This window comes from Cetorhinus maximus, chromosome 5 (genome assembly GCF_964194155.1).
Source record: "Cetorhinus maximus chromosome 5, sCetMax3.hap1.1, whole genome shotgun sequence".
NCBI classification, from domain to species: domain Eukaryota; kingdom Metazoa; phylum Chordata; class Chondrichthyes; order Lamniformes; family Cetorhinidae; genus Cetorhinus; species Cetorhinus maximus.
The window spans coordinates 164822802-164894890 of NC_135883.1; the positions used below are offsets into that span (position 1 = coordinate 164822802).

The 72089-nt window shown below is 46.0% G+C and overlaps 1 protein-coding gene across 1 annotated transcript; it reads left to right on the forward strand.

The window, feature by feature from the left end:
- Nucleotides 1-4988: 4988 nt before the first annotated feature.
- On the forward strand, nucleotides 4989-55723 carry tlr5b (toll-like receptor 5b). The gene is made up of 2 exons (XM_078542755.1): nucleotides 4989-5174; nucleotides 52121-55723. The coding sequence occupies exons 1-2, from the start codon at nucleotides 5172-5174 to the stop codon at nucleotides 54773-54775; spliced, it is 2658 nt and encodes an 885-aa protein (XP_078398881.1). The 5' UTR covers nucleotides 4989-5171; the 3' UTR covers nucleotides 54776-55723.
- Nucleotides 55724-72089: the final 16366 nt, after the last annotated feature.

A 72089-nucleotide genomic window follows, 5' to 3' on the forward strand; every position in this document is an offset into this window, starting at 1 on the left:
GGGTTGAGAATCACCGAGAGCAAGCTGACAGTGACCGAGACTGCATTGAGAATGACCAACAGTGGGCTGACAGTGACCAAGAGCGGGCTGGGAATGACAGATTTTTTTTTATTCATTGGATGTTGCTGGCATTTATTGCCCAACACTAATTGCCCTTGTTCAGAGGGCATTTAAGTGTGGGTCTGGAGTCATATGTAGGCCAGACCAGGTAAGGGCAGATTTCCTTCCCTAAAGGACATTAGTGAACCAGATGGGTTTTTACGATTGACAATGGTTTCATGGTCATCATTAGACTTTTAATTCCAGATTTTTATTGAATTCAAACTGACCGAGACAGGGCTGAGATTGACTGAGACAGGGCTGAGAATGACTCAGACCGGGCTGACAGTGATCGAGAGTGGGCTGAGAATGACCAAGAGCAGGCTGAGAATGACTGACACCGGGCTGAGAATAACCGAGACTCAGCTGAAATTGACTGAGAGCAGGCTGAGGTTGACTGACAGCAGGCTGAGATTTACCCAGACAGGGCTGAGATTGACCAACACCAGGCTGATAGTGACCAAAAGTGGACTGAGAATGAACGAGAGCTGGCTGAGATTGACTGAGACTGGGCTGAGATTGACCAAGACCAGGCTGAGATTTACCGAGGCCAGGCTGAGTGACTGAGACTAGGCTGACAGTGACCAAGACAGGGCTGAGAATGACTGACACAGTGCTGAGATTGACCAAGACCAGGCTGAGATTGGCAGAAAGTGCGCTGAACATGATCAAGATTTGGCTGATAGCGACTGAGACTGGGCTGAGAATGACTTAGAGCGGGCTTACAGTGACCGAGCCTGGGCTAAGAATGACTGAGCGCAGGCTGAGATTGTCTGAGAGTGGGCTGAGATTGACTGAGACCAGGCTGAGATTGTCCGAGAGTGGGCTGAGATTGACTGAGACCAGGCTGAGATTGACCGGGACTGGGCTGAGATTGACTGAGACCAGGCTGAGATTGTCTGAGAGTGGGCTGAGATTGACTGAGACCAGGCTGAGATTGACCGGGACTGGGCTGAGATTGACTGAGACCAGGCTGAGGTTGGCCAAGATTGGGCCGAGAATGACCGACAGTGCTGAGATTAACCAAGACCGGGCTGAGATTGGCAGACAGTGGGCTGAAAGTGACCAAGACTTGGCTGATAGTGACCGAGAATGGGCAAAGAATGACTGAGAGCGGGCTGAGATTGACCAAGCCAGGCTGAGATTAACCTAGGCTGGGCTGAGATTGACCAACGGCAGGCTGAGGTTGACTGACAGTAGGCTGAGATTGACCGAGACAGGGCTAAGAATGACCAAGACCAGGCTGACAGTGATGGAGAGTGGGCTGAAAACAACCAAGAGCAGGCTCAGAATGACTGACAGCAGGCTGAGATTGATCGAGACCTGCCTGACATTGACTGAGAACAGGCTGAGAATGACTGACAGGGGGCTGAGAGTGACCGAGACTGGGCTGAGATCGAGAAAGATCAGGCTAAGAATGACCGAGTGCGGGCTGAGATTGTCAGAGAGTGTGCTGAGAATGAATGATGGAGACCGTGCTGAGAATGACTGAAAACGGGCTGAGATTGACGGAGCCGGGCTGAGATTAACCGTGACTGGGCTGAGATTGACCGAGAGCATGCTGAGATTTACTGTGAGCATGTTAAGATTGACTGACAGGAGGCTGAGGTTGACCAACAGTAGGCTGAGGTTGACCAAGACAGGCTAAGATTGACTAAGACAGAGCTGAGAATGACCAAGACCAGGCTGACAGTTGTCAAGAGTGGGTTGAGAATGACCGAGAGCAGGTTCAGAATGACCGAGAGCGGGCTGAGATTTACTGAGAGCGGGCTGAGATTTACTGAGAGCGGGCTGAGATTTACTGAGAGCGGGCTGAGATTTACTGAGAGTGGGCTGAGGTTGACTGAGGCTTGGCTGAGGTTGACTGAGGCTTGGCTGAGAATGAACAAGACCAGGCTGAGAATGACCAAAACTGGGCTGAGATTGGCAGGGAGTGGGCTGAGATTGACTTAGATTTGGCTGAGAGTGACTGAGACCAAGCTGAGAATGACCGAGACTATGCTGAGATTGGCAGAGAGTGGGCTGCGATTGACTGAGACTCTCAGCCAAGTCTTTAGTCATTCTCAGCCCAGTCTCGATCAATCTCAGCCCACTCTCAGTCATTCTCAGCCTGCTCTCAGTCATCCACAGCCTGCTTTCAGTCACTGTCAGCCCCGTCTTCGTCATTCTCAGCCCAATCTCAGTCACTCAGCCTGGTCTTGGTGAATCTCAGCCCAGTCTCAGTCATTCTCAGCATGGTCTCCGTCATTCTCAGCACGCTCTCGGGCAATCTCAGCTCGCTCTCGGGCAATCTCAGCACGCTCTCGGGCAATCTCAGCATGCTCTCGGGCAATCTCAGCACGCTCTCGGGCAATCTCAGCACGCTCTCGGGCAATCTCAGCCCACTCTCAGTCATTCTTTACCTGCTCTCAGTCATTCTTTGCCTGATCTTTCTCAATCTCAGCCCGGTCTCGGTCATTCTCAGCCCCCCGTCAGTCATTCTCAGCCTAATCTCAGTCACTGTCAGCCCAGTCTCGGTCATTCTTAGCCCAGTCTCGGTCATTCTCAGCCCGGTCTCGGTCACCCTCAGCCCCACGTCAGTCATTCTCAGCCTAATCTCGGTCATTGTCAGCCCGGTCTCGGTCATTCTCAGCCCGGTCTCGGTCATTCTCAGCCCGGTCTCGGTCATTCTCAGCCCAGTCTTGGTCAATCTAAGCCTGTTTTCAGTCAATGTCAGGCTGGTCTCAGTCAATCTCAGCCTGCTGTCATTCTGAGCCTGATCCTTGTCATTCTCAGCCCACTCTCAATCACTGTCAGCCCGGTCTCGTTCATTCTCAGCCCTGTCTCAGTCAATCTCAGCCCACTCAGTCAACCTCGGCCTGCTGTGAGTCAATCTCAACACACTCTCAGTAAATCTCAACACACTCTTGGTCAATCTCAGCCCCGTCTAGGTTAATCTCAGCCCGCTCTCAGGCATTCTCAGCACAGTCTCCGTCAATCTCAGTCCACTCTCGGTCATTCTTAGCCTGCTCTCGGTCATTCTTAGCCCAGTCTCAGTCACAATCAGCCCAAGTCTTGGTCACTTTCAGCCCACTGTCTGCTAATCTCAGTCTGGTCTCGGTCAATCTCAGCCCTGTCGGTCATTCTCAGACCGGTTTTGGTCATTCTCGGCCTAGTCTCAGTCAACCTCAGCCTGGCCTCAGTTAATCTCATCCCAGTCTTGGTCAACCTCAGCCCGGTCTCAGTCAATCTCAGCCCACTCTCGGACAATCTCAGCCTGGTCTCAGTCAATCTCAGCCCACTCTCGATCATTCTTAGCCCAGGCTCGGTCACCGTAAGCCCCCTCTAAGTCATTCTCAGCCCAGTCTCAGTCGCTATCAGCCAAGTCTTGGTCACTCTCAGCCCACTGTCTGCCAATTTTGGTCTTGGTCAATCTCAGCACTGTGTCGGTCACTGTCAGCCCTATCTCGGTCATTCTCAGCCCGGTCTTGGTTGCTCTCAGCCCAGTCTTGGTCAATCTCAGCCTGCTGTCATTCTCAGCCTGCACTTGGTCATTCACAGCCCACTCTCGGTCAATGTTAGCCCAGTTTTGGTTGTTCTCAGCCCAGTGTCGGTCAACCTGAGCCTGCTCTCAGTCAACGTCAGCCTGCTCTCGGTCAATCTCAGCCTATTCTCGGTCAACCTTATCCTAGCTTGGTCAACCTTAGCCCACTCTCAATCAATCTCAGTCCACCCTTGTTCATTCTCAGCCAGTCTCGGTCAATATCAGCCCGGTCTCCATCATCCTCAGCCCTGTCTTGGTCATTCTCAGCAAAGTCTCAGTCACTGTCAGCCCAATCTTGGTCAATCTCAGCATGGTTTCGGTCATTCTCAGCCCAGCTTCAGTCATTCTCAGCCAAGTAAAAGCCATTCTCAACTTGGTTCAATCAATCTCAGCCCAATCTTAGACACTGTCAGCTCTGTCTCAGTCACTGTCAGCCCGATTTCAATCCTTCTCAGCCTGGTCTCAGTCATTCTCAGCATGGTTTCAGTCATTCTCAGCCCTGTTTCAGTCATTCTCAGCCCAGTCTCAGTCACTGTCAGCCCAGTCTCAATCATTCTCAGTCCGGTCTCGGTCCTTCTCAGGCTCGTCTCAGTCATTCTCAACTGGGTCTAGGTCATTCTTAGCCCGTTCCCAGTCACTCCCACTCTAAATTCAGCCACTCACTCTCTCCTGCTTATACTGCGCTATGTCAACCTTAACTCTGCTGTTTACAATAGGAATTGCTAAGGTGCAGGTTCAGCAGAACGATACAAGGGATGGGAGCATATTGTTACGTGGGATTTAAACCTGCTTTCTGTAACTCCTTCCTTAAACGTCCCTGCCTTTTCACCACCTCCTGCACATTTACTGAGCTGTCACTAACCTCATTCATGACTGGGTTTCTGCTTCCTTTCCCTGATCTTTAGGGAACAAATGCTAAGGATTTGGAAGTCTAACTGGAGTGTTCGGAGTATCAACAGTATCTCAGATAAATCTCACATCTCAGATGCTTCATGGTTAGATAAATAAGGATTAGTATTGAAACATGCAGCAAGTGAATTGTTTGATGCACAGGATGATTAGAATAAGTAAATTACTTTCAGATCAATCTTCTGACTCTTCCAGTCAGCTCTGTATCCATTCCAGGTTTTCCTGTATACCTTATCGGCCAGTGTACTCAAGGTGTGGTTTAATGCAGAAAGGTACAGTTTCACCACAAACGTGCTCGACCCAAATGACAGCAATATAATGGATTAGTACAGAAAATTCAGATCTGCAGAGACAGAGAGGAGACTGGATTCAAAGCCAGCCTGTGAAGGTGGACTGACCCCACCACTCAGTGCCTCAGTTTAGTTACATCCCTCATTGTCTTTTTAATTTTAGTACACAATCTTCCTCCTGTGGAACTTACATTATTATGCTGCCGCTTGATCACCAACTCAACCTGTCAAGAATTTGCCATCACTAGGAATACAGCAGAGCTCTTGTAGCAGTTAGATTAATTATTCGGGTGTGGGCATCACCAGCAAGGCTATGGCAAGATCTTCCCACCTCTAATCTTGAGAAGCTGATGGTGAGCTATCTTGTTGCAGTCCATGTGGTATGTGTACACCCAGCCCTGTTAGGGAGGGAAATTCGAGGTTTTTGACCCAGCGATACTGGAAGAATGCTGATTATATTTCCAAATCAGGATAGTGTGTGATTCGGAGGAGGACTTGCAGGGGGTGCTGTTCCCATGACACTATTGTTCTTGTCCTTCTAGGTGTGGATGGTTGAGGGGGAGGGAGGGAGAGATGGAGCGACAGAGTTCCTAACAGCACTGTGGGTGTACCTGCACCACAGAGACTGCAGTGGTTCAAGAAGGTGACTCACCATCACCTCCTCAAGGGAAATAGGGATGGATAATAAAGGCTGACCATACCAGTGATGTCACATCCTTTGATTGGATTTTTAAAAAGCAGACAGTTGGCTGACTTGTGGAACGTGAATTCTGATTCTCACTCATGACTGTTGCGCAAACACTGTTGAAGGTGAACAATAGGAATCTGTTTCACCTTTCTCCAACTCCCACAGTGATGTGAATGTGATTCTTTCAGCATTCTGGCAAAGTGCTCCACACCTCGGGGTATGCAGTGTCAGCTGATGAGTGGGTGCGTCCCAAGTACAATAGGATCAATGCAAACTGGCAGAGACACTGTGAAAATCTCAAAATCTTAACTCCTGGAGAAAGAGGAGGACAGTGTAGGAGGATGTGTTGCACTGAAACCAAATACACTAGTTAATGATTAGCGAGACTTTGACAGCAATGAGTGAGTAAACATCAGTGGAAGTAATTCCAGGAAAGGGAATTATGTGATAAAAACAAAAAACTAAAAAACTACTGAGGATGCTGGAAATCCAAAACAAAAACAGAATGACCTGGAAAAACTCAGCAGGTCAAGAGAGTGAGACAAATAGCATTTCACTACCACAGTCTGAGTAAAGACCATAAATTCCCACCATGAAATTACATGGAATTAACAATATCCAAATATTTACAACCAACATCTCACTGACATCAAACTCTACCACACACTGAGGGTTCTCACTGATATCACAGTCTCACTTACACTGGGATTCACACTGATATCGCACTCTCCCTTCCACTGGAAATCTAACTGGTATCAAATTCTCCCTCACGCTACATTCTCACTGATGTCACACGCTCCCTTACGCTGAGATTGACACTCATGTCACACTCTACCTTCCACTGGGATTCTCGCTGATATCACACTCTACCTTCCATTGGGATTCTCGCTGATATATTCTCCCTTCCACTGGGAATCTAACTAATATCAAATTCTCCCTGAGGGTTCTCACTGATATCACAGTCTCACTTACACTGGGATTCACACTGATATCGCACTCTCCCTTCCACTGGAAATCTAACTGATATCAAATTCTCCCTTACACTGGATTCTCACTGATATCACACTCTACCTTCCACTGGAATTCACACTGATATCACACTCTCCTTTACACTGGGATTCTCGCTGATATCACACTCTACCTTCCATTGGGATTCTCGCTGATATCATACTCTCCCTTCCACTGGGAATCTAACTAATATCAAATTCTCCTTTACAGTGGCATTCTCAATAATATCACACTCTCCCTTACACTGGGATTCTCGCTGATATCACAATCTCCCTTACGCTGGGACTCTCACTGATATCACACTCTTCACTCCACTGGGATTGTCACTGATATCACACTCTCCCTTACACTGAGATTGACACTGATATCACACTCTCCTTTCCACTGGGATTCTCGCTGATATCCCACTCTCCCTTATACTGAGATTCTCACTGACATCACATGCTCCATCACACGAGGATTCTCACTGATAACACACTCTCCCATACACTGGGATTCTAACTGATATCACACTTTCCCTCACAGTGGGATTCCCATTGATATCACACTCGCCCTTCCACTGGGATTCACGCTGATAACACACTCATTCTTACACTGGGATTCTAACTGATATCACAATCTCTCTTACACTGGAATTCATGCTGATATCACATTCTTCCTTCCACTGAGATTCTCACTGATATCACACCCTCCCTCACACTGGGATTCTGACTGATAACATACTCTCCCTTACACGGGGATTCACATTAATATCACACTCTCCCTCACACTGAGATTCTCACTGAAATCACACTCTCCCTCACGCTGAGATTTTCACTGATGTCACACTCTCCCTCACACTGATTCTGACCGATAACACACTCTCCCTCACACTGAGTTTCTCACTGATATCACATGCTCTCTCACACTAGGATTCTCACTGATAACACACTCTCCCTTACACTGAAACTCTAACTGATATCATAATCTCTCTCACACTGAGGTTCTCACTGATATCACTTCTCCCTTCCACTGGGATTCTCGCTGATATCACACTCTTCCTTACACTGGAAATCACACTGATATCACGCTCCCCCTTACACTGGGACTCATACTGATATCACACCCTCCCTTACAACGGGATTCTCGTTGATATCACACATTCCCTTCCACTGGGATTCTCACTGATATCACACTCTCCCTTACACTGTGATTCTCACTGAAATCACAATCTCTCTTCCACTGGGATTTTTGCTGATATCATGCACTCCCCCACATTGGGATTATCACTGATATCACACGCTCCATCACAGTGGGTTTTCCACAGATATGACACCTTTCCTTCCACTGGACTCTAGCTGACATCACAGTGGGATTCTCATTCATATCACACTCTCCCTTCCACTGAGATGCTCACTGATATCACCTCTCAATTCCACTGGGATTCTCATTGATATCACATATTCCCTTCCACTGGGATTCTCACTAATATCACAGTCTCCCTCACAGTGGGATTCTCGATGATATCACATTCTCCATCAGGCTGCGATTATCACTGATATCACACATTCCATCACAGTGGGTTTTCCACAGATATTACACCCTTTCTTTCACTGCGATTCTAGCTGACATCACACTCTCCATCACAGTGGGATTACCATTGATATCACACTCTCCCTTGCACTGGGATTCTCGCTGATATCACACTCTCCCTTATACTGCGATTTACATTGATATCACACACTCCTTTACATTGTGATTCTCACTGACATCATACTCACCCTGACAGTGGGATTTTCACTGATATCACACTCTCCCTCACAGTGAAATCCCATTGATATCACACTCTCCCTTGCACTGGGATTCTCGCTGATATCACACTCTCCATCACACTGCGATTATCACTGATAACACACTTTCCATCACAGTGGGTTTTCCAATGATATGACACTCTTACCTCCACTGGGATCCTGGCTGACATCACACTCTCCATCACACTGGGATTCTGACTGATATCATAATCTCTCTCACACAGGGATTATCACTGATTTCACACTTTCCCTTCCACTGGGATTCACACTGATATCGCACTCTCCCTTCCACTGGGAATCTAACTGATATCAAATTCTCCCTTACACTGGCATTCTCACTGATATCACATTCTCCCTTACACTGGGATTACCATTGATATCACACAATCCCTTACATTGTGATTCTCACTGATATCACACTCTCCCTGACAGTAGGATTCTCACTGATATCACACTCTCCCTTACACTGGGATTCACGCTGATATCACGCTCTCCCTTCCACTGTGATTCTCACTGATATTACACGCTCCCTGACAGTGGGATTCCTATTGACATCACACTCATCCTTACACTGGGATTCTAACTGATATCACACTGTCTTTCACACTGGGATTCTCGCTGATATTGCACTCTTCCTTACACTGGGATTCTCACTGACATCACACTCTTCATTCCTATGTGAATCTAACTGATAACACACTCTCCCTCACATTAGGATTCTCACTGATATCACATGCTCCCTCACATTAGGATTCTCACTGATATCACACACTCCCTTACACTGGGATTCTCACTGATATCACACTCTTCCTTACACTGGGATTCACATTGACATCACTCTCTCCCTTCCAGTGGGAATCTAACTAATAACACACTCTCCCTTACACGGGGATTCACATTGATATCACACTCTCCCTCACACTGAGATTCTCACTGATATCACACTCTTCCTTACACTGGGATTCACACTGACATCGCTCTCTCCCTTCCAATGGGAATCTAACTAATAACACACTCTCCCTTACACGGGGATTCACATTGATATCACACTCTCCCTCACACTGAGATTCTCACTGATATCATATGCTCCCTCACATTAGGGTGCTCACTGATATCACACTCTCCCTTACACTGAGATTCTCACTGATATCATATGCTCCCTCACATTAGGATTCACATTGATATCACACTCTCCCTCACACTGAGATTCTCACTGATATCATATGCTCCCTCACATTAGGGTGCTCACTGATATCACACTCTCCCTTACACTGAGATTCTCACTGATATCATATGCTCCCTCACGTTAGGATTCTCACTGATATCACACACTCCCTTACACTGGGATTCTCACTGATATCACACTCTTCCTTACACTGGGATTCACACTGACACCGCTCTCTCCCTTCCAATGGGAATCTAGCTAATAACACACTCTCCCTTACACAGGGATTCACATTGATATCACACTCTCCCTCACACTGAGATTCTCACTGATATCACACTCTTCCTCACACTGGGATTCTCACTGATATCACACATTCCCTTCCACTGGGATTCTCACTGATATCACACTCTCCCTCACATGAGATTCTCACTGATATCACACATTCCCTTCCACTGGGATTCTCACTGATATCACACACTCCTTTACATTGTGATTCTCGCTGATAACATACTCTTCCTTCCACTGGGATTCTCACCGATATCACACTCTTCACTCCAATGGGATTCTCACTGATAACACCCTTTCACTTCCACAGGGATTCTCGCTGATATCACACATTCCCTTCCACTAGGATTCTCACTGATATCAGACACTCCTTACATTGTGATTCTCACTGATATCTCACTCTCTCTGACAGTGGGATTCTTACTGATATCACACTTTCCTTTACAGTGGCATCCCATCAATATCGCACTCTCCCTTCCACTGGGATTTTTGCTGATATCATGTACCCCCCACACTGGAATTATCACTGATATCACACTCTCCATCACAGTGGATTTTCTGCAGATATGACATCATTCCCTCCACTGGAATTCTAGCTGGTATCACACACTCCCTCACACTGGGATTCTCGCTGATATCACACTCTTCACTCCAATAGGATTCTCACTGATATCACACTCTCCCTCACACAGTGATTCTCACTGATATCACACTCTCCCTTACACTGGGATTCACACTGATATCACACACTTTCTTACATTATGCTTCGCACTGACATCACACTCTCCCTGACAGTGAGAATCTCACTAATATCACACTCTCTCTCACAGTGGCATCCCATTGATATCACACTCTCCCTTACACTGGGATTCTCACTGATATCACATGCTCCCTCACATTAGGATTCTCACTGATAACACACTCTCCATTACACTGGGATTCTCGCTGATATCACACTCTTCACTCCAATGGTATTCTCACTGATTACACACTCTCCCTCACACAGTGATTCTCACTGATATCACACTCTCCCTTACACTGGGATTCACACTGATATCACACACTTTCTTACATTAGGCTTCGCACTGACATCACACTCTCCCTGACAGTGAGAATCTCACTAATATCACACTCTCCCTCACAGTGACATCCCATTGATATCACACTCTCCCTTACACTGGGATTCTCACTGATATCACATGCTCCCTCACATTAGGATTCTCACTGATAACACACTCTCCATTACACTGGGATTCACACTGATATCACACACTTTCTTACATTAGGCTTCGCACTGACATCACACTCTCCCTGACAGTGAGAATCTCACTAATATCACACTCTCCCTCACAGTGGCATCCCATTGATATCACACTCTCCCTTACAGTGGGATTCTCGCTGATATCATGCTCTCCATCACACTGCGATTATCACTGATATCACACTTTCCATCACAGTGGGTTTTCCACAGATATGACACTCTTCCTTCCACTGGGATTCTGGCTGACATCATGCTCTCCGCAACAGTGGGAGTCCCATTGATATCACATTCTCCCTTCCATTGTGATTCTCACTGATATCACACTCTCCTTCACACTGGGATTCTCACTGATACCACACTCTCCTTCACACTGGGATTCTCACTGATATCACACTCTCCTTCAGACTGAGACTCTCACTGATATCACACTCTCCTTCAGACTGAGACTCTCACTGATATCACACTCTCCTTCACACTGGGATTCTCACTGATATCACACTCTCCTTCACACTGAGACTCTCACTGATATCACACTCTCCTTCACACTGAGACTCTCACTGATATTACACTCTCCCTCAGACTGAGACTCTCACTGATATCACACTCTCCCTCAGACTGAGACTGTCACTGATATCACACTCTCCTTCACACTGGGATTCTCACTGATACCACACTCTCCTTCACACTGGGATTCTCACTGATATCACACTCTCCCTCAGACTGAGACTCTCACCGATATCACACTCTCCTTCAGGCTGAGACTCTCACTGATATCACACTCTCCTTCACACTGAGACTCTCACTGATATCACACTCTCCCTCAGACTGAGACTCTCACTGATATCACACTCTCCTTCAGACTGAGACTCTCACTGATATCACACTCTCCCTCAGACTGAGACTCTCACTGATATCACACTCTCCTTCAGACTGAGACTCTCACTGATATCACACTCTCCCTCAGACTGAGATTCTCACTGATATCACACTCTCCCTCAGACTGAGACTCTCACTGATATCACACTGTCCTTCAGACTGAGATTCTCACTGATATCACACTGTCCTTCAGACTGAGACTCTCACTGATATCACACTGTCCTTCAGACTGAGACTCTCACTGATATCACACTCTCCTTCACACTGGGATTCTCACTGATATCACACTCTCCCTCAGACTGAGATTCTCACTGATACCACACTCTCTATCACAGTGGGTTTTCCATGGATATGACATTCATCCTTACACTCAGATTCTAGCTGATATCACAATCTCTCTTACACTGGGATTCTCGGTGATATCACACTCTCCCTCACAATGAGATTCCCATTGATCTCACACTCTCCCTTTCACTGGGATTCCCGCTGATATAATTCTCTAACTTATATTGAGATTCACACTCATGTCACTGGGATTCAACCTGATATCAGACTCTTCCTTGCACCATGATTCTCACTGATATCACACTCTCTTTTCCACTGAGACTCTTGCTAGTATCACTCTCTTCCTTACACTGGGATTCACACAAATATCACACTCTCCCTCACTCTGAGATTCTCACTGATTACCCACTCTCCCTCTTGGTGGGATTTTCATTGATAACACACTCTCCCTCAAAGTGGAATTCCCACTGATATCACATTCTCCCTCATACTTTGATTCTCACTGATATCACAGTCTCTGTTCCACTGGAATCCTCACTGGTATCACACTGTTGCTTAAAATGCAATTCTCACGGATATCACACTTTCCCTTCCACTGGAATTCTTGCTGATATCACACTCTCCATAACACTGCGTTTCACAGATATCACACTCGCCCTTACACTGTGATTTTCACTGATATCACAGTCTCCCTTCCAATGGGAATCTAACTGATTACACATTTTCCCTTACACGGGGGTTCACATTGATATCACACTCTCCCTCACACTGGGTTTCTCACTGATATCACACTCCTCCTCACAATGGCATTCCCATTGATATCACACTCTTCCTTACCCTGGGATTCTCACTGATACCACAATCTCCCTTACACTGGGATTCTTACTGATATCACACTCCTTACATAGAAACATACATAGAAAATAGGAGCAGGAGTAGGCCATTTGGCCCCTCGAACCTTCTCTCACGGCTGATCTTCAAACTCAATATCCTGCTCCCGCTTTCTCCCCATATCTTTTTGATCCCTTTTGCCCCAACAGCTATATCTAACTCCTTCAAAACATACAATGTTTTGGCCTCAACTACTTTCTGTGGTAATGAATTCCACAGGCTCACCACTCTCTGGGTGAAGAGATTTCTCCTCATCTCAGTCCTAAATGGTCTACCCCGTATCCTCAGACAGTGACCCCTGGTTCTGGACTCCCCCACCATCGGGAACATCCTTTCTGCATCTACCCTGTCTAGTCCTGTTAGAATTTTACAGGTTTCTATGAGATCCCCCTCATTCTTCGGAACTCCAGCGAATATAATGCTAATCGACTCAATCTCTCCTCATATGTCAGTCCCTCCATCCCAGGAATCAGTCTGGTAAACCTTCGCTGCACTCCCTCTATAGCAAGAACATCCTTCCTCAGATAAGGAGACCAAAACTGCAAACAATATTCCAGGTGTGGTCTCACCAAGGCCCTGTACAATTGCAGCAAGGCATCCCTGCTCCTGTACTCGAATCCTCTCGCTATGAAGGCCAACATACCATTTGCCTTCTTTACCACCTGCTGCACCTGCATGCTTACCTTCAGCGACTGGTGTACGAGGACACCCAGGTCTAGTTGCACATTCCCCTCTCTCAATTTATAGCCATTCAGATAATAATCTGCCTTCCTGTTTTTGCTACCAAAGTGGATAACCTCACATTTATCCACATTATACTGCATCTGCCATGCATTTGCCCACTCACTCAGCTTGTCCAAATCACACTGAAGCATCTCTGCATCCTCCTCACAGCTCACCCTCCCACCCAGCTTTGTGTCATCTGCAAATTTAGAGATATTACATTTAGTTCCCTCATCTAAATCATTAATATATATTGTGAATAGCTGGGATTACGCTGGGATTCTCACTGATATTACGCTGTCCCTGCCACTGGGATTCTCACTGATATCAAACTCGTCACAAAGCTATTAATGTATATAATATTATTGGAAATCTTTTAAAATAGAGGATATGTAATAGTTTTGAGATGTAAACAGAGAGGTAGAGTGCATTTGCATTTTTTGAATAAAGCATTCAAGAAGTGGGGTGAAAACTGATGCCTATCTAGCAGATACCAAGCAATACGTTTATGTTACTAATACAATTCATACTATGAAAGGGGTTTTATTGTTAGAGAGGTTTAGTTCAGAGGTTGGTGATGAAAATTAACAATCAATGGGGGGTGGTAGGTACAACTTCAGTAGTGTTGTGTATAAGGCAGAGGCAATGTAAGATCAAAAGGCAGCTGTAAGCCTCCAACTGACTCCATAGGAGCCAAAGTGAAAAGAACCTCATTTTGGAGTTGTAAGGTGAAAATGCTTTGCCTGGTGTTTTGTTAAGTCTATGGGTTGCTGTTGCCTTAATGGAGATTAGTTTGGGAATTTGTTAAAAGTCATGATAGTAGTAATTTGAAGCCATGTGCATATATAGTTTAACTTGTACAAATTAATAAAATGTTTCATTTAGTTTAATGTAAAGAACTGGTGGTCTGATTCCTGAATTTAGAGTCGCATTTCAAACATAATGCTTAAAATTATAGGTTATGACAATTGTTTAAAGTTTTAATAACTCTGCTTTACCTTCTGCATTGGTCGTAACACTCTTCCTTACCCTGGGATTCATACTGATATCACACTCACCCTTCCACTGGGATTCTCACTGATACCATAATCTCCCTTACACTGAGATTCATACTGATATCACACTTACCCTTCCACTGGGATTCATACTGATATCACACTCACCCTTCCACTGGGATTCTCACTGATACCATAATCTCCCTTACACTGAGATTCATACTGATATCACACTCACCCTTCCACTGGGATTCATACTGATATCACACTCACCCTTCCACTGGGATTCTCGTTGATATCACAGTCTTCCTTACACTGGGATTGTACAAATATCACACTCCCTTACACTGGGATTCTCACTGATATCATAAATCTCCCTCACTCTGAGATTCTCACGGATAACACACTCTCCCTCAAAGTGGGTTTCCCACTGATATCAGTCTCTGTTCCACTGGGATTCTCACTATTACACTGTTGCTTAAAATCTGATTCTCACTGAAATCACACTCTCCCTTCCACTGGGATTCTTGCTGATATCACATTTTCCCTCACAGTGGGATACCCATTGATTTCACACTCTCCCTTCCACTTGGAATCTCACTGATATCACACTCCCCCTCATGTTGTGATTCTCAGAGATATCACTTCTCTCATACACAGGGAATCTCACTGATATCACACTCTCCCTTATATTGAGATTCATACTGATATCACACTCTCCCTTCCACTGGGATTCTCACTGATACCACATTCTTCCTTACACTGGGACTTACATTGATATCACACATTCCCTTCCACTGGGATTCTCCCTCACAGTGGGATTCACACTGACATCGCAATGTTCCTTAAATTGCGATTCTCACTAATATCACACTTTCCCTTCCACTGGGATTCTCACTGATGTCACACTCTCCGTTCCACTGGGATTCTCACTGACATCGTATACTCACTCACTCTGAGATTCTCACTGATATCACACTCTCCCTCAGAGTGGGATTCCCATTGATCTCACATTCTCCCTTACACTGGGGTTCTCGCTGATATCACCCTCCCTCTCACATTGGGATGCTCAGTGATATCACACTCTCTCATCTACTGGGATTCTCATTGATAACACACTCTTCATCACAGTGGGATTTCCATTGATCTCACACTTCCCTTCCACTGGGATTCTCACTAATATCACAGTCTCCCTCACAGTGGGATTCTCACTAATATCACACTCTCTGTTCCACTGGGATTCTCACTAATATCACAGTCTCTGTTCCACTGGGATTCTCACTAATATCACACTCTCTGTTCCACTGGGATTCTCACTAATATCACAGTCTCCCTCACAGTGGGATTCTCACTAATATCACACTCTCTGTTCCACTGGGATTCTCACTAATATCACAGTCTCCCTCACAGTGGGATTCACACTAATATCACATTCTCTGTTCCACTGGGGTTCTCACTGATATCACACTGTTCCTTAAAATGCGATTCTCACTAATATCACATTCTCCCTCACACTGGGATTATCACTGATATCACACTCTCCATCACAGTGGGTTTTTCACAGGTATAACACCCTTCCTTCCACTGGGATTCTCGCTGATATCACACTCTCCCTCACAGTGGCATTCCCATTGATAACACACACACCCTTCCACTGGGAATCCCATTGATATCGCACTCTCCCTTACGTTGGGATTCACACTGATATCACACTATCCCTCACACTGAGATTCCCACTGAAACCACACTCTCCCTCACACTGAGATTCTCACTGAAACCACACTCTCCCTCACACTGAGATTCTCACTGAAACCACACTCTCCCTCACACTGAGATTCTCACTGAAATCACACTCTCCCTCACAGCGGGATTCTCACTGATATCACACTCTCCTTCACGGTGGAATTCCCATTGATATCACACTCTCCCTTCCACTGGAATTCTCACTGATATCACACTCTCCTTCACGGTGGAATTCCCATTGATATCACATTCTCCCTTCCACTGAGATTCTCGCTGATATCACACTCTCCCTTCCACTGGGATTCTTGCTGATATCACACTGTCCCTCAGTGTGATTCTCGCTTATCTCACACTCTCCCTTCCCCTGGAATACTCGCTGATATTACAATCTCCCTTCCACTAGGATTCTCGCTGATATCACACTCTCCCTCACACTGAGATCCTCACTGTCCTTCACTGATCTTCACTGTGATCACACTCTCCTTCAAGGTGGGATTCTCACTGATATCACACTCTCGCTCTACTGAGATTCTTGCTGATATCACACTCTCCCATACACTGGGACTCTCACTGATACCACACTCTCCCTCACACTGAGATCCTCACTGATATTATACTCCCCCTTACACAATGATTCTCACTGATATCACTCTCTCCTTCCACTGAGGTTCATGCTGATATCACACTCTCCCTTCCACTGTGATTCTTACTGATATCACGCTCTCCCTTCCACTGTGATTCTTACTGATATCACACTCTCCCTTCCAATGTGATTCTTACTGATATCACACTCTCCCTTCCACTGTGATTCTTACTGATATCACACTCTCCCTTCCACTGTGATTCTTACTGATATCACACTCTCCCTTCCAATGTGATTCTTACTGATATCACACTCTCCCTTCCACTGAGATTTTCACTGATATCACACTCTCCCTTCCAATGTGATTCTTACTGATATCAAACTCTCCCTCACACTGAGATTTTCATTGATATCACACTCTCCCTTCCACTGTGATTCTTACTGATATCACACTCTCCCTTACACAATGATTCTCACTGATATTACAATCTCCATTCCACTCGGATTCTTGCTTAAAACACACGCTCCCTCACAGTGGCATTCCCATTGATATCACACTGTCCCTCACACTGAGATTCCCATTGATATCACACTCTCCCTTCCACTGGGATTCTCACTGATATCACACTCTCCCTTTCACTGGAATTCTCGCTGATATCACACTCTCCCTTCCACTGGGATTCTTGCTGATATCACATTGTCCCTCACAGTGTGATTCTCGCTGATCTCACACTCTCTCTTCCACTGTCATTCTCGCTGATATTACAATCTCCCTTCCACTGGGATTCTCACTGATATCACACTCTCACTCTACTGAGATTCTTGCTGATATCACACTCTCCCATACACTGAGATCCTCACTGATATCACACTCTCCCTTACACAATGATTTTCACTGATATTACAATCTCCATTCCACTCGGATTCTTGCTTAAAACACACGCTCCCTCACAGTGGCATTCCCATTAATATCACACTGTCCCTCACACTGAGATTCCCATTGATATCACACTCTCCCTTCCACTGGGATTCTTACTGATATCACACTGTCCCTCACAGTGTATTTCCCACTGATATCAACCTCTCCCTTCCACTGATACTCTTTTGATATCACACTCCCTCTTACAATCAGATTCTCACTGATATCACACTCTTCCTTAGGCTGCAATTCTTACTGAGATCACGCTCTCCCTTCTACTGTGATTCTCACTGATATCACACTCTCACTTACGGGTTGTTACTGACTGATTCTGTATAGTTATTTTTAAGGAAGTCTTTTTAAAGTCTTTAGCTCAGACCCTGTGCTCCCTCTTGTGGTGAGAATCTAGGGGCTCTGGAGCACACATACCATACAGTTTGGAGGAAGTTGACATTTACTTGAATTCATCAGAGGGTCTCTGTCAGTTGTAGTTAATGTTGGATTTGTGTGATCATTCTGTCCTCTATTGTGGGTATTGATGGGATTCCTCTTTGTTTCATTTCTCTTTGTGCATTGAGAAATTATTATATCATTTGCAGATGATGTTCCAGTAACGGAAAGAAAGACAAAAATTTCATTAGTGCCTGTCACATCCACAGGACCTCCTAATCCACTTTACAGCCAATGAAGTACTACTGTAGCTCAGTTACTGTTGTAATGCGGTGAAATGAGGCAACTAAGTCATGCACAGCAAGATCCCACTGTGATAATGACCAGATAATCCCTTTTTTCAGTGATGTTGGTTGAAGGATAAATATTGGCCAGGGAGTACTCCCTTGCCCTTTTTAACAGTCGTGCCTTGGGATTCTTTGGTTCTACCTGAGAGGGCAGGTTACCAAGTTTAACATGTTGCCTGAAAGCTGGCACGACCTGCAATGCAGCACTCTCTCAATATTGCACTGGAGTGTCAGTCTGGATTATGTGCTCAAGTCTGTGGAGGAAAACGACTGGCACATTCCAAGCTCCAGGGCTACATGCTGAGGGACGCACTAAAGCTTGAGGCAGCTGCTGCAGAGACTCAATGGGGAAAGGTCAGTGCCTAAGGTGTTTCAGCCATAGTGCACTGAGGGGATAGAAACTGGTAGAGCCCCTCGGCTGTATGCCTGATATGGAAAGTATATTGTAAATATCAAAAGTATTACCATTGTCTTAAGGCACCTCAAGAGTGGAACATGATGTACGGAGATAAGTTGAATTCTATTGCATTTTCTGTAATTTTCAAGTCAAAATGTTTTGAAATGTACTTTTATCAATTTTATGAATAAAGTACATTTTGGAGGAAATAGTCTGGAGGGAAACTTGAACCACAGGTGAGTCAGTGGTGAAAGTGCTTGCCATTGAGTAGTGACCCTGTGAGATGGGAGTTTGCTCGATACTATAATGGTGTTTGAAGCATGTGTGGGTTGTGGTCTCTGCTGGTAGTTGCATAAAGTGCATGTGTCAGTATTTGACTCAGTGTACACTGTTAGACGATCTGAGCCGGAGTGGGTGTACAATTACGTGCATAGGAATTGTTACAGAAGAAAAGACCAAAGGACAAAGAATGATACCGCACAGGAGGAGGCCATTTGACCCATTGTGCTTGTGCTGACTGTTTAAATCAATTATCCAATTTGACCCACTCCCCCATTTTTCTCCTGTAGTCCTGTAAATTTCTCCCCTTCATGTATTTATTCAATTCCCTTTTGAAATGTATTATTTAATCTGCTTCCAGCACCCTTTCAGGCTGTTCATTCCACATCCACATTACCTGCTGTTAAAAACAATTTTCTTCATGTCACCTCTGATGTTTTTGTCAATCATCTTAACTCCCTTGATTGCAGACCCTTCTGCCACTGGAAACAGTTTCTCCTTATTTACTCTATCAAATCAATTCATGGTTTGGAACATGTCGACCCAAGCCCCATTTAACCTCTCTGCTCTAAGAACAACAACATTCTCCAGTCTCTCCAAGTAACTGAAGTCTGGCATCTTTAGTAAATGTTCTGCAGTCTCTCTAAAGCCTTCACAACCTTCCTAAAATGTGGTCAGAATTGAACACAATATGCAAGGAACAAAAACTTGGGGCCTAACCAGTGTTTTCTAAAATATTAAGCTTCACTTTGTTGCCTTTGTACCATGTGTCCCTATTGATAAAGCCAAATATTCCATATACTTTTCAACATTTTTAAAAACTTGTCCTGTCGCTTTCAAATATTTCTATATGTACACACTTTCTGTTCCTTTACCTCCTTTAGAATGCCACCATTTAGCTTGTGGTACCTTTCCTCATTCTTGTTCCAAAATAAATCACTTCACACTTGCTGTATTAAACTGTATCTGCCACCTGTCTGCCCACTTCATCACTGTTTCTATATCTGAAGTCTGTTACTATCTTCCTCATTGCCCTGTTTGAAATTATGTCCTGTTTGAACTTAAGAATATAAGAAATAGGAGCAGGAGTAAACCACATGACCCATTAAGCCTGCTCCCTCATTCAATATGATCACAGCTGATCTTAGGCTTCAGTTCCATTTCCTCGTCCATATCCCCTAATTCCCTGAGAGACCAAAAATCTATCTATCTCAGCCTTAAATGTATTCAATAATACAGCATCCACAACCCTCTGTGTTAGAGAGTTCCAAAGATACACAACCCTTTGAGTGAAGAAATTTCTCCTCATCTCAGTCCTATATGATTGGCCCCTTATCCTGAGACTGTGCCCCCGTGTTTTACATTCCCTGACTAATGGAAACAATCTCTCATCAGCCACTCTATTAAGCCCCTTCAGAATTTTATAGGTTTCAATGAGATCACCTCTCATTCATTTAAACTCCAGAGATTATAAGCCTAATTTACAAACATTCAAACATATGAATTAGGAGCAGGAGTAGGCCACTTGGCCCCTCAAGCCTGCTCCAACATTCAATAAGATCATGGCTGATCTGATTTTAACCTCCACTCCACATTCCAGCCTACCCCTGATAAGCTTTCATCCCCTTGCTTATCAAGAATCTATCCACCTCTGCCTTAAAGATATTCAAAGACTCTGCTTCCACTGCCTTTGAGGAAGAGAGTTCCAAAGACTCAACCCACAGAGAATTTTTTTTTACCTGATCTCTGTCTTAAATGAGTGATCCCTTATTTTTAAGTAGTGACCTTTAGTTCTCAATTCTCCCACGAGAGGAAACATCCTCTCTACATCCACCCTGTCAAGACCCCTCAGGATCATATATGTTTCAATAAAGTCGCCTCTTATTCTTTGAAACTCCAGAGGATACAAGCCTAGCCTGTCCAGCCTTTCCTTACAACCTTCCTATTCCAGTCTAGTAAACCCTCTGAACTGCTTCCAACACATTTATATTCTTCCTTAAATAAGGAGACCAATACTGTACACAGTACTCCATATGTGGTCTCGCCAGTGTCCTGTATAACTGAAGCATAACCTCCCTACTTCTGTAACCAATTCCCCTCACAATAAATGATAACATTCTATTAGCTTTGCTAATTACTTGCTGTACCTGCATACTAACCTTTTGTGATTCATGTATTAGGGCACCCAGATCCCTCTGCATCTCAGAGCTCTGCAATCTCTCACCATTTAGATAATATGCTTTTTTATTCTTCCTGGCAAAATGAACAATTCCACATTTTCCCACACTATACTCCATTTGCCAGATCTTTTCCTCCTCACTTAACCTATCTATATCTTTTATGTCCTCTGCACAACTTACTTTCCTGCCTATCTTTGTGTTATCAGTAAATTTAGCAACCATACCTTTGGTCCCTTCATCCAAGTCCTTTATATAAATTGTAAAATGTTGAGGCCCCAGCACTGATCCCTGCAGCACACCACTCGGTACATCTTGCCAAACAGAAAATGACCCATTCTGTTAAAAGCAAAAAACTGCAGATGCTGGAAATCCAAAACAAAAACAAAATTACCTGGAAAAACTCAGCAGGCCTGGCAGCATCTGCAGAGAGGAACACAGTTAACGTTTCGAGTCCGAATGACCCTTCAACAGAACCAGTTCTGGTGAAGAGTCATACGGACTCAAAACGTTAACTGCGCTCCTCTCCGCAGATGCTGCCTGACCTGCTGAGTTTTTCCAGGTAATTTTGCTTTTGTTTTGGATGACCCATTCTGTGTTTCCTGTTAGCTATCTAATCTTGCTTCCATGCCAATATGTTACCCCCCACACAATGAGCTTTTATTTTTTGCAATAACCATTGATGTGGCACCTTATCAAATGCCTTCTGGAAATCTAAGTACAGTACATCCACCAGCTCCCCTTTATCTACAGCACATGTGACTCTTTCAAAGAACCCCAATAAATTGGTTAAACATAATTGTCCTTTCACAAAACCCTGTTCACTCTGCCTGATTACCTTGAATTTATCTAAGTGCCCTGCTATAATGTCTTTAATAATTTTTTAATTCACTTATGGGATGCAGGCATTGCTGGCTGGGACAGCATTTATTGCCCATCCCTAATTGCCCTTGAGAAGGTGGTGGTGAGCTGCCTTCTTGAACAGCTGCAGTCATGTGGTGTAGGTACACCCACAGTGCTGTTAGGGAGGGAGTTCCAGGATTTTGACCCAATGACAGTGAAGGAATGGCAATATATTTCCAAGTCAGGATAGTGAGTGGCTTGGAGGGGAACTTCCAGGTGGTGGCGTTCCCAGGTGTCTGTTGCCCTTGTCCTCCTAGATGGTAGCGGTTGTGGGTTTGGGAGGTGCTGTCTAAGGAGCCTTGGTGAGTTTCTGCAGTGCATCTTGTAGATGGTACACACTGCTGCTACTGTGCATTGGAGGAGGAGGGAGTGGATGTTTGTGGATGGAGTGCCAATCATCAGTGAACATCCCCACTTCTGACATTTTATGGAAGGAAATTCATTAATGAAACAGCTGAAGATGGTTGGGCCTAGGACACTACCCTGAGGAACTCCAGTGATATCCTGGAACAGAGATGATTGGTCTCCAACAACAGCTTCTAACATTTTCCCTATGACAGATGTTAGGCTAACAGGCCTGTAGTTTCCTGCTTTCTGTCTCCCTCCCTTGTTGAATAAAGGAGTGACATGAGCTATCTTCCAATCTAATGAAACCTAGTGAATTTTGGAAAATTAAATCAATGCATCAACTATCTCACTACTAGGATGAAGCCTATCTGGACCTAGGGACTGTTAGCATTTGTACCCAGTTGTAATATTCGGACATGTTTATTACAATGAACAGTGCTTTATTGAATGTACACACAGAATACAGGCACGAGCAAGCATGGACTCCTGTAGTGAAGGATATGTCTCACACAATAGGGCTAGAAATAAGTCACCCTGGCGCAGAAACTTCTTATCAGTCTGCACAGCTCATTCCACTTCCCCATTAGCCTGTGAATAATACAGGCTGGTCATTAAATGTTGAAAGTCCTCAACTCTGGCAAAATCAGTAAACCCCTTGCCTGTGAACTGGGGCCCATTGTCAGTGACAAGTTTGTTTGGGCACCCCCAGTGAACAAAGATATTCTTCAGTCTGGATATCACAGTGTCACTGGCCATGTTCAGCAAGTAAGCGATTTCCAGGTATCTGGAGAAGTAGTTGATGGCAATTAGATAGTATCACTTCTGGAGTTCGCAAAAATCAGCTCCCACTCTTTTCCAAGGTCTTTCTGGCAGTGGTGTGCTCATCAGTGACTCCCTCTGTTGGGTGAGCTTGGCTATTTGACAAACTGTACATGTTTCCACCCTAGTTTCCGTGTCTTTCCTGATACTTGGCCACCACACAGTCAGTTTGGCTCTTTTGTGACATTTGGTGATGTCTTGTGACCTTCGTGTAACCATTCCAAGATCTCGTTATGCAAGCTCCTTGGTTATTCAGTTGCCATGCAGCAGAAATCCTCTTGACTCTGAGAACCAGTCTTTCTGGGTAAAGTAAACCTTCACATTCTCTTGCACTTTAGCTGCATATCTTGGCCATCCAGACCTGACATAGCAGATCACAGTCTGCAGGTCAGAGTCCATACTTGTCAGTGCTTCACTAATTGATTGTGCAGAATGTGCTGCATCTTCCACGCATGTCAATCTCCTCTTTCAAGTCAGCCACATCAAGTCGAACAGCAGGTTGAGGATGTCTAGACAGCGTGTTTGCCATAGCAAGTGCCTTCCCCAGCATGTACTCTGCTTGTGGGTTGTATCTCATCAACTGCATTAGAAGTCATTGGCAGCACAATGGTACACATTCTAAGTCTCTGCTATTAATCAAAGGGATGAGAGGCTTATGATCTGTGTGGAGTATCTAGGCCATACAGATACTTAGAAAATTTCTGACAAGCCCAAACAGCTGTTAAATACTCCTTAATTTGTGCATACCACATTCTGCGTCTGTCAGGGTTCTGGAGCAATAAGTGACAGGTTTCAACTCTCCATCATGGCTCTGCAGTAGGACTCCACTGAGACTGTAGCTGCTTGCTTCAGCGCTGACAACAGTAGGCTTTGTACTGTCATAGAAGGCTAATGGAGGAGCCTCTGAAATCAGGTCTTTTACCTTCCCAAAGGCTTGCTCTTGTGTTGGCATCCAGTTCCAGCATGCATTACTCTTCAACAGTGCAGCCAAGGGTCTTGTGACATCAAAATGGTTGGGTAGAAACATGCCAAGGTAATGTATCATGCCTGGCATCCTGCGCAATCCTGAGACATTCTCTGGAGGCTTCATCGCCACAATGGCTGGACCTTCTGAGGGTCTTGGGGTATACCATGCTTGTCAATGCAGTGTCCAAGGAAATGCAATTGTGTTTGTCGAATCAAGCATTTCTACTTGTTGAGTTTCAGGCCAGCGGCATCAAGGGACTGCTTGAGGCAGTCGTCTGTCATGTTCCTCTTCAGTCGTGCCATAGATCAGGATGTCATCCATGTACACGGCAATGCCCTCTTGATGTTGAAACAGGTCTGACATCTCTGTTTGAAAGATTTCTGGTGCACTGGAAATACCAAAAGGCAATCTGTGGAAGAAATACCTGCCCAATGGAGTTATAAATGTGGCCAGTTTAGCAAATCTTCATGTAGTGGAATCTGCCAGAGTCTATCTGCAGCATCCAGCAATGAAAACATTTGGGTATTGGCTAGCTTTGGGCAGATGTCATCAAGCGTTGGAAAGATGTATTTTTCTCCCAGTACTGCCATGTTAAGTCTTTTGAGATCAACGCAGATCCTAATTGATCCATCTTTCTTTGGCACAGGTACCATCATGGGGCACACCATTCAGTTGGCTCTTTGATCTCTTCAGTGACACCACAGTTGACCATACGTTCCAATTCTTTTCTGATTTTGGGGAGCATTGACAGTGAAATTCTCTTTGCACTTGGAATACTGTCAGGGACTGCACCTTCTTTAAGGCTGATCTTAACAGGTGTGATCTTAAGCAGGCCAATTTCTCCAAAGATATCACAGTGGACTTTGTCAACTTGCTGAACTAAGCCCATTTTGCAGCCACAGCACATCCCAGAAAATTATTCACTCTCGCCCCCATTAATCACATACACAGTAAACTGGTAATGTCTTGCTTTGTGCTGTGTTTTTGTAAAGAATTTTTCCCGGGATTGCAGTTTTCTTCCTAGACTGTCAGGAGTGAATTTAGTGCCATTGATTTGTGGAGGAGCCTTCAAGGCAAAGTATGTTTTTGTCGGAACTTATACTATAGTCTGCTCCAGAATCTATTTTGAAACTCAGAACCGTTCCTTTAATTAGAAGGTCTACCCTCCAAGGCTTGCTATCGTCATTTACATATGTGACAGAGCCAAAGAAAAGACATTCATCTTCTTTATTTCTCATGGCGCCTACAGTTATTTCGTTGACCACACGAGTGCAACAAACCACAGCAAAAATGGCCTACTTTCTTATATTTATAGCACTCAGCATACCCTGCAATGCAATGATCTCGCTGAGCATGTGCTCTGCTATAATGCGTACATTTCAAGTTTTTCGCAGCTGTGAATGTGGGGCCTTGCTGTGGCTTTGACATCATCACCCTGTTTCAAACAAGTGTTTTTTCTTAGCATCCTCTTTTCTCTGCTCCTTTTTCATCCACTCGTTTATTAACTTTCCGAAACTCTTCACATAATGCAATGTAATTTGTCCTTGCATCTCCAATGTTATCTTTTCTGACTGAGGTGCCAGCTGTATAGCTTTCTCCTGTGTCACTCGGGGCTGTAACTGTAGTTTCTGAGACATTTTTGTATCAGTCGTGCTGATCACGAGTCTGTCCTGGATATTTTCCTTTTTCTTTTCCCCAAACCTGCACATTTCTGCTAGTTCATTCAAGCTCCTGCTCTACTCTTCGACTGATTTGCCCTCTTTTTGCACTCTTTGGTGACATTTAGTTCTTTCCTGAATGACGTTATGTCTGGGCGCAAACTATGATGTTAGTTTCCCGAGCACTTTGTCAAAATCATTTTCCTCATCTGCCTCAAACGAGAACATTTTAATGACTTCTTCTGCCTCCTTTTGCATAAATTGATGTGCGTACCTGGATTTGACCAGGCTCCCTGTTCAGCTTCATGGCGATCCTGTATCGGTGAAAGTGCCGCTTCCATTCAGGCCACTGCTCCGGCCGGCTGAATCTGAAGTGGTCTGGCAGGCTGAATTCCGCCATGCTGCTGTGTCCCTTTCTTTTTAGCTTTGGTATTCGTGTGTTGTTTGTCCTCCGTAAGTATTTACAGTTAGCTAGCGTTTACTTCTGACACCATATTAGGATTTGCACCTAGCCGTATTATTTGGAGGCACTTATTACAATGAACAGTGCTTTATTGAATGTATACACAGAATACAGGCACGAGCAAGCATGGACTCCTGCAGTGAAGGTTGTGTCTCACACAATATAGCCCCCGCAACCTCGCCCCCGCAACCTCACCCCCGCCCCCACCCCCCACACACACATCCCCCACCCCACCACCCACCACTCCCAGAGTACAAAAGTTCCTACGACTAAAGGTCTTACCTAGACATATCATTACTGGGACTTGTCAGCCCGCAGCTCCAACCATTTCCTCAGTACCACTTCCCTGGTGATCGTAATTTTATTGCCTTCCCCGTCTCTTCCAATACCAGATTTACAGCTATATTTGGGGTGTTACTTGTATCCTTTATAGTGAAGACTGATGCAAAATACCTGTTCAATTCATCTCAATTTACTCTTTCAATTTACTCAGCCTCTCATCATAGGATAACCCCCTCATCCCAGGTACCAATTTAGCGACCCTTCACTGTACCGCCTCCAATATGAGTGTATCCTTTCTTAAATATGGAGGCCAAAACTGCACACAGTATTCCAAATGTGGTTTCACCAAAACCCTGTACAACTGTAGCAAGACTTAGAACCATAGAAGAACCATAGAACACTACAGCACAGAAAACAGGCCATTCGGCCCTTCTAGTCTGAGCCGAAATATTATTCTCATTAGTCCCATTGACCTGCACCTAGTCCATAACCCTCCAGATCTCTCCCATCCATGCATCTATCTAATTTATTCTTAAAACTTAAGAGTGAGCCCGCATTTATCACGTCAGATGGTAGCTTGTTCCACACTCTCACCACTCTCTGAGTGAAGAAGTTCCCCCTAATGTTCCCCCTAAACTTTTCCCCTTTCACCCTAAAGCCATGTCCTCTCGTGTTTATTTCTCCTAATCTAAGTGGAAAGAGCCTACTCGCATTTACTCTGTCTATACCCCTCACAATTTTGTAAACTTCTATCAAATCTCCCCTCATTCTTCTACGCTCCAAGGAATAAAGTCCTAACCTGTTTAATCTTTCCCTGTAACTCAACTCCTTAAGACCCGGCAACATCCTAGTAAATCTTCTCTGCACTCTCTCAATCTTACTGATATCCTTCCTGTAGTTAGGCGACCAGAAGTGCACACAATATTCCAAAGTTGGCCTCACCAATGTCTTATACAACCTCACCATAACATCCCAACTCCTATACTCAATACTTTGATTTATGAAGGCCAGTATGCCAAAAGCTTTCTTTACAACCTTGTCTACCAGTGACGCCACTTTCAGGGAATTATGTATCTGAACTCCCAGATCCCTTTGTTCCTCCGCACTCCTCAGTGCCCTACCATTTATTGTGTATGTCCTACCTTGGTTTGACCTTCCAAAATGTAACACCTCACACTTTTCCGCATTAAATTCCATCTGCCATTTTCTGGCCCATTTTTCCAGTTGGTCCAGATCTCTCTGCAAGCTTTGAAAGCCTTCCTCGCTGTCCACAACGCCTCCAATCTTAGTGTCATCAACAAACTTGCTGATCCAATTCACCACATTATCATCCAAATCATTGATATAGACAACAAACAACAATGGTCCCAGTACAGATCCCTGAGGCACACCACTAGTCACAGACCTCCAGTCTGAGAAGCAATCATCCACTACCACTTTCTGTCTTCTCCCACACAGCCAATTTCGAATCCAGTTTACAACCTCTCCATGGATACCAAGTGTCTGAACCTTCTGAACTAACCTCCCATGTGGGACCTTGTCAAAGGCCTTACTAAAGTCCACGTAGACAACATCCACAGCCTGTCCTTCATCTACTTTCTTGGTAACCTCCTCGAAAAACTCTACAAGGTTCGTTAAACACGACCTACCACGCACAAAGCCATGCTGACTATCCTTAATCAGCCCTTGGCTGTCCAAATAATTATTTATCCGATCTCTCAGAACCTTCCAATAATTTACCTACTACTGACGTCAGGCTCACTGGCCTGTAATTACCTGGTTTACTTTTGGAGCCTTTTTTAAACAACGGAACAACATGAGCTACCCTCCAATCCTCCGGCACCTCACCCGTGGCTAAGGACATTTTAAATATTTCTGCCAGGGCCTCTGCAATTTCTACACTAGTCTCCCTCAAGGTCCGAGGGAATATCATGTCAGGCCCGGGGGACTTATCTACCTTTATTCGCTGTAAGGCAGCAAGCACCTCCTCCTCTTTAATCTCTATATGTTCCATGAAACTACTGTTTGTTTACCTTCCTTCCTTATACACTATGCCAGTTTCCTGAGTAAATACTGATGCAAAAAAACTGTTTAAGATCTCCCCCATCTCGTGAGGCTCCACACATCGACGACCACTCTGATCTTCAAGGGGACCAATTATGTCCCTTACTATCCTTTTACTCTTAATATACTTGTAGAAACCCTTCGGGTTTACCTTCACATTATCTGCCAAAGCAACCTCATGTCTTCTTTTTGCCTTCCTGATTTCCTTTTTTAGTATTTTCTTACATTTTCTATACTCTACAAGTACCTCATTTGCTTCTTGTTGCCTATACCTGCTATACACCTCTCTCTTCTTCTTAACCAGATCACCAATATCCCTTGAAAACCAAGGTTCCCTATGCCTGTTAACTTTGCCTTTAATCCTGACAGGAACATGCAAACTCTGCACTCTCAAAATTTCGCCTTTGAATGCCTTCCACTTACTGAACACATCCAGAAAACAACTTATGGCAATCCACTCTCCCTAGATCCTTTCTCATTACCTCAAAATTGGCCTTTCTCCAATTTAGAATCTCAACTCGAGGACCAGACCTATCCTTATCCATAATTAGCTTAAAACTAATGACATTGTGGTTACTGGACCCAAAATGTTCGCCTATACATACTTCTGTCACCTGACCTATTTGGTTCCCTAATAGGAGATCAAGTATTGCATCCTCTCTCGTTGGTACCTCTATATATTGATTTATCCTTATACTCCAATCCCCTTGGAATAAAGGCCAACATGCCATTTGCTTTCCTAATTGCTTGCTGCTCCTGCATGCTGACTGTGTTCCTAGTACAAGCACACCCAAGTCTCTTTGAATTTACAAGTTTCACACCTTATAAAAAATATTCTGCACTTATTTTCTTATGGCCAAAGTGAATAACTTCACATTTCCCTACATTATATCCATCTGCCTTCTTGTTGCCCACTCACTTAACCTGTATATATTTCTTTGCAGCCTATCTGAGCCCTCCCTGCAGCTTATCTTTCCACCTAGCTTGGTATCATCAGCAAACCCAGGTACATTACTCTGTCTCTTCATCGAATTCATGTAAATAGTTGAGGCCCTAGCACTGATCCTTGCGCTACTCCGCTACTCATTGTCTGCCAACTTGAAAAAGCCCTGTTTATGCCCGCTCTCTGTTTTCTATCCATTAACATAGAAACATAGAAACTAGGAGCAGGAGTAGGCCATTCGGCCCTTCGAGCCTGCTCCAGCATTCATTATGATCATGGCTGATCATCCAACTCAATAGTCTGCTCCTGCTTTCTCCCCATATCCTTTGATCTCTTTCGCCCCAAGAGCTATATCTAACTCCTTCTTCAACATACAATGTTTTGGCCTCAACTACTTTCTGTGGTAGTGAATTCCACAGGCTCACCACTCTCTGGGTGAAGAAATTTCTCCTCATCTCAGTCCTAAATGGTCTACCCCGTATCCTCAGACTGTGACCCCTGGTTCTGGACTCCCCCACCATCGGGAACATCCTTCCTGCATCTACCCTGTTTAGTCCTGTTAGAATTTTATAGGTTTCTATGCGATCCCCCCTCATTCTTCTGAACTCCAGCGAATATAATCCTATCCGACTCAATCTCTGCTCATATGTCAGTCCCGCCATCCAAGGAATCAGTCTGGTAAACCTTCACTGCTCTCACTCTATAGCAAGAACATCCTTCCTCAGATAAGGAGACCAAAACTGCATACAATATTCCAGGTGTGGTCTCACCAAGGCCCTGTACAATTGCAGCAAGACATCCCTGCTCCTATACTCGAATCCTCTCACCATGAAGGCCAACATACCATTTGCCTTCTTTACCGCCTGCTGCACCTGCATGCTTACCTTCAGCAACTGGTATACGAGGACACCCAGGTCTCATTGTACATTCCCCTCTCTCAATTTATAGCCATTCAGATAATAATCTGCCTTCCTGTTTTTGCTACCAAAGTGGATAAACTAACATTTATCCACATTATACTGCATCTGCCATGCATTTGCCCACTCACTCAGCTTGTCCAAATCACACTGAAGAATCTCTGCATCCTCCTCACAGCTCACCCTCCCACCCAGCTTTGTGTCATCTCATCATTAACCAATCCTTTATCCATACTACGCCCAATTCCATGAGCCCTCCCTTATCTTATCCATTAACCATTTGTGCGGCATCTTATCGAATGCCTTTTGGAAGTAAACTACATCTACTCTATTAGTTACATCCTCAAAAAACTCTATTAACTTAATCAAACATAATTTCCCTTTAGTAAAACCATGGTGACTAGTTCTAATCATACTATGTTTTTCTAAGTGCATTGTTAAGACTTCCTTAATAATAGATTCCAGAAATTTCCTAACAACTGATGTTAGGTTAACTGGCCTGTAGTTCACTGTTTTCCCTCTCCCTCCTTTCTTGAAAAGCACAGTAACATTTGTCACCGTCTGTACACCCAAGTATTAGTATATATCAAAAAGCACAATGCTCCTTATCCTGGCAGTTGGGAAACATCATTGGATAATTCACTCCAATCTGAAAAACAACATTCACCACTACTATCTGTTTTCTATCTCCTAGCCAGTTTTGTAATGGAGTTGTTGGCAAAGCAATCAATCTCTATGAATCAAAGTAAGATGGTTGTGGTTGTTGGAGGTCAATGAGCCCAGCTCCAGTACATCGCTGCAGGAGTTCCTCAGGGTAGTGTCCTAGCACCATCTATCTTCAGCTGCTTCATCAATGTCCTTCCTTCTATCCAAAATCAGAAATTGGGATGTTTACTGATGATTGCACGGTGTTCAGTGTCACCTGCGACTCCTCAGATACTGAAGCAGTCAGTGCCTGCATACAGGAAGACCTGGACAACATTCAGATTTGGCCTGATAAATGGTAAGAAAGATTCTTTCCATACAAGTTCCAGGCAATGAACATCTCCCTTTATGGAGAATCTAATCATCTCCCCTTGACATTTACTGGCATTACTATCACTGAATCCCCTACTATCAACATCCTGGGAATTACCATTGACCAGAAACTGAATTGGACTCGCCATATAAATACTATGGCTACAAGAGCAGGTCAGAGGCTAGGAAACCTGCAGAGAGTAACTCACCTTCTGACTCCCCAAAGCCTGTCCACCATCTACAAGGCATAAGTCAGGAGTGTGATGGAATATTCTCCACTTGCATGGACGAGTGCAACTTCAACAACACTCAAGAAGCTCAACACCATCGAGGACAATTAAGCAACCTGCTTGACTGGCACCCCATCCACTAACTGAAACATTCACTCGCTTGACCACGAGTGCACAGTTGCAGCAGTGTGTACCATCTACAAGATGCACCGTAGCAACTCACCAAGCCTTCCTCAACAGCACCTTCCAAATCTGCAACCTCGACCACCTAGGAAAAGGGCAACATATGCATGGGAGCACCATCACCTGCAAGTTAACCTCCAAGACCAGAAAACATAGGAACAGGAGTAGGCCATTCAGCCCATCACGCTTGCTCCGCCATTCAATATGATCATGGCTGATCATTCACTTCAATGCCTTTTTCCCACATTGTCCCCATATCCCTTTATGTCATTGGTATTTAGAAATCTGTCAATCTCTGCTTTAAACATGCTCAGTGACTGAGCTTCCACAGTCCTCTGGGGTAGAGAATTCCAAAGATTCACAACCCTCTGAGTAAAGAACTTTCTCCTCATCTCAGTCCTACGTGGCTTCCCTTTTATTTTGAAATTGTGTCTCCTAGTTCTAGTCTCCCCAATCAGGGGAAACATCTTACCTGAATCTACCCTGTCTATTCCTTTAAGTATTTTGTAAGTTTCAATGAGATCACCTCTCATTCTTCGAAACTCTAGAGCATAAAGGTCCAGTTTCCTGAATGTCTCTTCATAAGACAGTTTGCCATCCCCGGAACAAGTCTGGTGAACCTTTGTTGCACTCCCTCTATGGCAATAATATCCTTTCTGAGGTAAGGGGACAACACTGCACGCAGTACTCCAGGTGCGGTCTAACCAAGCTTCTATACAATTGAAGCAAGACTTCACTACTCCTGTACTCAAATCCTCTTGTGATAAAGGCTAACATTCCATTAGCCTCCTAATTGCCTGCTGCACCTGCCTGTTAGCTTTCAGTGACTTATGGACCAGGACACCCAGGTCCCTTTGTACATCTACACTTTCTAATCTCTTACCATTTAGGAAATACTCTGCACATCTGTTCCTTCTACCAAAGTGGATAATCTCACATTTTTCCACATTATATTCCATCTGCCATGTTCTTGCCCACTCACTAAGTCTGTCCGAATCCTCTTGAACCTTTGCATCTTCCTCACAACGCACATTCCCACCCAGCTTTGTGTCATCCACGAATTTTGAAATATTACATTTGGTCCACACACCCAAATCATTGATATATATTGTGAGCAGCTGGGGCCCAAGTACTGATCCTTGCAGTACCTCACTAGTCACAGCCTGCTAATGCGAGAATGACTCATTTATTCTTACTGTCTGTTTTCTGCCTGTTAGCCAATTCTTAATTCATGCCAGTATATTATTTCCTATCCCATGTGCTTTAATTTTGCAAAGCAGCTTCCTTTATCAAAAGCTTTCTGAAAATCCAAGTATACTATGTCCATAGACTCCCCTTTATCAATTCTATTAGTAACCTCCTCAAAAAACTCCAACAGATTTGTCAAACATAATTTTTGATTCATAAATCCATGTTAACTATGCCCAGTCAGATCATTGTTATCCAAGTGTCCATTTATCACATCCTTTATAACAGATCCTTAACATTTTCCCTACTACTGATGTAAGGCTTCCCTCTCCCTCCCTTCTTAAATAGTGGGGTGACATTTGCTACCTTCCAATCTGCAGGAACCTTTCCAGAATCTATTGAATTTTGGAAGATGATCAGCAATGCATCCACTATCTCCATTGCTACCTCTTTCAAACTTCTGGGATGTAGAATATCGTGTCCCGGGGATTTATCAATCTCAGTCCCATTAATTTCTCCAATACAACCTCCTTACTACTAATCCTCATTTCCTTCAATTCCTCATTCTCCCTAGTCCCTTGGATCTCTAATTCTGGGAGATTTCCTTATCTTCCTCAGTGAAGACGGACACACAGCAATCATTTAGCTTCCCTGCCATTCTCTATTCCGCATTATGAATTCTCCCGACTCTGCCTGTGATGGACCCACATTTGTCTTAACCAAACACTTCCTTTCTACACACCTATAGAAGCTTTTACATTCCATTTTTGTTTTTTGCTAGTTTACACTCATACACTCAGTTTCTTGGTCCTTCTTTGCTGCATTCTAAAATGCTCCCAAGGTTTACTACTATTTCTGGCATCCTTAATGGCCTTTTATAATCTTATACAATCCTTAACTTCCTTTTTTAGCTACGGTTGACTGACTTTTTTTGGGAGCTTTTTGTGCATGAAGTTGCTGTCAATGATGTGCTGTCCATTGCCTGTGTACAGTCATACCTTTTAATGTATTTTCCCAATCCACCTCAGCCAATTTGTCCCTCAAACCTTCATAGTTTCCTTTGTTCAAATTTAACACCCTGGCTTCAGAGTGAACTACCTCACTTTCAAACATAATTTGAAATTATAATATATGGGAAATCCAAACAGTCACCACTCTGTACGCAGTAGTTCTATCTGACCTGTACAATCACCACTCTTGTCAGTGTACATGTGAGAGCTAATACTGTGCTTTTGGATGATGTCACTGAGGGGCAACATGTATTTGACAAACAGGAGGGGGCCAAGGATAGATCCTTAGGAAACACCAGAGGCGATGGTGTGCGAGTTAATTGACAGGAAGCAGAGAGTGGGCATAAACAAGGCGTTTTCAGGTTGGCAGGCAGTGAATAGTAGAGTGCTACAAGGATCAGTGCTGGGGCCTCAGCTGTTATTTAGATGGGAAGGTAAGCTGTGGGGAGGACACAGAGAGACTGCAAAGAGATGTAGGGTGGAATTTTCCCAGAATTGCACTAAGTGCGGTACCGGGCAGGTAAAATGGAGCCCTACCCGCCGACGAAAATGGCAGGTTTTCATCCCGTATCGTCCTGAACCCACTTCATTATTTATTCACTCCCTCGAAACATGCTGTTTCCAAGGCGAGTCGGCTCTCATTCACCCGTCTGCCATCACCCCCGCTGTTGCATCACCCCAGCTGCCATCTTTAAAAGTCAGCCACTAGCAAAGCGCTCATCGCCACCAACTCACCACTGCTGCCCGGGAGACATGGCCAGCAAACGAAAAAAGACCGCAGCCTCCCGCTTCAACGACGGGTCCCTCGAACGTCTGCTGCACGCGTGGAGGCCCACCAGGATGTGCTCTGGCCACAGGGTGGGCAGCAAAGCCACCAACCTGACTTGGGAGGTGGTAGCAGTGGTGGTCAGTGTGAACGTCCTGCAGAGGAGGACAGCCACCCAGTGCCGCATAAGGATGAATGATCTCCTTCCTTCCTCCAGGGTAAGTCACTCTTCTCACCACTCCCAACTCTCTCTCACTCACAAACCCATCACACACCCACAGGGCCCTCACTCACTGCCAGTGCAAGGGACATCAAAATTCACTCTTCCACACACAACGTCATTGTCCTCATCCAGTCCATGGGCCACTCACCACCCACACAGGCCAGGCATACTTATCATCTGGCCCAACGGGCATCCTGATACGCTCTCCCGATCTCTATCCATGCAGGACAAACTGGCTCACAACAGGAAGGAAAGGTCACAGACAGGTGGAGGGATGACGGAGATCAGAGTTCTGACAGAATTCAAAAACAAAGCCATCCAGCTGGCCGGCAATGACCAGGACCATTCCTGTGCTGACAGTGAGGTCGGCGCTGCTCTACCACATGACAATCCAGCAGTGCAACATCCATCAGACAACCACGCTGTGAGTGATGTGTCCTCTTTCACAGGCCACTGCCATGCATAAATTATCTCCCCTTGCTTTCACAGGCACATCTGGGAAACAGCTGATGGAGTCCAGGACCCAGGGCCTCCAATCAAGCCCCGAAGAAACCTCTGAAGAGAAATCTGGAGGCACCCTCCCTGAAGCCCCATCACAGTGCTCACCCACACCCTCCACCAGCACAGAGACACACACCTCGGTGGGACCTAGATTTAGAGTAGCCTCGGGATCACAATCTGGTGAGCACATCGCACTTTCTGATCCACAGCAGGCAGCAGCAGAGACTTCCCAGGTCCCCGGCACTCGGAGAACTGCTGGAGGTCAGAACGTTGCTGAGTCCGAGTCAGATGACAAGCCTGTGGAGTCAGTCGTGTCACAGTTGCTGGAGCTGCAAAGGCAAGCTCGGGAACATCAGGAAGGGATGTCCGCTGCACTCCTCAGGGTGCGAGGCACGATGGAGGAATCTGTCCATCTTCAGGCTGAGATGATGGCGTTGGCATTGCAACGCACCATGGTCAACACTGGCAGGATGGCAGCCTCCATGGAGACCCTGGTCCAGGATGTCACTCCTGCACGGCTGCGCAGGGTTAACTCCATCACTAATGCCATAGTTGGCCTCCAACAATGTGTATGTGAGAGGGGTTTTGGGCAGCTCGATCTCACTCCAGCTACACCTTCCGCTTACAGAGTCAGCCAGGGGCCCTCGGGCATCCATAGGGAGGAGGATCAGCAGGTGCACATTCCGGGGCCATCCATCCAGGTGACTCTGGGAGTGACAGGCCCCTCTTCCTGTGACCTCCGCAGCTCCAGCTCCACAGGCCGAGGAGGGTGCCACTGCCACACAGCAGGGCCCTGAAAGCAGGCCCGGGCCCACCAAGTCTCAGCCCTCCAGATGATGCCTGCCAAAGTCGTCACAGATAGGGCATCACAGTCAGCAGGCTGCCTCCACCTCTGTTACGGATGTCTGGGGAGCACCAAGATATAGCGGAAGGGTTAGGAAAGTTAGGTAAAAGTAATTGCACAGCCTGGCCATGGGTGTTGATCACTTGTACATACAGTTCACTATTGTCAATAAACTCCTAAGAAAGTCTCCCTGCCTGTGGCTCCTTGTTAGACCATAAGACCATAAGACATAGGAGCAGAAATTAGGCCATTCGGCCTATCGAGTCTGTTCCGCCATTCAATCATGGCTGATAAGTTTCTCAACCCCATTCTCCCGCCTTCTCCCCGTAACCTTTGATCCCCTTACCAATCAAGAACCTATCTATCTCGGTCTTAAATACACTCAATGACCTGGCCTCCACAGCCTTCTGTGGCAATGAATTCCATAGATTCACCACTCTCTGGCTAAAGAAGTTTCTCCTCATCTCTGTTCTAAAAGGTCTTCCCTTTACTCTGAGGCTGTGCCCTCGGGTCCTAGTCTCTCCTACTAATGGAAACATCTTCCCCACCTCCACTCTATCCAGGCCTTTCAGTATTCTGTAAGTTTCAATCAGATCCCCCCTCATCCTTCTAAACTCCATCGAGTATAGACCCAGAGTCCTCAAACGTTCCTCATATGTTAAGCCTTTCATTCCTGGGATCGTTCTCGTGAACCTCCTCTGGACCCTCTCCAGGGCCAGCACATCCTTCCTGAGATACGGTGCCCAAAATTGCTCACAATATTCTAAATGTGGTCTGACCAGAGCCTTATAAAGCCTCAGCAGCACATCCCTACTTTTATATTCTAGTCCTCTCGAAATAAATGGCAACATTGCATTTGCCTTCCTAACTACCGACTCAACCTGCAAGTTAACCTTAAGACAATCCTGGACTAGGACTCCCAAGTCCCTTTGCACTCCAGATTTCTGAATTCTCTCCCCATTTAGAAAATAGTCTATGCCTCTATTCTTCCTATCAAAGTGCATGACCTCACACTTCCCCACGTTGTATTCCATCTGCCATTTCTTTGCCCATTCTCCTAACCTGTCCGAATCCTTCTGCAGCCTCCCCACCTCCTCAATACTACCTGTCCCTCCACCTATCTTTGTATCATCTGCAAACTTAGCCAGGATGCCCTCAGTTCCTTCATCTAGATCATTTATGTATAAAGTGAAAAGTTGTGGTCCCAAACTGACCCCTGCGGAACTCCACTAGTCACCGGCCACCATCCTGAGAAGGACCCCCTTATCCCCACTCTCTGCCTCCTGCCAGACAGCCAATCTTCTATTCATGCTAGTACCTTGCCTCTAACACCATGGCCTCTTATCTTACTGAGCAGCCTCCTGTGCGGCACCTTGTCAAAGGCCTTCTGGAAGTCCAAGTAGATAACATCCATTGGCTCTCCTTTGTCTAATCTACTCGTTACCTCCTCAAAGAATTCTAACAGATTTGTCAGGCATGACCTCCCCTTGATGAAACCATGCTGACTTTGCCCGATTTTACCATGCACTTCCAAGTATTCTGAAATCTCATCCTTAATAACGGACTCTAAAATCTTACCAATGACCGAGGTCAGGGTAATAAGCCTGTAATTTCCCGTCTTTTGTCTCACTCCCTTCTTAAACAGGGGGGTTACATTAGCAATTTTCCAGTCCTCTGGGACCCTCCCTGACTCCAGTGATTCCTGAAAGATCACTACTAACGCCTCCATTATCTCTTCAGCTATCTCCTTCAGAACTCTGGGGTGTAATCCATCTGGCCCAGGTGATTTATCCACCTTCAGACCTTTCAGTTTTCCTAGCACCTTCTCCTTGGTAATGGCCACCATACTCACCTCTGCCCCACGACTCTCTTGAACTTTGGGGATGTTACTCGTGTCTTCCACCGTGAAGACTGACGCAAAGTACCTATTCAGTTCCTCCGCCATTTCTTTGTTCCCCACTACTACTTCTCCAGCGTCATTTACCAGTGGCCCAATGTCTACTTTTGCCTCTCTCTTACCCTTTATATATCTAAAAACTCTTGCAATCTTCTTTTATGTTACTGGCTAGTTTACCCTCATATTTAATCTTCTCCCTCCTTATTTCTTTTTTAGTTGTCCTCTGTTGGTCTTTGTAGGCTTCCCAATCCCCTGGTTTCCCACTGCTCTTCGCCGCATTGTATGCTTTCTCTTTAGCTTTTATGCTGTCCCTGACTTCCCTTGTCAGCCATGGTTGCCTCGTCCTCCCTTTAGTATGCTTCTTCTTTCTAGGGATGAATTTTTGCTGTGTCTCCCAAATTACTCCCAGAAACTCCTGCCATTGCTGTTCCACTGTCTTTCCTGCTAGGCTCATCTCCCAGTCAATTCTGGCCAGCTCCTCCCTCATGCCTCTGTAGTTGCCTTTATTCAACTGTAATACTGTTACATCTGATTCCAGCTTTTTCCTCTCAAATTGCAGGGTAAATTCTATCATATTATGGTCACTTCCTCCTAAGGGTTCCTTCACCTTAAGCTCCCTTGTCAAATCTGCCTCATTACACATCACTAAATCTAGAATTGCCTGTTCCCTAGTGGGCTCCACCACAAGCTGCTCTAAAAAGCCATCTCGTAGACATTCCACAAATTCCTTTTCTTGGGATCCACTACCAACCTGATTTTCCCAGTCTACCTGCATATTGAAATCCCCCATGATCACTGTAACCTTGTCTTTCTTACATGCCTTTTCTATCTCTTGGTGTATCTTGTGCCCCACATCCTGACTACTGTTCGGAGGCCTGTACATAACTCCCATTATGGTTTTTTTACCTTTGCGGTTCCTCAACTCTACCCACACAGATTCTACATCATCTGACCCTACGTCGTTTCTTGCTATCGATTTAATTTCATTTCTTACTAACAAAGCAACCCCACCCCCTCTGCCAACCTGCCTATCTTTTCGATAGGATGTATATCGTTGGATATTTAGCTCCCAGTCCTGATCCCCTTGCAGCCATGTCTCCGTGATGCCCATCACATCATACCTGTCAATTTCAATCTGCGCCACAAGCTCAATTACCTTATTTCGTATATTGCGTGCATTCAGATACAACACCTTCAGTCCTGTATTTCCTGTCCCCTTTCTCATTGTCGTCCCTTTATCTGATGTGCTTGAAGTTAGATTCCTAGCCCTTTCCAAACACTCTGTCCTATTTTGTGTTCTGAAGACTTTAATAGCCTCTCCTGGGCTCTCCTTTCTTTTCAGCTTTTTCATAATTTTCCATGAAGTTGAATCCACCCCCCACACGCTAACCTGCTGCTTTGTTCTGATGAGCAGTGTTCTTGTCACTCAGATGTGAAACCTTTCTGCAGAAGATGCAGGTGTCTCAGTCCAGGGCCTCTTCCCTGTGCTCTGTACAGCCACAGAGTTCTCTCATTCTCTGTGTGCTCTCAGCACCTTTAAGGTGGGGCTGGCCCCCATGACACCAGCATCTGTGACCAGTGATGCTTTGCACCAGCTCCAGAAGGGCTGAGGTGCTGAAGGCGGACACAGCATCAGATGCGTCTAAAGTTTCATGGCTGCATCTCTGAAATGGCCCTGCTCATGGAGTTAAAGCGAGCTGCCCTCGGCCAAACAGGAGTCAGACATTCTCCGAGGCTATGCGGAGTGTCCTTACTGCATGTTGTCATCATCCTCCTGCAATCAAGCGACTATTAGGGCCTCCATTGCATCTCCATGACAGGAGCATTCTCACAGAGGGTATTGGCGCTGCCTTAAGCCAGACTGGAGTCAAACGTTCACAACTGCGATGTGAGGATCTATGGGGACACCTCATTGCATGTTGTCATCATCCTCCACAAATCTGGCAGCTATGAGGGCCTCCCAAGCGTGCCTTACTTCGTCTAGCCAGGTGCACACCACGGGGCCATCCACCGAGGTGGCTCTGGGGGTGACCGGCCCATCCGAATCCCCTTTTCCTGTGACCCCAGCAGCTCCAGCTCCACAGACTGAGGAGGGTCCCACTGCCGCGTACTGAGATTAACACTGGTAGGAGACCGTGGTCCAGGACTGCTCCTTCACTTGCTCCTGCACTGCTGCATGGGCTCAACTGCATCGCTGATGCCATAGTTGGCCTACAACAGTTGGTACGCGAGAGGGGTGCGGGGCATCTTACTCCAGCTTCCCCTTTCCCTCAAGGAGTCAGCCTGGGGCCCTCGGGCACCCATAGGGAGGAGGGTCAGCAGGTGCACACTCCGGGGCCATCCACCCAGGTGATTCCGTGAGTGACCAGCTCATCCGAATCCCCTCTTCCTGTGACCTCAGCAGCTCCAGCTCCACAGGCCGAGAAGGGTGCCACTGCCACACAGCAGGACCCTGAAAGCAGGCCGGGGCCCTCCAGAGGACACCCGCCAAGGTCATCACAGACAGGGCATCACAGTCAGCAGGCTGCCTCCACCTCCGCTGTGGATCTTGGGGGAGCACCAAGGCATAGCGGCAGGGTTAGGAAGGTTAGGGAGATGTAGTTGCAAAGCCTGGACACTGGTGTTAATCACTCGTACATAATGTTCATTATTGTAAATCAACTCCCAAGAATGTCTCCTTGCCTATGGCTCCTTGTTCTGATGAGCAGTGTTCGTGTCACTCAGATGTGAAACCAAGATAAAGGCAGGTGTCTCAGTCCAGGGCCTCTTCCCTGTGCAGTGTGTAACCTTCACAGCAAAGTGATGGTCCAACCTCACACTCACTGGACACATTACTGATGCCTGTACCTCAATGGTGCTTGTTATTGCTGCCAGAATGTCGTGGGCAGGTGCCATTTTCTCTGTGAGCTCTCAGCACCTTTAAGGTGGGTCTGGTCCCCATCTCTTCAGCATCTGTGACCAGTGATGCTGTGCTCCTGAAGGAGTCAGGTGCTGAAGGCGGACAAAGGATCAGATGCTTCTAAAGTTTCATGGCTGTATCTCCATGATATGACCCTGATCACAGGGCGCAAGTGAGCTGCCCTCAGCCAGACAGGAGTCAGACATTCACAGAGGCTGTGTGAAGATCTATGAAGTGTCCTCAATGCATATCGTCATCATCCTCCTGGAATCTAGTGACTATTAGGGCCACTGCTGCATCTCCATGACAGGAGCATTCTCACAGAGGGTATTCAGGCTGCCATCAGCCAGACTGGAATCAAACATTCACAGATGTAATGTGAGGATCTATGGTGTCTCCTCACTGCACATCGTCATCATCCTCCACAAATATAGCAGCTATGAGGGCCTCCTGAACACGCCTACCTCATCTGGCCAGTGTGATGACCTCATCGCTGTCATCCTCGTCCTCAAGGACCTCCTCAACCTCATCTCCATCAGCATTTTCCTCACCGGAGAAGAAATCCATCTCCTCCATCTCCTCCTCAGTCAGCTCCTCTCCCCATTACAACCTGGCATTGCAAAGGACGCAGCCCGACGACGATGTGTGACACCCTCTGGGGACTGTATTGCAGGGCTCCACCAGACCGGTCCAGGCACTGGAACCTCATTTTCAGCGTCCTGATGGCCTGCTCCACCAAGGTGTGAGTTGCAGCATGAGCCTCATACCTTCTGTCTGCTGCAGTCTGAGGCTGTTGCACGGGTGCCATGTCTTCTGTGGGTAGCCCTTGACCCCGAGGAACCAACACTGCAGCCTCTGTGGACCCTAGAAGACATCAAGGATCTGAGACCTGCTAAGGATGTATGAGTCGTGGACATTCCCTGGGAACTGTGCGCAGACCTGCAGGATGTGTTTGTGGTGATCGCACACCAGCTGAACATTCAGCGAATGGAAGCCCTTGCGGCTGACATAGTTAACCGCATGTTGCCTCGGAGATCTGAGTGCCACATGAGTGCAGTCAGTGGTACCCTGCACCTGTAGGAAACCTGAGATCTGGGCAAATCCCAGCGCTCTTGTATCCTGGCTTTCCCAGGCGAAATGCACGAAGTTGTGTGCCTTCGTGAAGATGGCGCCCATGACCTCACGGATGCATTTGTGGGTGGAGGCTTGTGATATCCCACAGAGGTCACCTGTGGAGCCCTGAAAGGAGCTATTGGTGTACAAATTGAGCACCGCGGTCACTTTCATGGCCACAGGCAGTGGATGCCCTCCAGGTCCCCATGCCAAATCCTGCAGCAGCTGGCAGATGTGACCGACCAGTTCCCTGGATATGCGCAGTCTTCGGCGATACTGGTTCTCAGTCATCTACAGGAATGAAAGGCAGAGTCTATAGACCCTGAGTCTAGCTATGTGCTAACCAGCGATGGCTCGCTGTGGCTCTTCAGCGGCGTGAGTGGGAGGCCCAGCTGCCTCTTCTTCCTGAGAGTGCTGCTCCTCCCTCTGCCCGGCCAGGTGCCTCCGTCGCTCTCTTCCCCTTCGTCTCCGCTCTCTGTACGCCATGAGGCATACAGCGAGGTCACCAGGATCCGTGCTCCTGATGTACTCCTCATGCAGGATGAAAGAGAGACATGTGGGTTAGCTTGGAACCTCTCTTGGTTAAGTCTGAAGGCCCCTTATGCATCCTGGAGTTCTTTTTTATTCATTCATGGGATGTGGCCATTACTGTCTAGGCCAGCATTTATTGCCCATCCCTAGTTGCCCTTGTTCAGGGGGAATTTTAAGAGTTAGGCTAGGTAAGGGCGGCAGATTTCCTTCGGCATAGTGAACCAGATGGGTTTTTAACGACAAGGATTTCATGGCCATCATCAGACATTTAGTTCAAATTTCACCATCGGCTGTGGTGGGATTCAAACCCCGGTCCCCAGAACATTACCCTGGGTCTCTAGAATACTAGTCCAGTGACAATACCACTATGCAACCACTGGATGGCCAGAGATTAGTGCGCTGCATGGCTGCCTGAAACCCAACTCCGCTCCACTCCACCTGACCAATTAGCAGCAGCTTCACCCACTGGACTGCATGCTGTGCTCTCAGCTCAGGCACAGGTATTCTCCTAACCCGCGCTGCAAGACTGCACTGTTAGCTTGAACCATGGGGGAGACTGGTCTAAGCCTGAATGATGACATTGCAAGGGGCTTTGTGCGCCTCCACCAGTGACTGCTCCATGACCAGCTTTCACAAGGAGATTGTCCAACTGTTCTGCAGTCCACTAAAATGCTCATTAGTTTGCAGTCTGTGTCTGAGGGGTGAAAGGCTCTGGAGCATTTGGTGGCAATTTCAGGCCTCTGCATTGCTTGAGTGGACAGATAAGCTATAGTCCAAACTCCAAGCATGTCGCTGTGGCTGTGTCTGAATTGTCTCAACTGCGGAGGAATTGTCACTTTATACAAGGTTTCCCTAATGCATGGCTGCTTCCCTCTCTCCCACACCCCTCCCGCATGTGCTTGTGCACTACCATCAACTGGAGTGCAGCCCTTACCACCCCCACCCTCCTTAACTCGCCTCAACTGGAGTGAAGCCCTTGCCCCCCACCACCACCTCTCCTCAACCACAGGGCAGCCCAGCACCACACTGTCAGCCAGCCAGGAAAAAGTGACTTGCCTGTGCCCTCGCCTGACCTCAACCTTCCAGTCCAATAGGCAACCCTCATAAATGCTGCACAATGTTACTATGCCTCAAAGTGCAGCTCACCAGGTGCACGCCTGAAAACTGCTGTTGTGAAATACATTGTGAAACACATCAGCGTGCAATCGTGCTGATGTGCCGGGATGATCCAGTGAGGGGGGATGATTCCGGCAAGCTGGGCTTGTAATGATATACAGATGTATTACAATGAAACGCCTGACATCCGGCAACAGGAAACAGGGCCCGCCATTGACAGACGGAGTGGACAGTTGCAAATATGTTTCACGACGTCGTGAAACCGATTCCTAGCCTTCCCGTCATATTGTCCACTCGCGCCCACCATGACACCCAACACCAGTTGGGCATGGATGATTCCGCCCATTGACAGGTTAAGTGAGTGGGCAACAAGATGAAAGATGGACTATGGTGTAGTGTGAAGTTATTCACTTTGGTCGTAAGAATAAGGAAAGTTGTGAAACTTTGTAAGTGTTGATGTTCAAAGAGACCTGGGTGTTGCTTGTACAAGGAATGCAGAAAGTTAGCATGCAGGTACAGCAGGCATTTAGGAAGGTAAATGGCATGTTGACCTTTATTGCAAGGGGTTTTGAGTACAAGAATAGAGAAGTCTTTCCTCAATTATACAGGGTTTTGTTGAGACTGCATCTGGAATACTGTGTGCAGTTTTGGTCACAATGTTTACGAAAGGTGCATTGGAGGTGGGACTGCAGAGTTTCACTCATTGGTCCCTGGAGTGAAGGGGTTGTCATCATAGAATCGTGGGAAACTTACGGGACAGAAAGAGACCCATCATGTCTACACCAGCCGAAAAACGAGCCACCCAGCCTAATCCCACTTTCCGGCGTTTGATCCGTAGCCCTGCAGGTTACGGCGCTTGGGGTGAATATCCAGGCACCTTTCAAATGAGCTGAGGGTTTCTGCTTCTACTACCCTTTTGGGCAGAGAGTTCCAGACCACTACAACCCTTTGGGTGAAAAAATATTTCCTCATCTCCCCTCTAATCCTTCTACCAATCACTTTAAATCTATGCCCCCTGGTCACTGACCTCCCTGCTAAATTAAATAGGCCCTTTCCATCCACTCTATCCAAGCCCCTTACAATTTTGTGCATCTCAATCAAATCTCCCCTCAGCCTCCTCCGTTCCAAGGAGAACAACCCCAGCCTACCCAACCCTTCCTCATAGCTGCAATTTTCCAGTCCTGGCCACATCCTCGTAAATCTCCTCTGTACCCTCTCTAATCTTTTCTGTATTGAGGTGACTGGAACTGCACACAGTACTCAAGTTGTGGTCTAACTAATGGTTTATACAGTTCTAGCATAATCTATTTGCTCTTATATTCTATACCTCAGCTAATAAAGGAAAGGATTCCATATGCCTTCTTAACCATTTTACCAGCTTGTCCTGCTACCTTTAGGGATCTGTAGACATTCACTCCAAGGTCCCCCATTTCCTCTACTCCTCTCAGTATTCTCCCCTTTATTGTGTAATCATTTGCCTTGTTTGACTTCCCCAAATGCATCACCTCACACTTCTTCAGCTTGAATTCCATTGTCCTGTGATGAGAGGCTGAGTAAACTGGGTTTATATTCTCTGGAGTTTAGGAGAATGAGAGGCGATCTCACTGAAACCTACAAAACTCTGAAGGGGCTTGATAAGGTAGATGCTGAGAGATTGTGTCCGCTGGTCAGTGAATCTAAAACACGGGGGCACAGTCTCAGGATAAGGGGCCGATCATTTAGGACTGAGATGAAGAGAAATTACTTCACTCAAAGGGTTGTGAATCTTTTGGAATTCTCTGCTCCAGAGGATTGCGGATGCTCCATCGTTGAAGACATTTAAGGCCGGGATAGATAGAAATTTAGTCTCTCAGGGAATTAAGGGATATGGGGAGTGGGCGGGAAAATGGAGCTGAAGCCCAAGGTCAGCCAGGATCGTATTGAACAGCGGAGCAGGCTCGACAGGCCATATGGTCTATCCCTGCTCTTATTTCTTGTGTCCTTATGAACTCAGAGTGGGCATGAATGAAGATAGGAGAGAACCTAGAGAAAGATGTGAGTTTCGGGTTAGAACAGGGGGGGAGGTTGTGAGGAAGTCTGGCTGTTGGACTAATGGAAGGGAGGAATACAGCAGAAACAGCTGATTGGATGGGCTGGAGCTTAGTGACAAAGCAGTCCATTACCTCCTTGCACTTATTGTTGGAGGTGAGTGTGGAGGGGCCAGGGGAGGGGTTTAAGAAGATGGTTTGCAGTAGAAAAAAGATGCTGCTGTCGGGCGGGGGTGGGGGTGGGGGGTCGTATTTTTACATTCCAGGATGATCCTGGAATAATGAGCAGTCTTAGGAGGCATGAGTGGAACCTGATAGTGTTCTACATGGTTCAGTCAGATCTGGCGGTGGATGGCGAAACTAGTTGTCTGCAATATCTTCTCAAGCCTGTGTTCCTTGGACTTAAGGGAGCAGAGATGTGGGCCCAATCGTGGGGGGAATGGGTAAGGTGGTTTCACTGGGAATTAGGGTATCAAAAATGGAGGTGAGGTTGCATTGAGAAAATCAGTAGCTGCAGAAAGGTTGTGGCGATTGGAGGGCCAACAGCCAGACTGCTGAGATTTTGAAAGCGCAGTTATAAGTGAAGATTTCCCGGGAGTGGATACAGAAGGGAGTAGGGTTGGGGCATGGAAGGGGGATGTGGGTGAAGAGTGACACAAGGAGGTGATCAGAGATGACCTAATGTTACGCTGGGACTAGCAAAAACATTGCAAGGTCAAAGGTTTGGCCTTGAGGATGGGTTGTGGAATTGTCATGGAGGGAGAGGTTTGAGGAGGATAAAGGGATAGTGAACTCAGGGGAGGGAGAACATGATGAGTTGACATGGTGGTTGAAATCACTGAGGATGAGAAGTCATTCAGTGCAGAGTCTGAGGTAAGAAATCAGTGAAGACATCTTGGTGAGAAAATGTTTATTGTACTTGTGAGGATGATAGAGAATGGTGAGTTTGAAAGAGAAATGAGAAGGGTGAAACAAAGTGAGATGCTCAAAGGAGAAAGTGCCAGAGGAGTAGGGGATCAGGCCAATTGCCTAAGGGAAGGGTAATAAATGCTGGCCTAGCCAGCAATGCTCACACACTGTGAAAGAATTAAAAAAGGTTTAATCTGGTGTTAAGCGCCACATCACCACCGTGATGGTCTAGGTGGAGCAAGTGGTGGGAGATACAGCCAGATGGGGAGGCTTCATTAAGTGAAAGATGTATTCATCCCTCAACCAGGTTTCCGTTAAGGCCATGATGTCAATGCAACCATCCACAACAAGTTCATGGGTGGCAAGAGACTTGTTTAGAAGTGAACGGAAATCCTGGAGGGATATCTGGACTTCCAGAAGGCATTTAGTAAAGCTCCTCAAAATAGACTATTAGCTAAAGTTGAAGCTCATGGAATTGAAGGCAAATTATTGACCTGGTGAAGAAATTGGCTGAGTGGCAGGAGACAAAGAGTAGGGCAGATACTCTACTTTGCAGGATGTGACTAATGAGAGTCTGCAAGGATCTGTGTTCTCAGCAGTTCACTGTATTCATTATGATTTAGGTGATGGAGAGCCATGTACCAAATTTGCTGATGACATAAAATAGGCAGTACTGTAAGCACTGTAAATTGAAGTGTAAAATTACAAAGAGATGTTGATAGATTGAGTGAATGAGCAAAATCGTGGCAAATGGATTTCAGTGTCGGCAAATGTGAAGTCATCCACTTTGAACATGTAAAGGATAGAATATAGTATTTTCTAAATGGTGGATGAGGCCTAACGAGACCTCAGGGTCCTGGTACACAGATCATTAAAAAGTCATGAACAGATATAAAAAAAATAATTAAAAAGGCTAATGACATTCTGGCCTTGATATCTAGAGGACTAGAATACAAGGGGGTAGAAGTCATGTTCCAACTTTACAAACTCCGGGTGAGACTAGACTGGAACACTGTGACCAGTTCTGGGCACCACACTATAGAAGGATATATTGGGCCTTGGAGGGAGTGCAGCTTAGATTTACTAGAATGATAACTGGACTCCAAGGGTTAAGATGTGAGGAGAGATTATACAGACTAGGTTTGCATTCTCTAAAATTAGAAGGTTAAGACATAATTTAATTGAAGCTTTGAAGATATTAAGGGGAATGGATAGGGTAGAACATATTTCTGCTGGCTAAGGCGTCAAGAACTAGGGAGCATAGACTCAAACAATTAGAGCCATATCTTTCAGGAATGAAATTGGGAAACACTTCTACGCACAATGGGTGGAAGAAATTTGGAGCTCTCTTCCGCAAATGGCAATTAATGCTGAATCAATTGTAAATTTTAAAACTGAGATTGATAGATTTTTGTTAGCCAAATTTATTAAGGGATATGGGGCAAAGGTCAGTATATGGAGTTAGGTATTAGATCAACTAAATTCTCATTGAATGGGTGAACAAGCTTGAGGGGTTAAATGGCCTACTCCTGTTTTGATGTTCCTAATCTTTATAAATCACTAGTTAGGCCGCAACTGTGGTATTGTGTACAATTTTGAGAACCACACCTTTAAAAAGATGTCAATGCCTCAGAGGGAGTGCAGAAGGATTCGTAACCAGAAGACAGGTTGACAAAAGAACCAGAGACAAACGAGGAAACACAAGAACATAATAGGAGCAGGAGTTGAGCCTGTTCCGCCATTCAATAAGACCATGGCTGATCTTGCGCTTCTACTCCATTTTTCCACATGCTCGCCATATCCCTTGATTCCCTGAGACCCCAAAAATCTATCTATCTAGTCGTAATTGTATTCAATGATGAAGCATCCATAACCCTCTTAGGCAAAGAATTCCAAAGATTCAAACCCTTTGAGTTTTTAAAAATTCATTCATGGGATGTGGGCTTCGTTGGCTGGGCCAGCATTTGTTGCCCATCCCTAGTTGCCCTTGAGGAGGCAGTGGTGAGCTGCCTTCTTGAACCGCTGCAGTCCATGTGGTGTGGGTACACCCACAGTGCTGTTAGGGAGTTCCAGGATTTTGACCCAGCGACAATGAAGGAACGGCGATATATTTTCAAGTCAGGATGGTAAGTGACTTGGAACTTTCAGGTGGTGGTGTTCCCATCTATCTGCTGCCCTTGTCCTTCTAGATGGGAGTGGTCGTGGGTTTGGAAGGTGCTGTCGCAGGAGCCGTGGTGAATTCTTGCAGTGCATCTTGTAGATGGTACACACTGCTGCTACTGTGTGTCAGTGGTGGAGGGAGTGAATGTTTGTGGATGTGGTGCCAATCAAGCGGGCTGCTTTGTCCTGGATGGTGTCAAGCTTCTTGAGTGTTGTGGGAGCTGCACTCATCCAGGCAAGTGGGGAGTATTTCATCACACTCCTGACTTGTGCCTTGTAGATGGTGGACAGCCTTTGGGGAGTCAGGAGGTGAGTTACTCGTTGCACGATTCCTAGCCTCTGACCTGCTCTTGTAGCCACAGTATTTATATGGCTAGTCCAGTTCAGTTTCTGGTCAATGGTAGCCCCCAGGATGTTGATAGTGGGGGATTCAATGATGGTAATGCCATTGAATATCAGGGGGCGATGGTTGGATTCTCTCTTGTTGGAGATGGTCATTGCCTGACACTTGTGTAGCGCAAATGTTACTTGCCACTTGTCAGCCCAAGCCTGGATATTGTCCAGGTCTTGCCACATTTGGATATAGGCTGCTTCAGTATCTGAGGAGTCGCGAATGGTGCTGAACATTGTGCAATCATCAGTGAACATCCCCACTTCTGACCTTACGATGGAAGGGAGGCCTTTGATGAAGCAGCTGAAGATGGTTGGGCCTAGGACACTACCCTGAGGAACTCCTGCAGTGATGTCCTGGAGCTGAGATGACTGACCTCCAACAACCACATTCCTTTGTGCTAGGTATGACTCCAACCAGTGGAGAGTTTTCCCTCTGATTCCCACTGACTCCAGTTTTGCTAGAGCTCCTTGATGCCACACTCTGTCAAATGCAGCCTTGATGTCAAGGGCAGTCACTCTCACCTCACCTCGGGAGTTCAGCTCTTTTGTCCATGTTGGAACCAAGGCTGTAATGATGTCAGGAACTGAGTGGCCCTGGCGGAACCCAAATTGGGCGTCAGGGAGCAGGTTATTGCTAAACAAGTGTTGCTTGATAGCACTGTTGATGACCCCTTCCATTACTTTACTGATGATCGAGAGTAGATTGATGGGAGCGGTAATTGGCCGGGTTGGATTTGTCCTGCTTTTTGTGTACAGGACATACCTGGACAATTTTCTATATAGCTGGGTAGATGCCAGTGTTGTAGCTGTACTGGAACAGCTTGGCTAGGGGCATGGCAAGCTCTGGAGCACAAGTCCTCAGTAATATTGCCAGAAAATTGTCAGGACCCATAGCCTTTGCAGTATCCAGTGCCTTCAGCCGTTTCTTGATATCACGTGGAGTGAATTGAATTGGCTGAAGACTGGCATCTGTGATGCTGGGGACCTCCGGAGGAGGCTGAGATGGATCATCCGCTCGGCACTTCTGGCTGAAGATTGTAGCAAATACTTCAGCCTTATCTTTTGCACTGATGTGCTGGGCTCCCCCATCATTGAGGATGGGGATATTTGTGGAGCCTCCTCCTCCAGTGAGTTGTTTAATTGTCCACCACCATTCACAACTGGATGTGGCAGGACTCCAGGGCTTAGATCTGATCTGTTGGTTGTGGGATCGCTTAGCTCTGTCTATCACTTGCTGCTTATGCTGTTTGGCGTGCAAGTAGTCCTGTGTTATAGCTCTACCAGGTTCACATTCATTTTTAGGTATGCCTGCTGCTGCTCCTGGTGCTGCTCCTGGCATACCCTCCTGCACTCTTCATTGAATCAGGGTTGATCCCCTGGCTTGATGGTAATGGTAGAGTGGGGGATATGCTAGGCCATGGGGTTACAGATTATGTTCGAGTACAATTCTGCTGCTGCTGATGATCCACGGCACCTCATGGATGCCCAGTCTTGAGTTGCGAGATCTGTTCGCAATCTATCCCATTTAGCGCGGTGGTAGTGCCACACAACACAATGGAGGGTATCCTCAATGTGAAGGCAGGACTTCGTCTCCACAACGGCTGCACGGTGAAGTAATTTCTCCTCATCTCAGTCCAAAATGATCGGCCTCTTATCCTGAGACTATGCCCCCGTGTTTTAGAAAACCTGATCAGTGGGAACAACCTCTCAGGTCTACCCTATCAAGATCCTTCAGAATCTTTCAATGAAATCGCCATTCATTCTTCTAAACTCCAGAAAAACAGTTTTTGCACAGCAAGTTGTGATCTGAAATGCCTGAAAGGTTGGTGGAAGCAGATTCAACAATAACTTTCAAAAGAGAATTGGATAAGTACTTGAAAGGGAAACATTACAAGGTTGAGCAAAGAGCAAGGGGGTGGAACTAATTGGATAATTCAAAGAGCTGAGTGCCCTACATCTATGCTATACCATTCTATGTTTCTATAATCAGGATAGGCAAAGTTACTAATTATGTGCAGTTATATTGTTACATTGTGTGCAGCCCATACTAGATTCAGTCAGGTATGAAGATGATTTCTTTAGCAAACACCAATAAATAATTCATCCCTTTTTTTGTTTAATAGGACACCATGACGTTACACTTATCTCTGTGCCTCCTTGGAGCCTTTGCTGCAGTTCAGGAATCTTATTCCAAAACTTGCTCAAGGTATCAGAACCACTTGTTCTGCCAGAATTTTACTGAGATCCCTCAAGTGCCAATCGACATTGTCAACCTCAGCTTAAATGAAAACAACATTAAGCTCATTGAAGAGACATCGTTTTCTTGGCTAGGTCAGTTACAAGTCCTCTCAGTTGGGTTGCAGACAGAGCCACCATTGCGTATTGGAGCAAGAGCATTTAGAAATTTGCCCAATCTGACATCTCTAGACCTGGGAGGAAACAAAGAATTAGAACTGGACTTAAAGACATTCGCTGGGCTCAGAAACCTGCAGGTCCTGTATCTGGACTATAATGGTCTGAATGACTCAGTTCTACAACAAGGATATTTTGAAGATTTAGTCTCACTGCACACCCTCATTCTTGAGGGAAACAAGATAGAACATATCAGGCCAGATGCAACATTTTACAACCTACGGGCGCTGGTAAACGTTCATTTTAACGCAAATCGGATTCACCAGATTTGTGAGGGGGATCTGCATAATGTTCGACAGAGGTTTTTCAAAACATTTGACATCTCCTCAAATAGATACTTGTACAGTGGAGAGAGCTTCGACTGGGAGAAATGTGGCAATCCTTTCCAGGGCATAATGCTTCACACCTTGGACATTTCACAAACTGGCCTCGGCATCCAACAGCTGGAGAAGATGTTTTTAGCCATAAGAGGAACGATTATTATTCAAATAAAGATGCAGTATTCGTCCATTGGTAGATCATTTGGTTTTAACAATATAGAGGATCCAAGTAACCAGATATTTTTTGGTCTCAAAGACAGTTCTGTGATGATTCTGGACATGTCCCATGGGTTCATCTTCGCTCTTACAACGTCTGTATTTTCACACTTGCCATCCTTGCAGCTTCTAACATTATCTTTGAACAAGATCAACCAGATTGAAAAGAAAGCATTTTTTGGCCTTGAGTCCCTTCAACAGTTAAATCTTTCTTTCAATCTTTTGGGGGAGATCTACTCATCAACCTTTGAAGGTCTGAGGGACATCTCGTTAATTGACCTGCAACACAACCATATTGGGGTCATTCAGTACAATGCATTTCATGGACTGAATCAACTGAGGACATTGAATCTTCGAGACAATTCTCTCTCCGTTATTTCTGGGTTGCACCACCTTCCACAATTGGCTTATTTCTTAGTGGGTCACAACCGACTCAAGACAGTTTATGGCCTGGAGGCAGTTTCCAGTAGCACCTTTCTCGATTTCTCAAACAACGCCTTTACCAACCTCAATGTTTTCTACGAGATCATGCAGCTCCCTGCTGTGAAGCATCTTTTGTTGAGGGACAATCGTGTGTCGATGTGCACTCCTGCTCTTACTGACACCATTCCAAAGGACAACCAGTTAATACACCTTGACCTCTCAAGCAACTTCCTAGAGTTGATGTGGGCATCGAAACAGTGCTGGGAGGTGTTCCATAATCTGACTAACCTAACTGCCCTTCTCCTTGATCATAATTATCTCACTGAGCTACCACAGGATGTTTTTAAAGGTTTGGATTCTCTAAAGAGACTCAACTTGTCATCTAACTCTTTGTCCCAGCTCAGCCTCGGCCTGTTTCCCAGCACTCTTGAAATTCTCGACTTGTCTAAAAATCGCCTTGTGTCCCCCAGCCCGGAGGTCTTCAGTTTCGTGAGTCATCTGGACTTGAGGCAAAACCAATATATCTGTGACTGTAGTCTCAGGGATTTTATCGAGTGGCTCAATGGCACTGAGGTGGACTTGATGGAACCATTAACAGAGATATACTGTGTGTTTCCAGAAGAGTTGCAAGGGATACCTCTTCGTTATCTCAATGCTGATGGGTGTGAGGGAGATGTTAATATGGAGCCAATACAATTTGCTCTCTTTGTCTTCTTCACTACAGTCTTACTGATCATGATCACTTCTGTTCTGCTCTACAATAAATACAGGGGCTTGTTCTTCATCTGGTACAAAAGAACAACAAACATCATCTTGAATGGTCAGAAAGCTGATCTGGAAGGAAAGGACTACAGGTTTGATGCATACTTGTGTTTTAGCAGTAAGGACATTGAGTGGGTGAAGAATTCACTTCTGCAGTATTTGGACTCCCAGTTCAGTGAGACGAATAGGTTTCAGCTGTGCTTTGAAGACCGTGACTTCATTCCTGGAGAGGATCACATTACAAACATACGTGATGCCATTTGGTGCAGCAAGAAGACGGTCTGCATTGTGACCAGGCACTTCCTTAAGGATGGTTGGTGTGTTGAAGCCTTCAATATTGCCCAGAGTCGACTCTTCCATGAAATGAGAGATGTGATGGTGGTGCTGGTTGTCGGCAGGCTCCTGGATTACCAATTAATGAAGTACCAGCCCATTAGAGCATACATCCGGAGCAGGCAATACATTCGCTGGCCAGAGGACCCTCAGGACCACAAGTGGATCTTGAATAAGCTGGCAGTCCAAATTTTGGAAGAGCCCAAAAGGAAAAATCCAAAGGTGAAGCCATTCCGCCGACTGACTTTCTTCAACAGGAAGAAGGCAAACAATGTCACTGAATTGCAACGGGTAGCCACAGTCGCACGATAATAATTCCAGGTCACTGCCTGCAGCAGATATAACATCTGGCTTCAGGCCAACTGTAAGACCAAATTCTACTTCTGAATGGTGCTTTGATGCTTTGGACACCAAAGTATATCATCAATAGGTGGCCCGAAGCCTCAACACTGGCCTGCTGTCACGTAACTACCTCAAAAATGACAATTAATCTGATTCTGTGGATATCTCACAGATCAACTTCTGTGCAGATTTTACCATTAACTCCCCCTTTTGATTTGCTATTTATTCATCCTTCCTCTTCAGGTTCCCCATAGCCATCCGCTCCCACCTCTATCCTTTGTGCTGTTACTTCAGTGAGACACAGGTCAGGCAGCCTCCTCTCAACACTTCTGAGTCATTCCCCACCCCTACAGAGATCGTGAGATCTGACTCACTTCTTGTCTTTTTTTTAAAAACTATTGTGCCCTTCGTTTGAATCTATCCCCTGTCGCATGTGATCCATCAGCCAAGTACTCCAACTGGCATTCACACTACTTCTATTGACAGGAGTCTCCCACTCCTTTTGGCAGCAACACAGTGTGGTGGAAGAAGAGCTGGACTGGACTATTTGACTCCATTAATGATAAACACATAGTGTCCATCAGTGCCAAGATCAATTTGATCATTTCACTTCATCAGTGGATACTTTGAAACCGCACGGAGAACGCATTACCTAAAAACATAGATATTATCACATGGAACAGTCTACTTGACCCAATCAGGTGGTGTTCATCCTCCACATGAGCAAGTATTCTAATTCCATACCTGCTCTGTTCCCATATCTCTAATTCACCTTTCCTTCAATCACATATACAACCGTTTCTTAACTGATGACATGATCCTGCTTCATATACAAACTATGATAGAGTGTTCAACAGCCCACAACCTTCTGTGTAAAAAAATACAAACAACATTTCTCCTGCTCTCTGCCCTAAATCTGTAACATTTAATATTGTATTTATCTCCCCTGGTTGTTGACTCTCAATCACTGAAATCAAGACTTTTTCTATCTACTCTGTCCCATCCTTTATGAATTTTAAACACCTCCAGGAAAATCATTCATAATCTCCTTTGCTCTAATGAAACCACCTCCCGTTATTCCATTCTTTCTTTATATTTTCAATTCCTTAAACTAGGCAGTATCCTCATGAATCTCTGCTATATCCTCTATATTGCCTCAACATCTTTGTGGCAGTGTGGAGCCTAAAACTGCACCCAGGACTTCAAGCTGTGGTCTTACTAAGGTTTCACACAGATTCATTGTTCTATCTGGACTTTATGTTTTATAACTCTTGCCATAATGAGCCGAAGGAGGAAACAGTGTGTAGCCAATGGGAAACAGCGTGTAGCCAATGGGAAACAGTGTGTAGCTGGTAGGAAACAGCGTGTGGCCAATGGGAAACAGTGTGTAGCCGGTAGGAAACAGTGTGTAGCCGATGGGAAACACCGTGTAGCTGGTAGAAAACAGCGTGTAGCCAATGGGAAACAGTGTGTAGCCAATGGGAAACAGCGTGTAGCTGGTAGGAAACAGTGTGTAGCCAATGGGAAACAGCGTGTAGCCAATGGGAAACAGCGTGTAGCCAATGGGAAACAGCGTGTAGCCAATGGGAAACAGTGTGTAGCCAATGGGAAACAGCGTGTATCTGGTAGGAAGCAGCGTGTAGCCAGTAGGAAACAGTGTGTAGCCAATGGGAAACAGCGTGTAGCCGATAGGAAACAGTGTGTAGCCGGTAGGAAACAGCGTGTGGCCAATGGGAAACAGTGTGTGGCCAATGGGAAACAGTGTGTGGCCGGTAGGAAACAGAGTGTAGCAAATGGGAAACGGTGTGTAGCCAATGGGAAACGGCGTGTAGCCGGTAGGAAACAGCGTGTAGCCGGTAGGAAACAGCGTGTAGCCGGTAGGAAACAGCGTGTAGCCGGTAGGAAACAGCGTGTAGCCGGTAGGAAACAGCGTGTAGCCGGTAGGAAACAGCGTGTAGCCAATGGGAAACAGCGTGTAGCCAATGGGAAACAGCGTGTAGCCAATGGGAAACAGTGTGTAGCCAATGGGAAACAGTGTGTAGCCAATGGGAAACAGCGTGTAGCTGGTAGGAAGCAGCGTGTAGCCGGTAGGAAACAGTGCGTAGCCAATGGGAAACAGCGTGTAGCCGGTAGGAAACACCGTGTAGCCGGTAGGAAACAGTGTGTAGCCGGTAGGAAACAGCATATAGCCGGTAGGAAATAGCGTGTGGCCAATGGGAAACTGTGTGTAGCCAATGGGAAACTGTGTGTAGCCGGTAGGAAACAGTGTGTAGCCGGTAGGAAATAACGTGTAGCCGGTAGGAAACTGTGTGTAGCTGGTACGAAACAGCGTGTAGCCAATGGGAAAAAGTGTGTAGCCAGTAGGAAACAGCGTGTAGACAATGGGAAACATTGTGTAGCTGGTTGGAAACAGTGTGTAGCCAGTAGGAAACAGTGTGTAGCCGGTAACAAACAGTGTGTAGCCAATGGGAAACAGCGTGTAGCCGGTAGGAAACAGCGTGTAGCCAATGGGAAACATTGTGTAGCCGGTTGGAAACAGTGTGTAGCCGGTAGGAAACAGCGTGTAGCCAATGGGAAACAGTGTGTAGCCGGTTGGAAACAGTGTGTAGCCGGTAGGAAACAGCGTGCAGCCGGTAGGAAACAGTGTGTAGACAATGGGAAACAGTGTGTAGCCGGTAGGAAACAGCGTGTAGCCGGTAGGAAACAGCGTGTAGCCGGTAGGAAACAGCGTGTAGCCGGTAGGAAACAGCGTGTAGCTGGTAGGAAACAGCGTGTAGCCAATGGGAAACAGCGTGTAGCCAATGGGAAACAGCGTGTAGCCAATGGGAAACAGTGTGTAGCCAATGGGAAACAGCGTGTAGCTGGTAGGAAGCAGCGTGTAGCCGGTAGGAAACAGTGCGTAGCCAATGGGAAACAGCGTGTAGCCGGTAGGAAACACCGTGTAGCCGGTAGGAAACAGTGTGTAGCCGGTAGGAAACAGCATATAGCCGGTAGGAAATAGCGTGTGGCCAATGGGAAACTGTGTGTAGCCAATGGGAAACTGTGTGTAGCCGGTAGGAAACAGTGTGTAGCCGGTAGGAAATAAAGTGTAGCCGGTAGGAAACTGTGTGTAGCTGGTACGAAACAGCGTGTAGCCAATGGGAAAAAGTGTGTAGCCAGTAGGAAACAGCGTGTAGACAATGGGAAACATTGTGTAGCTGGTTGGAAACAGTGTGTAGCCAGTAGGAAACAGTGTGTAGCCGGTAACAAACAGTGTGTAGCCAATGGGAAACAGCGTGTAGCCGGTAGGAAACAGCGTGTAGCCAATGGGAAACATTGTGTAGCCGGTTGGAAACAGTGTGTAGCCGGTAGGAAACAGCGTGTAGCCAATGGGAAACAGTGTGTAGCCGGTTGGAAACAGTGTGTAGCCGGTAGGAAACAGCGTGCAGCCGGTAGGAAACAGTGTGTAGACAATGGGAAACAGTGTGTAGCCGGTAGGAAACAGCGTGTAGCCGGTAGGAAACAGCGTGTAGCCGGTAGGAAACAGCGTGTAGCCGGTAGGAAACAGCGTGTAGTCAATGGGAAACAGTATGTAGCCAATGGTAAACAGTGTGTAGCCAATGGGAAACAGCGTGTAGCCAATGGGAAACAGCGTGTAGCCAATGGAAAACAGCGTGTAGCCAATGGGAAACAGCGTGTAGCCGGTAGGAAAAAGCATGTAGCCAGCAGTAAACAGCGTGTAGCCGATAGGAAACAGCGTGTAGCCGGTAGGAAACAGCGTGTTGCTGGTAGGAAACAGCGTGTAGCCAGTAGGAAACTGTGTGTAGCCAATGGGAAACAGTGTGTAGCCGGTAGGAAACAGTGTGTAGCCAATGGGAAACAGCGTCTAGCCAATGGGAAACAGTGTGTAGCCAATGGGAAACAGCGTGTAGCCAATGGGAAACAGCGTGTAGCCAATGGGAAACAGCGTGTAGCCAGTAGGAAACAGCGTGTAGCCAGTAGGAAACAGTGTGTAGCCGGTAGGAAACAGTGTGTACCCGGTAGGAAACAGCGTGTAGCCGGTAGGAAACAGCTTGTAGCCGGTAGGAAACAGCGTGTAGCCAGTAGGAAACAGCGTGTAGCCAGTAGGAAACAGCGTGTGGCCAATGGGAAACAGTGTGTACCCGGTAGGAAACAGCGTGTAGCCGGTAGGAAACAGCTTGTAGCCGGTAGGAAACAGCGTGTAGCCGGTAGGAAACAGCGTGTAGCCAATGGGAAACAGTGTGTAGCCAGTAAGAAACAGCGTGTAGCCAGTAGGAAGCAGCGTGTAGCCAGTAGGAAACAGCGTGTAGCCAGCAGGAAACAGTGTGTGGCCAGTAGGAAACAGCGTGTAGCCAGTAGGAAACAGCGTGTAGCCGGTAGGAAACAGCGTGTAGCCGGTAGGAAACAGCGTGTAGCCGGCAGGAAACAGCGTGTAGCCAATGGGAAATAGCGTGTAGCCAGTAGGAAACAGCGTGTAGCCAGCAGGAAACAGTGTGTAGCCAGTAGGAAACAGCGTGTAGCCAGTAGGAAACAGCGTGTAGTCAGCAGGAAACAGCGTGTAGCCAGCAGGAAACAGCGTGTAGCCGGTAGGAAACAGCGTGTAGCCGGTAGGAAACAGCGTGTTGCTGGTAGGAAACAGCGTGTAGCCAATGGGAAACAGCGTGTAGCCGGCAGGAAACAGCGTGTAGCCGGTAGGAAACAGCGTGTTGCCGGTAGGAAACAGCGTGTAGCCGGTAGGAAACAGCGTGTAGCCGGTAGGAAACAGCGTGTAGCCGGTAGGAAACAGCGTGTAGCCGGCAGGAAACAGCGTGTAGCCAATGGGAAATAGCGTGTAGCCAGTAGGAAACAGTGTGTAGCCAGTAGGAAACAGCGTGTAGCCAGTAGGAAACAGCGTGTAGCCAGTAGGAAACAGCGTGTTGCCGGTAGGAAACAGCGTGTAGCCAATGGGAAACAGCGTGTTGCCGGTAGGAAACAGCGTGTAGCCAATGGGAAACAGCGTGTAGCCAGTAGGAAACAGCGTGTAGCCAGCAGGAAACAGCGTGTAGCCAGTAGGAAACAGCGTGTAGCCAGCAGGAAACAGCGTGTTGCCGGTAGGAAACAGCGTGTAGCCAATGGGAAACAGCGTGTAGCCAATGGGAAACAGCGTGTAGCCAGTAGGAAACAGTGTGTAGCCGGTAGGAAACAGCGTGTAGCTGGTAGGAACCAGCGTGTAGCCGGTAGGAACCAGCATGTAGCCGGTAGGAAACAGCGTGTTGCCGGTAGGAAACAGCGTGTAGCCGGTAGGAACCAGCGTGTAGCCGGTAGGAACCAGCGTGTAGCCGGTAGGAAACAGCGTGTAGCCGGTAGATAACAGCGTGTAGCCAGTAGGAAACAGTGTGTAGCCAGTAGGAAACAGCGTGTAGCCAATGGGAAACAGCGTGTAGCCAATGGGAAACAGCGTGTAGCCAATGGGAAACAGTGTGTAGCCGGTAGGAAAGAGAGTGTAGCCAATGTGAAACAGCGTGTAGCCGGTAGGAAACAGAGTGTAGCCAATGGCAAACAGCGTGTAGCCGGTAGGAAACAGTGTGTAGCCGGTAGGAAAATTATGGACATGTCCCAACTCATGTGACATTGTTACATCAGGGGGCATGTTAGGGAAATTTTATTTTTCTATTTTTATCTTTTTTACATTTACAGACAATCTCCCTGAGGCTGCACCTAGCCTCAGATAGATGAGTGCCCTCTTTCATGCAATCTTGATTTTAGGATTCCCCCCACGCCCGCACAGGGAGCGCATAGTGCTTCTGTGCGGACGTCACGCTGAGCGGACCTTAATTGGCCTGCCCACGTAAAATGGCGGTACGTTCCCGATCGGGGGCACCGATCGGATGCGCACCTGTACGTGCCCGCCCTTCAACGTCCCCCCCTGACGGGGAGAAAATTCAGCCCTGTGTCTCCAAGTCCTTTTACCAGCTAATGAGAAGAGCTTTTCCTTGCCTACCTTATCTAAAATCACCATAATCTTGTACACTGTTATCAAATCTGGAACAGCCCCAGCAGATTGGAGGGTGGCAAATGTAACCCCACTATTTAGAAAAGGAGGGAGGGAGAAATCAGCGAATTATAGACCGGTTAGCCTAACATCAATAGTAGGGAAAATGCTAGAGTCTATTATAAAGGATGTGATAACAGGACACTTAGAAAATATCAATGGGATTAAAGTCAACATGGATTTATGAAAGGGAAATCATGTTTGACAAACCTACTGGATTTTTTTGAGAAAGTAACCAGCAGAATAGATAAAGGAGAACCAGTGGATGTGGTGTATTTGAATTTTCTGAAAGCTCTTAGGTAAAGATAGAGGTTAGTGTGTAAAATTAAAGCACATGGGATTGGGGGTAATATATTGGCATGGATTGAGAATTGGTTAGCAGACAGGAAACAGAGAGTAGGAATAAATGGGTCTTTTTCGGAGTGGCGGTCAGTGGCTAATGGGGTACAGCAGGGATCAGTGCTTGGGCCCCAGCTATTCACAATATATATCAATAATTTGGAATGAGGGAACCAAATGTAATATTTCCAAGTTTGCTGACAACATGAAACTTGGTGGGAATGTGTGATCAGGAAGGTGTTAAGAGGCTTCAAGGTGATTTAGACGGGTTGAGTGAGCGGGCAAATAGATGGCAGTGGCAGTATAACGTGGATAAGTATGAAGTTATTCATTTGGTCAGGAAAAACAGAATGGCAGAGTATTTTTTAAATGGTGAGAGATTGGGAAATGTTGATGTACAAAGGGACCTGGGTGTCCTTGTACACCAATCACTGAAAGCAAACATGTAGGTGCAGCAAGCAGTTAAGAAGGCAAATGGTATGTTGGCCTTCATTGAGAGAGGAATTGAGTACAGGGGCAAGGATGTCTTACTACAGCTGTACAGGGCCTTGGTGACACAACGCCTGGAGTAGTGTGTGTAGTTTTAGTTTCTTAGGTAAGAAAGGATATACTTGCCATAGAGGGAGTGCAGCAAAGGTTCACCAGACTGATTCCTGTGATGGTAGGATTGTCATACGAGGAGAGATTGGGTCGATTAAGTGTGTATTCACTGGGGTTTAAAAGAATGAGAGGAGATCTCATTGAAACATATAAAATTCTGACTAGGCTGGACAGACTGACTGGATGCAGGGATGATGTTCCCTCTGGCTGGTGGGAGGGGGGGTCTAGAACAAGGGGTCACAGTCTCAGGATACAGGGTAGACCATGTAGGACTGAGTTGAGGAGAAACGTCTTTACTCAGACGGTGATGAACCTGTGGAATTCTCTACCACAGAGGGCTGTCGAGATCAAGTCACTGAATATATTTAAGAAGGAAATAGATAGATTTCTTGACTCTAAAGGCGTCAAGGGGTGTGGGGAGAATGCGGAAGTACAGCGTTAGACGATCAGCCGTGATTATAATGAATGGCAGAGCAGGCTCGAAGGGCCGAATGGCCTACTTCTGCTCCTATTTTCTACATCCCTTTGTTCTTGCACATTCTTTAGAATTGTGCCATTAATTATATATCGCTTCTCTCTACCCCTTCTGCCAAATTGCATCACCTCATACTTCTCTGTACTGAATTTCATCTGCCTCTCGTCTGCCATTTCTGCTAGTCTATGTCCTCTTGAAGGCAATTTGAATCTTCTTCATTGTTTGCCAATCTGCCAAGTTTGATATCACAGCAAATTTTGAAATTTTCTCTGCATTCCAAGATCAAAGTCATTTATATATAGCAAAAAAGCAGTGGTCATACCACAAACCCATAGGGAACACCATCATCTACCATCCTCCAGTCTGAAAAACAATCATTTACCATGACTCACTGGCTAGGCCAGCATTCATTGCCCATCCCTAGTTGCCCTTGAGGTGGTGGTGAGCTGCCTTCTTGAACCACTGCAAACCATGTGGTGTAGGTACAGCCACAGTGCCATTAGGAAGGGTATTCCAGGATTTTGACCCAGCGACATTGAAGGAACGGCAATATATTTCCAAGTCAGGATGGTGAGTGACTTGGAGGGGAACTTGCAGGTGGTGGTGTTCCCATCTATCTGCTGCTGTTGTCCTTCTAGATGGTAGTGGTCATGGGTTTGGAAGGTGCTGCCTAAGTAGTCTTGGTGACTTTCTGCTGTGCCTCTTGTAGATGATACACACTGTTGCCACTGCTTGTCAGTAGTGGAGGGAATGAGTGTTTGTGGATGAGGTGCTAATCAAGTGGCTGCTTTGTCCTGGATGGTGTCCCACTTCTTGAGTGTTGTGGGAGCTGCACTCATCCAGGTAAATGGGGAGTATTCCATCACACTCTTGACTTGTGCCTTGTAGATTGTGCCCAGACTTTCTGGAGTCAGGAGGTGAGCTAACTGTTGCAGGATTCCTAGCCTCTAACCTTCTCTTGTAGCCACATTATTTATATGGCTGGTCCAGTTCAGTCTCTGGTTAATGGCAACCCCCTGGATGTTGATAGTGGGGGATTCAGTGGCTACAGAGCCAGTCAGAGGCTGGGAATCCTGTGGCGAGTTACTCACTTCCTGACACCCCAAAGCCTGTCCACCATCTACAAGGCACAAGTCAGGAGTGTGATGGAATACTCCCCACTTGCCTGAATGACTGCAGCTCCCACAACACTCAAGAAGCTTGACACCATCCAGGGCAAAGCAACATCCCACCCACAAACATTCACTCTCTCCACAACCGATGCACAGTAGCAGCAGTGTGTACCATCTACAAGATGCACCACAGGGACTCACCAAGCCTCCTTAGGCAGCACCTTCCAAACCCATGACCACTGCCATCTAGAAGGACAAGGGCAGCACCACCGCCTGGAAATTCCTGGAACTCCCTCCCTAACAGCACTGTGGATGTACCTGTTCCACATGGACTGCAATGGTTCAAGAAGGTAGCTCACCACCAGCTTCTCAAGGGTAATCAGGGATGGGCAATAAATGCTGGCGTAGCCAGCGAAGCCCACATCCTATGAATGAATAAAACAAAACTCACAAGCCCATCACACATTCACTGGTATCTCACTGCCAGCTCAAGGGACATCACCACTCACTCTGTCACACAAACCCTCACACCCCCATCTGGTCTCATCTCCTCTGGAGACTGCCTCCTCAGCCCTCACCATCTTGAGGCAACTTGCACAGATCAACATATGCCCCCACACACATCCTGAGATAACCCCCTTCCTCAGGCAAGCCCTAGCCTTGCAGTCATTGAAAAGCCACCTCTGTCTTACTGCTGGTCTGGTAGGTAGAGACCTGCCTGTGAGCCCCCTAAAAGCGATGTGGTGCTGCCTGTGAAGTCTGGTACTGATGACCACGAGTGCTACCAAAGCAAGGTAGGCAAATGAACCTTGAAGTCCTGAGCAAGGTGCAGATTGCCTGGTGCATGTCACTTATGTCCTGTTGTGAAACACATCAGTGTGATCCAGCATGAGGTGGGGGGGATGATTCCTGTAAACAGGGCTTATAATGAGATGCCAAAATATTGAAATTAGGTTCCCAATGTGTGGTGGCGGGAAACGCGGACCGCCATTGTCGGGTGGAGCAGACGATCAGAAACTGGTTTTATGATGACGTGAAACTGATTTTTGCGATCTCTCGATATTTTCTGCTCCCGCCCACTATGACACCCACCGTAAACAGGAGCGGAAAAGCCCGGCTTGTGTGTATGTATAAGAGTATGTGAGTGAGACCGTGGGTGTGAGTGTGTGCACGTAAGTGTGAGAATGCGTGTGTGTGTGTGTGCATGTGTGTGAGAGAGTGTGTGTGTGTGTACATAAGTGTGAGAATGCATGTGTGTGTGCATGTGTGTGAGAGTGTGTGTGCGTGCGTTTGAGCGTGTGTGCGTATGAGTGTGTGCGCGCACATGAGAGTGTATGTGGAAGTGTGTTTGTGTGTGTGCATGCACGTGTGAGATACAAAGTATGAGAGAGTGTGTGTAAGAGATAGATATTGTGTGTGTCTGTGTGTGAGTATGAGGGATCTTGTGTGTGTGTGTGAGAGAATGAGAGTGTGTGAGAGAATGTGTGTGTGTGTATGAGAGTGTGTGCGTGAGAGAGTAAGTGTGAGAATGTGTATGAGAGTGAGTGAGTGTGTATGAAAGTGTGTGTGTGTGCGCTTGAGTGAGAGTGCACGTGTGTGCGAGAGTATATGTCTGTAAGTGTAAGAATGTGTGTGTAAGTGTAAGAATGTGTGTATGCGAAAGTGAGCACAGTTTGTGTGTGTGTGAGAGAGAGTGTTTGTGTGTGTGTGTGAGTATGAGAGATTGTGTGAGTATGAGAGTGAGTGAGTGTGAAAAAGTGAGCATATGTTTGTGTGTAAGAGATTGTGTGTGAGAGAGAGAGTGAGTGAGTGTGTGTGTGAGAGATTGAGTGTGTGTGTGTTTGGCTCACTCCCAGTCTCAGGGTTCTCACTCATCCTCACACTAACACACACACCCACTCACATGGTGAGGGTGAGAGAGTGTGCACCCTGAGACTGGGAGTGAGCCAGACACACACACACACTCACACCCTCTGATGGTCATCTTTATTAATTATTAATTTTTAAAAAACTATCAATTTATTGCTTTGATATTTTTATTTTGCTCAGCAAGTTGTTTCTTTTCTTCATACCTCAATGTTTTTTTTTTGGAAATCCATGTTTAATGCTGTGCCAAACCTTATCTTTCCGAAATTTGCTCATCAGCCCCTTGAATGTGGGCCTAATGCGAAAAGGTTGGACAAGCCTGCTCTGGCACTTCCTCCATATCTAGGGAAGATTGGAAGATTATGGCAAGCCCATTATCTCCACCCAACTTCCTTTAGCAACCTGGGATGAAAGCCATCCAGACCAGGTGACTTTTCTACACCAGCCTTTACAGCATCTCCTCAGTTTGAATTTTCACACTATCCATTGCCTCCACTACCTCTGCTTCTTCCGATATTTTATCAGCATCCCTTTCCTTAGAAAACGCCAATACAAAGAACTCATCAAGTATTCTACCATTGCCCTGTGCTTCGAAATATATATCGCCCTCTTTGTCCCTAATAGGCCGCTCCCACCTCTTACTACTTGCTTACTGTTTACATGCAGGTAGAAGATTTTTAGCTTCTCTTCCTGCTCCTGTACCATTATCTATGGAGCCCCTCCCACTCCCTCCTCCCAAAAATTTATCCTACTTCTCATCTACATGCTGCCTCCTGGTGACATAATCTGAAAAGACAACGTCAGGTTCCACATGTACGCTAACAACATCCAGCTCTACCTCTCTCAACCCTTTCACCGTCTCTGATTTGTCATGCTGCTTACATGGTACCTGGTCCTAGATGAGCAGAAATTTCTATCACAACTAAATATTGGGAAGATTGAAGTCATTGTGTTCAATCCCCCCTAGTCATCAACTCCATCCCTCGCCCTGGTCACTGTCTGAGACTGACCAGGCCATTAATCGCGTTAACCCCATATCCACTCTACCATCAACATCCAAAACATCGCCCGTCATCAGTCTCTACCCCTGTCTCAGCTCACCTGCTGAAACCCCATCCATTGTATCTCTAAACTTGACTAATGCTCTCCTGGCTGGCCTCCCATCTCACCTGCATAAACTTGAACTCATCTAAAACTCTGCTTCCTGTGTTTACTAGCATAAAGTTCTGTTCACCTATCACTCCTGCCTATCTGTGCCAACAACTTACATTTATATAGCACCTTTAATGTAATGAAATGTCCCAAAGCACTTCAAAGGAGCATTAGAAGACAAGGTGCGACTCCGAGCCACATAAGGAGATATTAGGTCAGATGACCAAAAGCTTGGTCAAAGATCTGGGTTTTAAGAAATCCCTAAAAGAGGAAAGCAAGTTAGAGAGGTGTAAGGAGAGAATTCCAGAGCTTGGGGCCCAGGCAACTGAAGACACGGCCATCAATGGTGAAGAAATTATAATTGGGAATGCACAAGAGGCCAGAATTAGAGGAGCATGGATATCTCTGAGGATTGTGTGGCTGGAGGAGATTGCAGAGATAGGGAAGTGCAGGGCCATGGAGGCATTTGAAAACAAGGATGAGAATTTAAAATCAAGACATGGCTTGACCGAGAGCAAATGTAGGTTAGCAAGCACAGGGAAGATAGGGTAATGGAACATTCTGCACGTTTGGGAAGCACGTATTTTCTTTTTGTGTGATGTCCCTTTGAGATCAAAATGGGCTGGGGAGTATTTTGAAAGAGGGTTAATTGGTTTCCTGATTATGACATCATTAGGTTCCAAGAAGTGCCTCCGTGACCTGGGATTACCATGGGAATGAACAGCTAAGAAGTAAAGGTTAGGTAGAAAGCTAATTGTTGTGGGGTTGGGTCAGCCAGTGTTATTTGTTTGGCAGTTCAGAACACACAAGAATTCGTGTAAAGAGGAAACAAGCAAGGTTCTCTCCAATAGTTTTAGAACAGTTTAGATCCTGGTGTTGAAGCACGCCTCTGAGAATAGAGCAGAGACTGTGTTACTGTGTGTTATATAGTTGGAAGGAAAAATCACTGAAGACAGAAAGGGCAAGGGATTGTGGATTGGACAAGGCCCATTGTGGCTGTTCCATTGTTGCCAGAGCCCACCAGACAGGTTAAAAAGGTCGGAGAAGGGAGTCTCTGGGGATTCTGTGCCATTAGGACCGTCGTGACCGAAGAGAGAGGGTTTGTAGATTTGCGCCTCATCAGTGGTAATGTGTCTGGGGACTTCGGATGGATCCACCACTTTAAATGTTCACTTCCTCAACCACTGATGCATAATGGTAGCAGTGTGTACCATATACAAGATGCACTGCGGCAACTTGTCAAGTCTCCTTCAACAGCACCTTCCAAACTATGACCTCTATCATCTATAAAGTCAAGGGCAGCAGTCGATGCATGGGAACACCACCACTGCAAGTTCCTCTCCAAGCCACACACAGTCCTGACTTGGAACTATATCGCCATTCCATCACTGTCGCTGGGTCAAAACCTTGGGATTACCTAACAGCACTTTGGGTGTACCTAAACCACATAGACTGCAGCAGTTCAAGAAGGTGGCTCACTGCAACTTTCTCATAGAAAATTAGGGATGTGCAACAAATGCTAGCTTGGCTAGCAACACCCACATCCCTGAAAGGATGAATACGGCTGCTGGTGAATGCAACTCAAGAGCTGAAACAATGGATCGGAAGTGAGAAATCCTATGAAACTGAGGCTGAGTTGGAAAGACTGTGAGATTGCATGTGGTCCCATATTTGTAATGCGAGCGCTTGTAACTATGCAAAGTATATCTTCGTTGTATCGACTATTTAAAGTGAAATTTACCTCTTTATTTGAAATACCCTTCACATGATAATCAATGTTGAAATTATGTTGATTTTAGTTGGTTTGATACAGTAAAAAATTTAAGTGAAATGTTATCCATGGTTTTCTTTCCTTTGGCATTGTAGGATTCCTTTCTTTTTAAAAGGTTATCAGTCCATATGGGGATTGTAAGAGTTAAGACATGGACAGCAGAGTTTTGGATGACCTCAAGTTTATGGAGGGGAGAATATGGGGAACCAGCCAGGAGTATGTTGGAATAATCGAATTGAGGTAACAGAGGCATAAATGAGGGTTTCAGCAGCAGATAGAGTGAGACAGGGGTGATGTTGAGCGATGTTATGGAGGTGGAAATGGATTGTTGTGGTGGTGGCATGAATATGAGGTCAGAAGGGAGCGGGTCAAAATCCTGGAACTACCTCCCTAACAGCACTGTGGGTGTACCTACAACACAGGGACTGCAGCGGTTCAAGAAGGCAGCTCACCACCACCTTCTCAAGGTTAATTAGGAATGACAACAAATGCGATGCCTACATCCCATAAATGAATTAAAAAACTAATGTCAGGATCAAATGTGACACCAAGATTGCTAACAGACTGGCTCAATCTCAGACTTGTGCCAGGGAGAGGGATGGAGTAGGTAGCTAGGGAATGGAAATTAGAGTGGGGAGTGTTCCCAACATTTAACTGAAGAAATTTCTGCTCCTCTAGTAATGTACTAAATGTCAGATAAGCAGTCTGATAATTCAGCAACAGTGGAGGAGTTGAGAAAGGAAGTGAGGTAGAGCTGGGTGTCATTAACGTATATGTGAAAACCTATACTGTGCTTTTGGATGATGTTGCCAAGGGGCAGCATGTAAATGAGAAATAGGAGGAGGCCGGGGATAGATCCTAGGGGGGCATCAGAGGTAATGGTATGGGAACAGGAAGAGAAGCCACTGCAAGTGGCTTGAAAAACCTGGCTTGAAAGTTGATAACTCGCCAGGGCCAGATGGATTGTTTCCGAGGCTGCTGAAGTAAGTCAGGGAGGAGATAGCAGATGCTCTGAGGATGATTTTCCAATCTTCACTAGATACAGGGGAGGTACCGGAGAACTGGAGAAATGCAAACGTAGTTCCATTGTTTAAAAAGGGATCAAAGGAAATGCCAAACAATTATAGGCCAGTTAGTCTTACATCAGTGGTGAGCAAATTAGCAGAATCAATCCTGAGAGATAGGATTAACTGTCATGTGGAAAGGCATGGACTAGTCAGGGATGGTCAGCATGGATTTGTTAAAGAAAGGTCTTGCTTCACAAATTTGATTGAATTCTTTGAGGAAGTGACAAGAAGGGTTGATGAAGGTAGTGCCATGGATGTTGTGTACATGGATTTTAGCAAGGCATTTGACAAGGTCCCACATGGCAGATTGGTCAGGAAAGTAAAAGCCCATGGGGTTCAGGGTAATGTGGCAAACTGGATAAAAGGTTGGCTTTGTAACAGGAAACAAAGGGTAATGTTCGATGGATGCCCTTGCGAATGGAAAGTTGTCTCAAGTGGTCTTCCACAGGGCTCGGTGTTGGGACCCTTGCTGTTTATGTTATATATTAACGATTTGGACAAGAACGTGGGGGGCACGATTGGGAAATTTGCAGATGACACAAAGATTGGCCGAGTAGTGGATAGTGTAGAGGTTAGCCATAATCTCCAAAACAATATAGATGGGCTGGTGGAGTGGGCGGTAAAGTGGCAGATGGATTTTAACATAGAGAAGTGTGAGGTCATACATTTAGGGAGGTCAAACAATTATAGGGATTACACAGTAAATGGGAATATACTAAGAGGGGTAGATGAAGTGAGAGATCTTGGCGTACAAGTGCACAGGTCCCTGAAGGCAGCAGTTCAAGTAGACAAGGTTGTAAAGAAGGCATATGGAATGCTCTCCTGGCAGAGGTATAGAATACAAAAGTAAGGATATAATGTTGGAATTGTATAAAACACTGGTGAGGCCACAACTGGAGTATTATGTGCAGTTCTGGTCACCACATTACAGGAAGGATGTAATAGCTCTGGAGAGAGTGCAGAGGAGGTTTACAAGAATACTGCCAAGGTTAGAAAAGTGTAGCTACGAGGAGAGATTGGATAGGTTGGGGTTATTTTCCTTAGAACAAAGAAGGCTGAAAGGTGACTTGATTGAGGTGTACAAAATTATGAGGGGAATAGATAGAGTGGACAGGATAAAATTGTTTCCCTTGCTGCAGAATTCTAGAACCAGGGGACATAGATTCAAGATAAGTGGCAGAAGGTGTAGGGGGGACATGAGGAAGAACTTTTTTACGCAGAGGGTAGTGGGTGTCTGGAATTCGCTGCCCAAGTTGGTGGTAAAGGCAGAAACTTTAAACTCTTTTAAAAAGTACCTGGATCTGCACCTTAAGTGCTGTAAGCTGCAGGGCTATGGGCCGGGTGCAGGAAGGTGGGATTAGAAAGGGCACCTGGGTGTCCTCGGGCTGGCATGGACAAGATGGGCCGAATGGCCTCCTTCTGTGCTGTAACTTTTCTATGATTCTAAGTGATTTTTGGCTATGATTAGATAAGATTAGAACCATGTGAGAGCAGTCCTGAGAGCAGTCCAACTCAACTGGATGACAGTGGATGACAATGGAGGAGGGTGGTGTGGTCAACCGTGTCAAAGGCTACAGACAGGTCGAGAAGGATGAGGAGCGAAAGTTTATCTTTGTCACAGCCAAGCAGTATGCCATTTGTGACTTCGGTACTGTGGCAGGGGCGGAAACCTGATTGGAGGGATTCATACATGGAGTTGCAGGAAAGATCAGCATCCTGGGGGTTACCATTGACCAGAAACTGAACTGAACTAGCCATATAAATACTGTGACTACAAGAGCAAGTCAGAGGCTAGAAATTGTGTGACGAGTAACTCACCTCCTGACTCCCCAACGCCTGTCCACCATCTACAAGGCACAAGTCAGGAGTGTGATGGAATATTCTCCACTTGCCTGGATGAGTGCAGCTCCCACAACACTGAAGAAGCTGGACACCGTCCAGGACAAAGCAGCCTGCTTGATTGGCACCACATCCACAAACATTCAGTCCCTCCACCACCGACGCACAGTAGCAGCAGTGTGTACCATCTACAAGATGCACTGCAGGAATTCACCAAGGCTCCTTTGACAGCACCTTCCAAACACACAACCATTACCGCCTAGAAGGACAAGGGCAGCACACACATGGGAGCACCACCATCTGGAGGTTCCTCTCCAAGTAACTCACCATCCAGACTTGGAAATATATCGCCGCTCCTTCACTATCGCTGGGTCAAAATCCTGGAACTCCCTTCCTAACAGCACTGTGGGTGTACCTACACCATATGGACTGCAGCGGTTCAACGAGGCAGGGCACCACTGCCTCCTCAAGGGCAACTAGAGATGGGCAATAAATGCTGGCCCAGCCAGCGAAGCCCACATCCCATGAATGAATAAAGGAAAACATTTTAGGAAACTTCCTTCAGTCCATCAACTGTTTGAAAACTCCATGCTCCTCCAATTCCATTCACTTACGTTTCCCCCGAATTTTATTGCTGTACCAATGGTGGTCATGTTTTCTGCTGCCCAAACCCCAAGCTTTGTAATTCCATACCAAACCTCTCTCTCCTCCTTTAAGATGCTCCTTAAAACCCTAACTCACCTGTCTTGATATGCCCTTTGGCTGTTCAGCGTCAAATTTTGTCCGATAATACCTTGGGACATTTTACTACTATTTTACTACTATATTTTACTACTATATAAATGCAAACTGTTGTTCTGGCCATGAAAATAATTCCTTATCAAAATCAAGGTCTGTCCCTTCCAATATGCCCCAGGACAAGTGTTGCATCTTGATAGATTTGATAGAGGTATTCAAAATCATGAGAGGTCTGGGCAAAATAGACAGAAAAAAACTGTTCTCATCAAGATCAAGAACCAGAGGGTACAGATT